Source organism: Pinus tabuliformis, chromosome 8, assembly GCF_031772625.1.
Source record: "Pinus tabuliformis cultivar Carrire ecotype Pingquan chromosome 8, CPIR1, whole genome shotgun sequence".
Classification (NCBI taxonomy): domain Eukaryota; kingdom Viridiplantae; phylum Streptophyta; class Pinopsida; order Pinales; family Pinaceae; genus Pinus; species Pinus tabuliformis.
The window spans coordinates 1463621576-1463693664 of NC_142294.1; the positions used below are offsets into that span (position 1 = coordinate 1463621576).

Genomic DNA, 72089 nt, shown 5'->3' on the forward strand with positions numbered 1-72089 from the left:
GCGCCCGTGACACGGGTGCTGCTCCCGGAATCAATTCAATGGTGAAGTCCACATCTCTTTTAGGTGGTAGTCCTGGTACTTCTTCAGGAAAAACATCTGCAAACTCTTGTACCACCGGAATGTTGCCCAACATGGCAGTTTTATCCTTCTGATTTGCGTAACCCACCTGAATAGCATAAATTTGACACTTCTTCTTGATGCATTTAGCTAACTGAGATGTTGTAATGGGTCGAATCTGTACGGGATGTTTGATTCCTTGTAACTCTTGCTGCTCTCCATTGTCATCCTTATAATAGATAGTTTTCGTCTTGCAATTCACTAATGACCAGTGCTTTTCCAGCCAATCCATCCCAATCAGGACGTCATATGAACCCAATGGTAGTATGTTTAAATCTGCCACTATTGGCTGCCCTGCTATGGTTAAAGAGCAATTGTTTATTTTGGCCAAGACTCGTCTCTTGGCTCCTGTAGCTAATTGGACCAGCCACGGATTTCTGAACTTCTCAGATTGTAACTTACATTGTTCTACTATCTTTGGGCTAACATAACTTAAAGTAGCTCCTGGATCAATAAGAACAGCTAAAGAAAGGTTTGAAATTTTACCTTCAAATTCAACCAGAGATGGCTGGTACTCCGCTTGGCAGTCCTCCAAGGCTGCATTAATTCTGGGTACACTACGTGCCACGTCCCCAACGGTCGATGCTTCATGAATTTGGGATATCTGGTCCGTCCCCTTTCGCTGCGGGCAGTTTTTGACATAGTGAGGTCCTCCACAGCCCCAGCATTGAACTGGAGGTCTGGTCATCCCTTCACTTTCTGGCCTAACAGGCTGTTCACTTACTCTAGATTCACTTACTGGCCTAGCTCGGGGCGCACTTCTTGCTACAGATCTACTGTTTAATCCTTTACTAGCTCCCTTACTTCCATTGCTGCGACCTCCCTTGCTGTTTCCAGCCATCCGACTACTCTTTTTCTCATTCCATCTTTTATTTGAAGTATCCCCCTTCTGTTTATTCTGCTGGTAGCAGATCCTTGCTTTACGAATGGCTTCATCCATGGTCCTAGGATTGTCAAACTCAATCCGCTCTCTTATATATGAAGGTAAACTGCTCACAAACCTTTGAACCTTGGCTTTCTCCTCCTTGATATAAGGTACATAACGTAGCAGAGAGGTAAAGTGATTAATGAACTCGTCCATAGTCTGCTGCCCCAGTCTTAAATCATGGAACTCTCTCGCTTTCTCATCATAGAAACGCTCAGTTAGGTACCTTTCTTTGAAGTATTTCTGAAATTTCTCCCATGTAATGGTTCGTTCGCTGACCCCCTTAACAATCTTGATTTCCTCCCACCACAAGGTTGCCTTACCTTGTAGCTGGAAAATAGCCAGTCTCGCCTTCAAGTTGTGATCATACTCATACAACTGAAAATATTTATTCATATTTATTAACCATGCTTCTGCTGCCTCTTCCTGTTCGCCATCGAAATGTGGGGGTTTAATCTTCCGGAATTCTCCCTGCAGCTCCATTTTCTGACGTTTTGAGGTTTGCTGTTGTGGTACATTGTCAGAATGATCCTCTTTGCCTTCTGAATTTTTAGGTACATTCTGAAAGTCTTGCTCCTCTGTCACCCTCTGCTGTTCCGCGCTGGGGTTAGATAAAGGTGGATTTTGCCTGTCCGACAAACTCTTCAGAATTCTTTCTTGTTCTACTGTTAAACGTGCATTGTCTTCTCGCAAACGTGCCATCTCATTTTTCAACTCCTGAACAATTTCTAGTATTGCAAGGTTGGTACTTCGTGTTTCCTCACCCAACTGTACCCACAGTTCTGGATTTTCCCGAGGGTTACTGCCGTCTCCTTGCATTTCGTTACTTTTCCCTTTTTCTTTGGCTTGACTGCTAGCTGTTATAGTTCTGTGTGTCACCCCTTCATAACAGAGCAACAGTTAAGTAATTTTATCAGTTTTTTCATATAAATATACATGGTGTATGCTTCTGCACAGTGAAACATGTCATGTTGAGGCCACAGTGTTGTAACTGGGCTCTGATACCAATTTGTCACAACCCTTTACACATAAATATACACAGTAAAAAAAAAAAAAATTATGGTCTGAATATTAAAAACTCATACCACACATATGAGCTGATACTCCATATATTACCACCATGTATATTCTCATGCACTTCATCTAATTGTCATTTGGTCAACCCTTATGCTATGCATGGATCACCATAATAAACTGTTATCAACACTCGTTTATTGACAATGGTTTTCTATTTGCGTTATGGTGTTAAGCTATGTCATAAATTTGATGTAATATGTATGTTGACTTCTGAGCCTAACCCCTAAACCCTCCCCCAGCATATGAAGTATTTAATAGGCTCGGGGTTTGGAGGTCCGGCTGCAGTTCTGGCAGGCCCAACTCACCTACCGCATCGATTGTTTCGGCTCACAGCTGGCCAGGTGGCATGGCCGGTACATACAGCCATGTGACACCTCGGCCTTGGGATCCTCGGCCTTCCCGCCTCTTCTTCCCGCTTCATCTGAACGGTCAAGATCTCTTTTGGCGATCGAAGGGTGGAGATGATCCCAAGGGTTTCAAGTCATTACTTAACCTCCTTGGATCAAAGTCGGGGTTCATTTGTTTGCATTGCTCTGTCGGTTCAGTTCTCTGCCGAGACTCTGGTTCGATCTTCCCAGGCTTACGGTTACCACCTGCAACCTCTCCAAAGGCCGTGAAGGGCCCAGCTCCGGATTTTCTCAGGTAGCTTACGCTCTGTGTTTATTGGATAACATTTTTATTATTTCACTGTAAGGTTGTGGCTTGATTAATGTGTGCCTTTCTGCTGTTGGCGAACACAGGTGGAGCTGTTTAACCCGTTAATGGTGTCGAGGTGATGGTCTCGACAGCCCAGCCTGCTCGGCGGACACAGGTCGGTTCTCAATAATGTTTTCTTGTTTTCCTTTATGAGAGCTCAGAACCTATCGTTTCTGAGTTGTGGTTACCATGTTTGTTTTCAGACCGCCGAGGGTTTGCCGGTTCTGTGCTTGGGTTCACTGAGGTATTCTCCAAGAGAACCCTCATGGTTGCCTTATGAATTATTGACTAGTTGTCTCAGAGATTTGACTGAAAGTTACTGTTCCAGGCGGAACCCATGTATCGTTTTTTTCTTGTTTCTTCATGAACTAAGGTGGCTTTTACGCTGCCTCGCGGCATACCCGGACTTGGGTCTTTTAATCTTTGTGTAACCTCCAGCATCGGCCTGGCCGTATGCTCACATTGAAGTTGGCGGAACCAGGTTCCTTTGTTTTAATAATGCCTCTATTTTTGTTGTATATATATATTTGTTTCCTTTTCAGAGGTATACTGCTGTATTGATTTGATTAAAGACATAAGCAGGAACTTATTATTCCGTTAAAGCCTTCAGACGGCATTTCTTTTCGTTTTGGATTATATCTTTGGCTTCTTAAGGATATTCGTCTAATGCATGTCCGTTTACTTATTGGAATTGAATATCGTTACCATTATTCTCGCTCTGTATACATATACGCTGTATGTCTCAGCGCTGCTAGAACTCGTGATTTTCAGTTAATATATATATGTTTTGGTTTTCATATAACTGGTTCAGATATATGCATGCGGTTCTAGACCTTTTAGCTTTTGCTATTAATGCTCTCAATATATATGATGATACTTCCGTTCTGTTTTCTTTATGTTATGAATATCGAAATACACAGAAGTATGAGGGTTTATACCGAAGTATGAGGGTTTGATCCGCCTTCATCGTTCCTCATTGAACTAGCTTCGCTGTTATTTGTTGAAATGTTGCGGTTAAAATAGCACTGTTTACATTCAGGGACAGAGTCCCATATGGCTGTAGGATGTTTTCTCTGTTTAACTATGTAGTTATTTCGTATTTCAACTACCCATGTATATATGTCATGGCATACTCTTTTCTGTTCTGTCTCAATAGTTATAGTCCGGCTACAGCCGTGACCTCTTTCCAAGCTCTGGGGTTTCCAGGCTCGTATTTAATAGTACATGATATGTAACGATAATTTATGTTTCAGATGTTTCGGTATATGTTTTCTGATATGGCTTTCCTGAGCATATAATACTGTTAGGATATTCCGACACATAGGATATAGTTAAGTTCAACTTGGTCTAGTATAGAGTTAGGTTAGAGTTAGGTAAAGTGTGTTTCTTTACCGTTGTACATTTTGTAACTTACAATCCGACGGTCACGATATGTAGTGATCCGACGGTTCACTCTCACCTCGGTATTACCGACACTTGATCCGTGGCTTGACACCCGATTGGTCCATGAGTTCTATTTAAAGCGCATGGAGGGTCATTGTTCGGGTAATCCATGCATGAGAGAAGCTTATGTAAATTTTCATTCTTTGATTAATAAATTGCCTGTAGTACCCACGTTGGGACAAGCCGTGGACTGTTTCCCTCCTTGCACTCTGAGGGTTTTAACCACGTCAAAAATACTGGTGTATTGATTTGAGATCTGGTTGTGAGCGGTGTCCTTTTGGTATTCTTTCTGTGGAACTTACCCTGTAAATTCCTACATGGTATCAGAGCTATTTGAGGGCCGCGTCCGTTGGTGATCCAAATCTGAAGCCGGTAGAACAGCATGCGGCTGTCGTTTCCTAGATCTGCTGTTTCTGACTGCTTTCGGGCCGAGAGGACTGCTCTGTTGCATTCGGAGCATCTGTTCCAGTGAGGAACCCCTTTCGTTTCACGCGAAAAGGTTTCTGGTAGCCCTAGCTACGTCATTTTTTAGATCGGGAGGTATACAGTGTTTTTTTGCAGTTTACTGTTAATTTCTCTCTGCTTATTTCGGTCTCAGTTTATTTAGCCTTTTTTTTAACCGGATCTATACCTTTCATTTCTGCGTATGCTCTTTGCCCTGCGACTCTGTGCGATCTGGGCAAATCAGAAACAGAAAGGAAGGATTTTTCTCATGCGTATGCTCTTTTCCCTGCACCTTAGTGTGATCTCGGAAAATCAGAAACATTGAGAAAAATATTTAGTTTTTCGGCTAAAGCTAACCTTGAGATTTTTTTTAAAATTTCTAGTTTTTTGGCTAAAGCTAACTTCGAGCCGCAAGGTTCGTTTTTCTTTGCATATTCGTGTTGGGTTTTGTGTTTTGTGTTTTGTGTTTTGTAGGGAAAAAGAGCTTTCTCAAGGCAAGCACGCAAACCAAGGCCCCCCCCCCCCCCCTCTCTCTCTCTCTCTCTCTCTCAAATTTTTTGTATAGATCAATTGGTTCAAAGCTATTTTAAGAGAGTAGAGGTCTTGGGTTCAAGTCTCCATTTTGTGGGGGCGGATTTTTTTCATTCCCGCACATTCGCGCACTTTGCCGGCAACGTCAACAATTTTTTTTCAAAAAGCCATAACTTCTTCATCCGGAAGCCTTTTTCAGAGCCGTTTTTTTTAAAACCGCCTATTTTTTCGAGATCTATCCATTGGAACACTTACTTTCAGCATCTTCAGCTTCAGTTTTAAAAAAAAATGGAAAGTCCATGCCAAGTCATTCTTGACAGCACTAACTACTTCCAATGGGTAGCCTACATGGAAGATTTACTTAGAAGTAAAGGTCTCTTCAGAATAGCCACAGACCAAGAGAAGAAACCAAAAGATGAAGACAAGGCGGCAAAATGGGAAAATAGACAAGATCAAGCACGTGGTTTGATAGGGATGTCTATTTCTCCTGATCTTAGATTCCACATTGCAGAACTTGAGACTCCTCATGAAGCATTAGAAAAACTTGCTAAAGTTTTTGGGATTAAAAATGAAATTAGAGCCCATCAACTTGAAAATGAGTTGCTTACTTTGGATCCTAATAATTTTTCTTGCATTGAAGATTTCTTGTCCAAATTCAAGACCCTTAGATATCTCTTGGAAGGTGTTAAAGTTAAGAAAGAAGATGGTAACCTTATTTATTCCATCCTTACTAAGTTGGGACCAGCCTACTCTGTATTTGTTTCCACTTTCCATTCTGCAAGGGAAGCTTTCATTTGTCAAGGACAAGAGGCCCCTTCCTTTGACTCCTTTTGTGATTCCTTAATAAGAGAACAAGAAAAACTCTTACACCTTGGTCTTCTTAATCTTGGAAACTCTTCCACGAAAGCGTTAGCCGCCCAGCAGCAACCAAATTCAAAGAATCCTAAGAAGTCATATCCTCAAAAGAATGGTCCTAAACCATCTCAGCCTCAAAATGAAAGATCATTTCAGCAAAATGATAAGACCAATAAAAACAAATGGAAGAAGACTGATAGACATTGTAACTTTTGTAATCGAGATGGCCACTTAGAATCTAAATGCTTTAAGAAGATGGAAGCCTTGGAAGCCGCAATGAAGAAACATAACATCCATGTGGAGCCTACTTCAACTTCAACTTCCGGAATGGCACTTTCTGCATGTCATTGTCAATCATCTCAGTCTGGTTATGCATTAAATGTATCTTCTTCTTCTTCTCATTCTCATGAGTGGCTCATTGATTCTGGAGCCTCTTGTCACATGGCCAAAAAACAAGCCATGTTTTCTTCTTTAAATGATTGTAACACCAAAAATATATATATTGGTGATGATAGATCTCTTAATGTTGTAGGGACTGGAACTGTTCATCTAGACAATGGTCAGTTTAATGATGTATTATGTGTTCCAACCTTATCCTGCAACCTTCTATCTGTCTATCAGATAACTCATTCAGGTGAAGGTAAAATTGTTGAATTTTCACCTCATGATGTTGTAATCAAGGATCTAAAAGATCCTAAACAGATTCTAGCTACTGGTCTTGCTGATGATTCCAAAAGGTTGTATAAGTTTCACAACTTTGGGTCATCAAATCTTCCCTCAGTATTTGTTGCTCATAATGATGAAGTGAGCAAACTTTGGCATGAGCGATTTGGTCACTTAAACTATCGCTCCCTTCAGCATCTATGTAAAGAAAATATGGTGACAGGTCTTCCTATGGTATCTTGCAGAGATGGTGTTTGTTCCGGATGTGTACTCGGAAAACATCATCGGGACAGTTTTGACAAACGTGCCTCTTGGCACGCCTCAGCCCCTTTACAGCTTGTGCACAGTGATTTATGTGGTCCTCTTCCTGTTGCTTCATTCTCTGGCTGCAAGTACTTCTTAACTTTCATTGATGATTTCTCCAGACGCACTTGGGTATACTTCTTAAAACTCAAGAGCGAAGTATTTAACACTTTTTTGGCCTTCAAAGCATTTGTTGAAAAACAATCTGGACATCAAATTCTTAAGCTAAGAACTGATAATGGTGGAGAATATGTTAAAAACACATTCATCAACTTTTGCACCGAAAATGGAATTCAAATGCAACATACTGTTCCATACACTCCACAACAAAATGGTGTAGCTGAAAGGAAAAATCGCACCTTAAAGGAAATGGCTAATTGTATGCTGCAATCTAAAGGACTCAGTCTTAGTTTTTGGGCCGAAGCAATTAATTGTGCAAATTATATAATCAATCGCACTCCTACTAAGGTTCTAGAGAATATCACTCCAGAAGAAGCTTGGAGTTCCATTAAACCAGATGTAAGTCACTTTCGTGTGTTTGGAAGTGAAGCATGGGCCCATATTCCAGATGAAAAGCATAAAGCTTTAGAACCTAAGAGTGAGAAATGTACTTTTGTTGGATATTCTGAAGATGTAAAAGGTTATAGACTTATTCCATTTAAGTCCAAAAATGTTATCATTAGAAGAGATGTAAAATTTGATGAAAATAAATCGGCCTGCGAGCCTAGTCCGGCGGATGTGCCACCTCTTCCTATCTCTTCTACTTTTGAAAACATTTCTTCTTCAGATGATGAAAGCGAGGATGATAATCCTCCCCCACCTTCTCAGGATCCTCAACTTCCAAGATGGGTCCGTGCTACTCGGGATGCAGCAGGTGATCTTGCCGGTGATCCTACAGATCAGCGACGTACACGTTCTCAGTTTGAAAGAGCCTCTTCTTTACTGGCTCAAGCTCCAGTAAATCATGATCCTGACACTTTTGCAGAAGCTTCAGGCCATCCACATTGGGAAGCAGCTATGAATGAAGAATATCATTCATTGATGACAAATGATACATGGGATCTTGTTCCTCTACCAAAGGGACGCAAACTTGTTAGATGTAAATGGGTTTACAGAACCAAGTATGGACCAGATGGGAAAGTTGATAAACATAAAGCTCGTCTCGTTGCTAAGGGCTTTTCACAGGTTGAAGGCATTGACTACACTGAAACCTTCTCCCCTGTTGCCAAAATGAACTCTATCCGCCTTGTTCTTTCCCTTGCTGCCTCTTTAAAATGGGAAGTCCATCAAATGGATGTTAAATCTGCCTTCTTGCATGGGGACTTGCAGGAAGAAATCTATATGGAACAACCCATTGGCTTCATACAAACAGACTCCAGCCTTGTTTGTCGACTTAAGAAATCCCTTTATGGCCTCAAGCAAGCTCCTCGGGCTTGGTATGCCAAAATGGATAGCTTTCTTTTAGAATCTGGCTTTTCTAGGTGTCATTCTGACAATACTGTCTACACCAAGAAAGTGGGCAACTCTCTTATCATCCTTGTTCTTTATGTTGATGATCTTATTCTTACTGGTAGTGATCCCAACCTTATAAACCATGTGAAGTCCAGCCTTAAAAAGAAATTTGAAATGACAGACTTAGGACACTTACACTATTTTCTCGGTCTTCAAGTCTTGCAATCCCAAGAGGGTATTTTCCTTTCCCAGTCCAAGTATGCTTGTGATATTCTTCGTCATTTTCACATGGAAGACTGTAAGCCAGCCCCTTCTCCCTTTCAGTCTGGAGTCAAACTTTCAGTCTCTTGTACTTCTCCTGAAGTTGATGCTACCTTATACCGTCAACTTGTCGGAAAACTCTTGTATTTAACCCATACTCGTCCTGATCTTTCCTTTGTTGTTGGCCTTGTTGCTCGTTTTATGCAAAACCCCCGTGAAAGTCATTGGAAAGCAGCTAAAAGAATACTTCGTTATGTTCGAGGTACAGTACAGTTTGGGATTCATTACAGTGCCAAAGCAGCTCCTCTGTTAGTTGGTTTCACTGATTCTGATTGGGCTGGTGACCCTGATGATCGGAAGTCTACTGCCGGTTATGTCTTCACTCTTGGTTCAGGACCTATTACATGGGCTTGTAAGAAACAGGCTGCCATTTCTCTTTCGTCAGCAGAAGCAGAGTATCGTGGTGCCGTGGAAGCTAGTAAGGAAGCCTTGTGGCTTCGTCAGATCCTATCAGAGTTTGGCTTTGAGCAGCAGCATCCAACCACACTTTGGTGTGATAATCAAAGTGCCATTCAGCTATGCAAAGATCCAGTCCAGCATCAGCGCAGCAAACACATTGAACTACACATGCACTTCATCAGAAAGCTCATTCATGACCATGTTCTTGAAGTGCAATATTGTCCAACAGATGATCAGGTTGCAGACATCTTCACAAAGGCTCTCACAGAGGCGAAGTTCACTAAACTTCGATATATGCTTGGAGTTCAGGAAGTTGTCACTAAGGGGGGATAGGCTCTAGTGCCTCCTTCCTTCTCCTATTGTGTCATATTTGTAAATCCTTCAATCCTATCCCAAGTTGTTCTTAAGGGGGGATGTTAGGATATTCCGACACATAGGATATAGTTAAGTTCAACTTGGTCTAGTATAGAGTTAGGTTAGAGTTAGGTAAAGTGTGTTTCTTTACCGTTGTACATTTTGTAACTTACAATCCGACGGTCACGATATGTAGTGATCCGACGGTTCACTCTCACCTCGGTATTACCGACACTTGATCCGTGGCTTGACACCCGATTGGTCCATGAGTTCTATTTAAAGCGCATGGAGGGTCATTGTTCGGGTAATCCGTGCATGAGAGAAGCTTATGTAAATTTTCATTCTTTGATTAATAAATTGCCTGTAGTACCCACGTTGGGACAGGCCGTGGACTGTTTCCCTCCTTGCACTCTGAGGGTTTTAACCACGTCAAAAATACTGGTGTATTGATTTGAGATCTGGTTGTGAGCGGTGTCCTTTTGGTATTCTTTCTGTGGAACTTACCCTGTAAATTCCTACAAATACCTCTGTTATTTCTATCTATTTCGTACCATACTCTGCACCCTTAACAGACATTTAATAATTTAACCTAGGCATTTAATAAACTAACTCTGGCATTTCAGAATCTAACTCAGGCGTTCCGTAATCTAACCCTCTGTATTCTTTTTAGTAACCGCCAGATAGTTTTTAGACCAGGTCTATCAGCGGATAGCCTATTCCTTTAATTAACACCACACTTATTCGGTTCCAAGTACATTGTAACAGTTCTAAGAAACTATAACATTTCTTGTTTAACTACTGTGGTCATTTATAAGTCTTCCTTTTAAAGCAAAAAGGACTCCGAGGTTAGAATCCGTACCTGATTCGCCAGAGTCACAATTAGATACTCAAGCAAGTCACCTGTGCTTCGAGTCTGCTCGTCCACCCAGCCATGAGATCCATCTTCCTGACGGAATTCTCTCCCCCGAGCTATCTTGCAGGCCTCAAGCCCTCAACAAGATCTGAGCACCTAGTGCCTGGTTATCTGGTCCCTACCAGACTTAACCAATTTCCTCAGTATATTTTCTTTCCTTTTCCTTTTCTCTGGAAAAGAATCACTTCTGTCTGTCCCAACAGCACAGAACTTCCTCCCTACACCCAGGACTTTTCCTGTTTGGGAGGGCAGTTCCAATCAGTTATTACAACTGATTTCCTTTCTTTGAAATCCACCTCCCAGAGGCTGCCAGCATTTCAAGAAAATATTTCATTTATTCAATAATGTAGTTTATCACAGTTTTGTTTCTTTTAAACATAAACAACAACTACTACTATATTGTCTTTTTACCATAGTAAAATCCACATTTACATTCTACTAGGGCATTACAATGATAAATATTCTTGATTAAAATCTTATTATATTGTAAATATTAATTACACATCCATCTTAAACTAATCCATCCTTGTCCTCACTCTTGGTTTGACACCTGAATTTGATAGGTTTTTCCACCTTCATTTAAAAAAAAAAAAAAAACAAAACAAAAAACTAAAAACTAATCCATCCAAAACTAGATTGTAGAAGCGGCTCGGGGCACTAATCAATAACTTCTCATTTTTTAAAATTTTAAAACAAAATTATCAACAAAAAGGAAAAAAACACCTTTTATCCTACTTATTTATTAATTAAACTAAGTTTTTTTTTTTTTTACCAATATTCAAACGTTAAAATAGCCAATGAGAAAAAATGTCCCTCTGTGGCAGGAGCTACGCCTCCACATCATCAAACATTAATTCTGACGTCTACATCGGTTACGGTAGGCTATACTTCTTGAACAGTGTGAAAGGCTAGATGGTTCTGGAGAAACAATACCTAATTACCTGGAGGATTCTGGATGGACAAGTGTTAAACAATAATAATAAAGTATCCTGCGAGCATTTGAGAATCCTCTCGAACCCGCCTGATAGAGTCGACTAGATTGTTCCTCCTCATCTTATAACAATAGAAACTAAAATCGTTTCTGATATGATCCGAGATCGATCTTGAAATCGAAACACTGAGATCAGAGTGTTGTTTTCTGTATTCATTCCAATCCCATATTGCACTAATTCATTACTAGTCGAAAATGTCGATAATTCCCAGCTTTTTCGGCAAGAGGTCAGTAGATCCCTTCTCCTTGGAAGTATGGGATCCTTTCCAAGCACTCACAGATCTGGCCACTGGGGGACCATCTGGGCAATTTGTAAGGGAAGCTTCTGTCGTAGCCAATACCCAGATCGATTGGAAGGAAACGGCAGAGGCGCACATTTTCAAAGCTGATCTTCCAGGTTTGAAGAAAGAGGAGGTGAAAATAGAATTGGAAGAGGGCCAGAGAATTCTCCAGATAAGCGGGGAGCGCAGCAAAGAAGAAGAGCACAAGAACGACAAATGGCACCGCATTGAGCGATCCCGTGGAAAATTCCTTCGGCGTTTCCGGCTGCCGGAGAATGCAAAAGTGGAAGAGATAAAGGCGAGCATGGAGAACGGGGTGCTGACAGTGACAGTGCCGAAGCAGGTAGAACCCCAACCTCCTCAACCCAAATCCATCGAGATCTCTGGCTGACTGAAGATGTGAAATTGGGCCGGCTGTTGCAGTAGAGTGTTGTTACAGAATGTGTAGATGTGTGTCGTAACCCGCCGTCCATTATCCAATCCAGAAAATAAACACCACCATTCCCATTCCCATTCCCAGTTGTTATATCGTCTACATTGTGTCTGTATGCATCATGTGTTTTTTCAATAATATAATAAAAGGAGACGCAGGTTCAGGGCTTCTGCTGTGCTGTGTAAAAGGTTTTCATTAATTATTTGATCACCATTGTTATTATGTTGTTTCTAAACCGGCATGTTGTTTACCCCGTATATATATATATATATCTATATATATATATATATATATATATATATATATATCGCAAAGTATAATTTTCATAATTTAAAATCATTCAAAATCTTTTTGGATATTTGGATTGCACAAATTATATATATATATATATATTAAAATATATTAATAGTAAAATATTTTATCTCTATCTTACTATAGTAATTGTTAATTTGTGAATAGTTTTTATCTCTATCTTATTATAGTAATTGTTAATTTGTGAATAGTTTTTGTTAAGATATGATGCGCTAATACTATGGTTTATCAATACTACACGATAAAAAAATTATAACTCATTTTATAGGATACTTGTTCATATGGCATTTTTTTTAATTAATCAAATTAATTAAAACAACACAAATCATAACTACTTTGAAGATAAAGCTCAACTATTGTTTAGTGTATTATATTAAGAATATTTTAGAATATTCCATGGAGGTTAATTCCCTACCTAATAATTATTGATAATTAAATTAAAATTTTGGAAGCCATGACTTTTATGAGCACCCATGACTTTGCCTATGATATTTATTTTTAATGAAGTTTATTTGAAGGAAAAAAATCTCCATTTAGACACCACCACTTCTCTCCCTGCTTTGTGATCCTAACAATTAGTATCAAAGATATAGTGGTAATTATAAGATCCTAGTGAATATGAGAGCCTAGAGTTGAGCCTCAAGTATGGATAGCCAATAAAACATGTGGAACAAAAAACACAATTGCATTTGGGGGAAAGTACAATGAAGGATTGGTTGTGGTGTTGCATACAGTGTGAAGCATACAATGTGAAGTGTGTTTGCATGGAGAGAAGCCAACCAAGGAAGGAGATGGAAAACATGTAAAGAGTGAACTATTGGCTTCAAGGGGACACTTCTATTGCCTAGGGTTTGTTTTGGCATTGTGGATGATGAGATCCAAGTGTAGATCAGGAAAGTGATTGAAGGAAACATAGTCAATCTGAAGTTAGAGAATGGGACACAACCTTGGAAAATTTCTCTCTCCGTCAGTGCACAAAGGGAAAGTTATCAAGTTGATGTAAGATTATGCAGACTAATGTGAACAAACTATAGGCTAGTGAATCAGTGGATTGAACACCATCTTTGTAGTTGCGACAACTACCTTTAGCATAGAAATGACCATCATGGCACCTCAAGCTATCACTGAGGTTGTTGTTCTTATGGCTTATGGATGAAAATCCATAGAAGAGCAGGCCACCATAGCTATATAGTCATATTTCTAGGGTTACCTGGCTCAAATGACATTAATGGAATTGAAAGGGCTCTTGAGATTAAAGGGTTGCTATGAGGACGTAATTTTAGAAGAAAGGTGAATACAATGTTGTGTTACATGCAAGCACTTGTTAAGGTTCAGGCTTGTGTAAAGGCGCATCCTCTCCAAATGGATGAAGAAAGATTTGTTTTGATCGTAAACTCTACAAGAGAGGGGATCATGAGGTGATCCAAAGAAAATCTACATTAACAAAATGGTGGGATGGTAGTCTGTAAAATGTTGAAGAAGACTGGAATACTTCATTATGCAATTAGCATGTGTTTGTGAATATGAATGAGCTACAATTGGGATCCATGGGGCATAGGTTGGTTTTGAAGGTCACTAACTCGTAGATGGCATGCTTATGTATTTGGCAATAGTGATGGAGAACGTTGAATTCTAGGTAAAGTGCCCCGTAGTGCCGGCACACTATAGTGGTTTCTCCTGTAGTTTGAGTATCTATTGTAGTAGGGATTTCTAATGGATATAATGTAGGTTTGCTTGAACAAGAACAGTGGGTTATGGCACCAAAAATATACTAGATTGCATGTGGCTAGGTGCACCGAGTGTTTGTTGTTACTGTGAGATCCACATGGAGGATGATAAGGTCAAGTATGTCTCAATAACAATGGTGGTTAGGTGTTGTGCATGGGTTGAGATCCATTAATGGTTGAAGTGTTGTATAGAGAACCATTGGTAGACCAACATACATGATCTAAAGTGAACATTGCTCATAGTGATTTACTGATATAAGAGGAACAAGGCCATATGGTTGAGAAGGGTCTTATTGAGACTAGTAAAGTAGCATGGAAAACATGTTTTGGAGGCCATGGAAAAGCTACCTGGGAAAGCGTGTGTATGTGCTGTGAAATGATGTGGTTGTTATGATAAAAGAGAATGATTCTAACTAAATTGATAGACGTTGTGCTTGCTAATGAGAGGTTGTATGGACCAAGCAAGTGCAAGTTGTGTTGAAAGGATGGATCAAGTTATGGACTAGGAAAGATATATATAGACAGGTGGTATAGATAATAGAAAGAATGAAGATGGAGTGGTATAGAGTGAAGGAGCCAACATGTGATGTATGAAAACCCTAAGGGTTTTGGTCCAAGTTCTGAAATCTTGTCATAGGTAGGTGTATTTCCTTGGGAAGTTATAAGCCTTGATGTTTGGGCATACATGTTGCACGAGAGCACACATTGTTATAATACCTCAATACTTTGATCAGACATACAGGCTGGTGGATGGAATCATAAAGTTGTGGAATGGGCCACTTGGAGAGGTATTCGGCTAGTAGGTATACTAGTATCTTGGCTTGAGGGAGAGAATATGACATCTCATTTGTGAGACGGTTAACAAATGAGACCAGGTTAATCTCCCTTAGAAAATTTAAGGGGGGGATTGTTATGGTGGTTCAATTAAATTTAACTTAATCACTAGTGGTTTTTTGGCTCCGGGTTTATGAGCACCCATGGTTTTCCCTATGGTATTTATCTTTATTGTAGCATGTTTAAAGGCCAAAAAGCTTCATGTTAATTTGTACAAGTGGTGATTGGGATCACAACAATTATGTATTTAGACACCACCCCTTCTCTAGATGTTTTGTGATCTTAACAAAAACATGAATGACATTGTTTGAATCTTAATACTTTTATATTTAAGTTTTATATCAACTTATATATATATATATATATATATATATATATATATATATATCACTTTCTCCATAAATACTTTGTATTTTCCAATATAAAAAATATTTGTAATTTGTTCAATTCTTAATATAAAATTAAAATGTCTCATATTAAAAACAACTTAAATATATTCATAATCCTAAATGTATCCCAAACTAGATCAAAATTTTATCCCTATAAACCTATGTTGAATGTAAAGTAGAATAGATTTTTGCATATTAATTATAATATAAACATACATGGAGAGGTATGCCATACATTTAAATATGATAAAGGAGAAAAACTATATCTATCTAAATTAATTGCAATATTTCAAGAGCATATTTTTGCTTGTATTTTATGGTTAAAATATTTGAATGATGTGTTGCTTATTATCAAATAGATACAAAAAATTTCCATACATATTTAATATGAATTTGACACTTAATATATGAAAAATGGATTCAAATTCATTTTAATTTCAGATTTCCAAAAAGTTTTATGATTAAAATATTTGAATAATGTGTTACTTATTAACGAGCAGATATTAAAATTTTTCATATTTAATGTGAATTTGACACTTCACATATTAAAAATAGATGCAAATTCATTTTAATTTTAGATTTTATAAAATATATGTTAATGAGTGTGATAGATATGTGTACTCAACAAAAAGTTGACACATAGCATATTAAAACCCAACATAAATATATCAGAATGATATAAAATATATCATGCACTGAAAAATTAAAATATAATAAATCTTTTTTATATTATAATATATAGATATCTAAAAAAAATATGTGTAAATTTGTTATAATATTTAAAAATTTAAAAATGAATATAAATATGAGCAAGTAAATTTTGCCAAAAACAATAGAAATTCATTTTGGTAAAAATCTAGTGAATTTTTTTGGAAAACTAAAATATAGTTGTTAATCTTCAAAATTTTAGGTGTTTACTCAAAAATAATCTGGACAAATGCCTAAGCCCAGCCAGAATGTGAAAAAGCGATCATTACTGACTTGGGCGTGCTGCCCCAAGAAACACCAGATCCCATGGAGGAAAAAACCATGAACATGAACCAGTCACAGGAATCTGTGAAGAAGCCCATTCTTATCGAGTGATGATGAATTTTTTTCTTATAGATTGCGGATTCTGACCAAAAAATGGAACAGAAAACCTCTCCGTCCCTTGAATTCATGTCAAATTTTATCGTAGATTCGTAGCCAGACCAAAATTCACAGCTGCAGCCCATGATTTTTCGCAATTATTTGATTCTAGCAGTAAAAGACAACCGAAAGCACATTCGATTCGATGAAAGCAAAAAGGATTTAGTTTTCATTTGATCAAACTAAAAGCTTAACTGAGTCTAACATTTATTAAAGTTCCAGTTTCCAGAATTTCTGCTCCATTGGATATTTTTTTCAGGACAGAAAAAGCATAATTGTATTTATATAAGAAATATAAAAGAATTAAAATGTACATTCATCGGAATATAGAAATATGTCTCAAAGATCTGAAATTGCACATAAGCAGAGCCATATTTTGAAAGAAACAAGATCAGGCCTTTATGACTGGAAACAAATGCAACAGTTGATTTCCTGCTTTAAAATGCTTTACGATAACATAAATGCTTTAAATCTCTCTGATTTGTATTATAATTTGTTGTATTTTGTTTGGATGGTTTTAGAAAGATTTAGGTTGGTTTCAATTGTAGAATTAAGATGACCAAATAAACTTAAAATCAATCTATATATACTAAAAATAAAGATAATTACTAATTTGGAAAAAAAAAAGCAATTATTTAGAAAAATGGTTAAATAATAGTTGATTTTTTTGACACTAAAGTTACCATCTCTATAATATCTGATTTATTTTTTATTCTAAGTTAAAATGAATTTATATGAATTTAATCAGGAAAAATGTCTAAACAATGATTTGACTTTTTGACACTAAAATTAAAATATCTCTTACTTTCAAATTGAATAGGGAAAAGTAGTCATTGTCAAATAAGAATTGTAAAATCATTTATCTACTATAGGTAAACATTCAAAAAGAACAATCACAAAAAAAAAACTAATAAATGTAAATATCTTGCTCTAATAAGATACTTCAAATATTATAAAATAAAAAACTTTTTTCAAAAGAAAAAATATTGTGGAATATTAGGCTTTCTAATTCATTATTATGCCTCAAGTGTCTACACTAAACATTGGACTAATAAAATACTTTACATAGTTTCTTCTCAAAATTTTAAATAGCAAGAAAAAATGGGCAAATAAACCAATGCTCTTTTCCCCAAGAAAAATGTTCGCCCTGATAAGCTCACTTGCTTAATTGTGTTTAGTTGTACTAGTCCATGTTGGAAGATGCAACTCAATGTAAGGTTGTAAAAAGCCGAAAAAGAAAAAAAAACTACAATTTGATTTAAAAAATTGCGATTTGTTGGACGATGCATGTCCAACGCCCTTGAAAATATTGAAAATCCGAAGCAAACTGCAACCTATTTTCCTTTATGCTAAGAGTAGATTGGGATGTCACTGGCAGATCAATGATGGGTCAGAAATATAGCATATAGAAATTATACATACTACTCAAAAAAAAATAATCACATAAAAACATTTAAATGAGAAATTAAAAAAATGGTATATGGTACGTACTTAAAAAAAACTTTTGTATGCTTTTTCTTATCCTCTTGTTTCCATTTTAAAAATGAGAGATATAGAGGTTTGGCCTTGACTAATTTGAAAGGTTTGGTATCCATTTGAACATAGTAACTATAATATGAATTCATGTTCTTTCCTTTTCTCATATGTAACCTTTTTCAAAAGGTGCATATTTATGTTTTGTGTCAATGTTGGAGATATCAATTTACACATTGACATTGTATCAATATGAATACCCATGATGCAAAAATTGCATGGTTTGAAGAGGATCTCCCTACCTAGGGGGAAGTTTTGGGTTTGATTCCTAGCATGTCCAATTTCCAACATGCTATTAGAGCTAATTGTTACTCTTAATTGATCACAACTTCAGTCAAACTGTTGTTTTAGTTGGTGGGGAAATGGGGTGGGTTGTTGGAGACTGCAATCCACTCCTTTGCAGTCCTTTAAAAATTGATGGAACCTTTTTTGGAAACTAGAGTAAGAAGGTATCATTGTCTTTGATCTATTCTTATTAATTTATATGAATTTATTAATCATAAAAGTTAGCTTTAATGGCGAAAAATGAATAGTTTCTTTAGTATTGGGCAAGGTCAAATTATTGTGAAGGTTGTTTATTCTAAAATGTATCAGATGCCTTAGGATAATGATTGAATGTGTAATTACATCCAAAGAAATCATATTAATGGTCTTGTGGCAGATTAACATATATTAGTCACAAGTGGCAAATTAACTTGAGTTTACGCTTCACTTCTTCTTCACCCTCCACACAGAGAAAGACAGAGATAGTGAAGTTGAGATGAAATGATTTGAGCCACAAGGGAGGAGAGAAAAAGACAACAAAGTTGAGACGCAATGGAAGACAACCACATGTACTGATAGTAGAAAGCAAAATACTTGGTTTCTTGAGCTTTTGACGTTCTTTGCACCTCTCGATGCAATTGCTAGTATATAATGGAATTACAACATTTCTCTATTTTCCAGTACTTGAACGTGAAAATACCCAATTAAAAAAGAATTGGTCTCGTCCCTTTGTGGCAGGAGCTACACCTCCACATCATCAAAAATTAATTCTGACATCCACATCATTTCTTCTCGACAACTCCACATTATCAAACATTAATTCTGACCTCCACATCATTTCTCCTCGACACCTCCACATCATCAAACATTAATTCCAACATCCACATTGTGTCTTCTCGAGCATGTAGCATATAACATATGACCTCCATGTGACTGTAGCATATACCATATGACCACCACATTCTAAATATAATTGATTTGGAATTTATGCCCATTTATTTCCATTCTTTAGCTTAGCATATTTGATTTAAAGTTTATTCACACTTTCTAGCTATGAGAATGTTTAAGAGGCATACATGAACATCCATATGTTCTTTGTACCATAAGCGAGTGTGTTTTCTTTTTGTTTTCTATTCTAAATTCCCTTATCCTGTAGAAAGAAAAAGGATCATCTATTATATTTGACTATGGATATTGAGGGGATGCTGGCTCTAAGGAGTAAACTTGAGCCTTGGCATATTTAATAATTTTTTAAGTGATTATTGAATTGTTTGATAGGGTTTAATTATTATTATTTGAGTATAAATATGACATTTTTCTGTCATGGTCAGATCTGGGCTCCTCGAGAATCTTTTAGATTTCTCACAAGATTCTCTTCTGAGGATGGATGAAAATTCAGATACTCAAATGAAGAAACATTCTGCACCATCAAACTTCTAGTGAAAAATCGGTTCAGATGAGTTTAAACTTGGCACTTTTCTGACATTACCAAAATTTGGCCCCAAAGAATCTTTTAGATTCCTTAAGATTTTGATGCAAGAATATTCTTTGGAATCTAGAATATTCTATGGAATATTCCTCAAAATATTCTACCTCAAATAATGTGCTCAGAGTGGACCCCTTTGGTCTCGACCTTCATGCTCACTATAGCTTCAAATTCACTCTCTCGCTCGGCCTAGTCTAATGGAAAATTTTCCATTTTTTATATCCTTTGGTAGGCGGATTTGATAAAAAGGCATATTCAGCTCTTGGTTAAGTGCTTGACTAGGTGAGCAGAGGTCCCAAGGTCAAGCTCGTGTGCCTCCCCCATGGAGCACATTCATTGGTGTTTGATTTTTTAAAGGGTTCTATTGTATTTGTTTTGTTATAAATGAGGTCATGAGTTAGCGGGCTGGTCTCGATCGATGCGAGTTCAAGTCCTATTAGCCTCCAATTTTGGTTGGCTTGTTAGGTGGCGGGTCTGCCAATGGCGCCTCACCCTCATTAATAACATATTGTTATATTCGTTTGAGACAGTTGCTGAGGTTTGACCACCCGCCAACAAATACATTTTTTTCATTTTAATTTTAATATAATAATATAAAATCATCCTGTCAGATTTTGTTGAGGGTCACCGACAAGTAGCATGCAACAATTTGACTAGTTTTAGCAGTCAATAAGTGTCAAATTTTCGCTTGGTTAGTTGTCTCCAAATTTAATGGTTCTGCAAGATTTGTCTGGGCTGCTAAATTTAGTTGAGCTTTAAATTTAGGTGGCGACAAAAATCCTACTTCCTTGACCTAAACATTGACTACCAATATTTTCCATATACAAAGTCAGATTTAAGTGTCATCTGCGTTGTTGGAGTCTGGATGCTGAGCTCTTCGATCAAGTCCTAGTTTCGATGAAATCCACAGACTTTGATTTCTGAGCCTTTCCAGAGCCACCTGGATCACTCGCCTTTATTATTCATAATGGTCATTGATGGGTTGAGTAGAGGCATTCAAGCTGCTTAGGAGGCCAAAAGAATCCACGGTTACAGAGTCTCAAAAAACATGCGTGCTACCCACCTTTTATTCGTGGACAATATTCTTTGTGCTGGAGTAGCTAAATTAACGAAATGGCATGAGTTTCACCAAATCATCTCCAATTTTGGTTTGGCATATTAGCTGATCATGAACACATTGAAATCATAACTGATCTCTGATTATATAGATGAGCGAGTCTCATAGGAGATTTCCAACATTTTTGGGGTTAATGTTAGCTTGTTGTCAAGAGGATTTCGCTACTTAAGCTTTCATTTGAAATCAAACAACTACTAAAATCAAGATTGGAATTGGTTGATTCAAAAGTTTAAGAATAAATTGGCTTTGTGGGAAAATAAATGGTTGTCCATGGGCGACAGGCTAATAATGTTTAAGGCGATACTTTAAGGAATTTCAATCTACTGGATGCATCTCTTCCTCTATAAAGTTGTCGCTCAAAAGATTAATTTTATCATAGTTTGATTCTTGTGGAGTGGGGTTAGTAAAATTAGGAAACCACATTTGATTTGTTTGGGATATATCTCCAATAGCGTGGATGAAGGACGATGGGGTATAAGAGATACCATGAATTTTAACCTGGCGCTGCTCGCAAAAAATATGTGGAGAGCTTCAATGGGTTAACTATATGGAACTTGATTATAAACGAGAAATACCTACAAAACCTCAACTTGGAAGATTGGGTAAGAAGTGGAGCCCCAAAAATAAAAAATGCCTCATTTATTTGGCGTAGTGTGATGAAAGCCAAACCATGGCTATGCAAGAAATTCAGGTGGGAAGTGGGCAAGGGAGATTGAATAACCATTGGGTTAGACACAATAAAAGGCATAAGTGGAGATCATTTACTATCAATCCCAATCCTTTAGCTTTTCCAAGCCTTTGGTATCTAGACTTTGGCTAACCTTTGGGTCAAATGTGTAACTACTTTCCCGTCCTCGTCATTAGAGAAATTTCTAGGTCTAAAATGGGCCTCCTAAGGAATATTATAAAATAATGGTGGAAATAATAAAATAAAACCATATTATATCATCAAATTTTAGAGGGAAAAAAGAAAAACTATTTTTTCAACTTATCTCCCTACGGTTTTATTCAAATTTCTAGTGGAAGCACTCGTTGGATGCATAATTTAATTCCTCATCCAAAGAGTACCCATGTTGCATACTTTTGATGGACCCTCCTACATAAAAAATGAGAAATACATGAAAAAACTTGATTGCAATCACCTTTTTGATGTATTTCTCATCTTTTGTGTAGCAGGGTCCATTAAAAGCATCCAACATGGGTACTCCTTGGATGAGGAATTAAATTTTGCATCAAATGAGTGTTTCCGCTCGAAATTTGAGTAAAATCGTAGGGAAATAAGTTGAAAATAGAAGTTCAAAAAGTAGTTTTTTTTTTTTTAATCTTTTTACATTTTAACTCCAAAAATGACAAAGCAACCCCCATCGTTGACATCATTATCTTGAATCCTATTGGTTCTTATAAAGTTGATTTTGGTTGTACATTTTTTAGGCCCATTTTAGACCTCAAAATTTCTTTAATGGCTGGCCTCCCTCATGGGTCCTTGGCCTCCCAATTGATCTTGCACGTAAGTGGGAATGATACAAATATATGCTTGGCCATGCCAGAATAGTTCTTAATGAAAAATAAGATCATCTTGCTTGAGGCAGAAGCGAAGTTGACAACAATATCCTAGATCAAAAAAATTATAATTACATTACAAAGGATTTTCGGCATGTGTATAAAGTTGTAGGGCTGATAGACATGTCCAGTTGGGACACCCCTCTTAAATTAAATTGTCTTTTTTTTGCTTACCTTTCAAAACTGGACGCTGACATGGGAGAATCTCATTCAGACGGGCTTCTAAGGTCCAAGGATTTGTTCTATGTATGAAACTCCAAAGGAAGAGGTGGCTCACCTCTTTCTTGGCTTCCCCTTTTCTACAACCATTTGGAAAGAAGTGTTGAAGTCTATCCACATTTCTACTAGGATTGATATATCCTCTACCAGTGCTTGTTTCACACATTGGATTGAAGAAAACAATTTTTACATGACGCTCTTTCTTTACATATTTTGGGGAATTTGGCGATGTAGGAGCGCTATCATATTTGAGCATGTTGCCCCTGATGTGAGATCCACCTATACAAAGATCGTGCTATTCCTCTGGGAGATTGGGCCTTGGATCGTTATTTTACAAAGGAGGATATGTGCTTACAAAGAATTATATTCATCTCTCCCGGTGGGTTTCTTTGATGGATCCTCCTCGGATGGTTCTTGTGGTTGTGGGGTAAGAATTTCTATGACGGTTGGTCTGCAATACAATTTCCACTGGTGTGCTAGGGTAGGTATAGACAACGGACCTAAATTGGTTGCTCTTTGGGGAGTTTTATAATGTCCATCCTGGTTGGAAATTGAAGAGATGGCGGTTGCAAACACTCTAAATATGTTATAGATTGGGTGCAAGGAAGTTCTTCCTTTGGACCTCCTTCATTATTCAATTGGATGACACTGATTAGACACTCGATCATACATTTCAAGAGAATTAAGCTTTCACATGTTGACCAAGAGCAAAATCAGTCTGCAGACTCCCTCTCCAAAAATGGTTGGCCTGCTATGTCTAAGAAGATCTTCTCCTCCATTCTTGTCAAAGACTCAATTAGCAATGCAAGTTCCTTTTCCTTCTAAGCAATGGGATCCTCTTTTTGGGATCCTCTTTTTGTCTCCTTTGGCCTAACGTTTTTGTGGTTCCAATAGCTTTCAAATTTTTCTCTCGCAACCTTCGATGTCTTCATTCGAGCGTCCCTTATTTTCATATCCAGATATTTTAGGCACCTCTTCATGTAATATGGCTGATCAAAATTAGCGTTTGTTTGTAATTATGAGAATCGATATCATTTTTTATGTTCCTGCCTTGTGCACAAGAAAGCTTTGTGTAATCTAGATTATGAGATATCATATAACAAGTAATGCATTTCTCTTTAATAGAAATAACGCTGTTTTTTCTTTGTAAAAATAAAATAAAATAAAACCATAATAATAGTGGCATGTATAATTTCCAAATACTACAAAACCCAAAAGTGGTTGATCCACTTAATTGATATAAAGTGGATTTAAATAATTTTAAAATACTACAAAACCCATCGTTGGTTAATCGGGTCAATTGACATAAAGTGGATTTAAACTTACATAGAGGATTGCTCATATGCACTGGTTGATCCGGTTAATTGATATAAAGTGGATTTCAATAATTTTCAAATACTACAAAGCCCAGCACTGGTTGATCGGGTTAATTGATATAAAGTGTATTTAAACTTACATAAAAGAATTGCTTATATTTCATAATGCAATTACAATATTTTCGTTTGGCATGATCTAATTAATAAATAAAATTCTTTTCTAATTTTCTATTATTTAAAATAAGCTTTCCTCAGAAATTAAAGGATTTAATCTGAACCTTTAAAAATTTTAAACAAAATTATCAACAAAAGGGAAAAAAAAAGAAGCTTTTTATGCTTCTTATTTATTAATTAAACTAATCTTTTTTATTTTTCCCAATATTCAAACGTTAAAATAGCCAATGAGAAATTGTACGTCAGATCTCGTTCCTGTCCCTCCGTGGCAGGAGCTACGCCTCCACATCATCAACATCGGTTACCGTAGGCCATACTTCTTGAACAGTGTGAAAGGCTAGATGGTTCTGGAGAAACATACCTAATTACCTGGAGGATTCTGGATGTACAAGGGTTAAATAACAATAATATTTGCAAAGTGAAAATTGAAACCTTACTTTCGGAATGGTCTGGAGCTTACTTTTATAACAATAATAGTAAAGTATTCTGCCAGCATTTGAGAATCCTCTCGAACCCGCCTGATAGAGTCGACTAGATTGTTCCTCCTCGTCTTATAAAAATGAAAACCAACCTCTCTTCTGGTATAATCCGAGAACGATCTTGAAATTGAAATCCAAACACAGATCAGAGTGTTGTGTTTCTATATTCATTCCAATCACATATATTGCAGTAATTCATTACTAGTTGAAAATGTCGATAATTCCCAGCTTTTTCGGCAGGAGGTCAGTGGATCCCTTCTCCTTGGAAGTATGGGATCCTTTCCAAGCATTCACAGATCTGGCCAGCGGGGGACCATCTGGGCAATTTGTAAGGGAAGCTTCTGCGGTAGCCAATACCCAGATCGACTGGAAGGAAACGCCAGAGGCACACATTTTCAAAGCTGATCTTCCAGGTTTGAAGAAAGAGGAGGTGAAAATAGAGTTGGAAGAGGGCCAAAGAGTTCTGCAGATAAGCGGGGAGCGCAGCAAAGAAGAAGAGCACAAAAACGACAAATGGCACCGCATTGAGCGATCCCGTGGAAAATTTCTTCGGCGTTTCCGGCTGCCGGAGAATGTGAAGATGGAAGAGATCAAGGCGAGCATGGAAAATGGAGTGCTGACAGTGACAGTGCCAAAGCAGGCAGAACCCCAACCTCCTCAACCCAAATCCATCGAGATCTCTGGCTGACTGAAGAGGTGAAATTGGGTCTGCTGTTGCAGTAGGGTGTACTTGTTACAAAATGCGTAGATGTGTGTCATAAGCCTCCGTCCATTATCGAATCCAGAAAATAAACACCTCCATTCCCATTGCCAGTTGTTACATCGCTTACATTGAGTTTGTATGTGTTGTGCGTTTCTCAATTCCCATTCCCATTCCCATTCCCATTCCCATTCCCAGTTGTTACATCGCTTACATTGAGTTTGTATGTGTTGTGCGTTTCTCAATAATATAATAAGAGTTTGTATTTGTTGTGCGATTTCTCAATAATATAATAAAAGGAGACGCAGGTTCAGGGCATATGTTGTGCTGCGTAAAAGGTTTTCATTAATAACTAATTTCCATTGTTTTTAAACGGGTCTGCAGAGTGCTATCGGCGTAAAAGTTTTTCATTAATAACTAATTTCCATTGTTTTTAAACGGGTCTGCAGAGTGCTATCGAATAATATGGACAGTGAAACACCCCCAATTTAGTTAGATTTTGATAGAGTTGTAAATTTTCGAGGTGAAACACCCCCAACTTAATTAGATGTTGATAGAGTTGTAAATTTTCACACTGGGAATAAGATCCTCATAGGCATTGATCCGATTATGGGAGGGGGAAAAAACATTGATATTCTTAAGTCTCTGATAAACTTTTTTCACAGAAAAGGCTTTTTCACATGGAACAAATTGATTGCTTCTTGGTTGGGTCCTTTTCCAATTTGGAAGGATTCCTCATGTCTGGGTATGTCCGAAGATTTGGATCGACAATGGACGCAGGTAATGAGTGGCTTGAAGAATTGTGGATTCTGCCGAACCTTGGTTGATGATATCCTCGTATGGAATGGAAAAAGCCCAAGGGAGCCGATCAATGTTAAGGATATCTACACAAACCTTATCAGGATGCAATGTGAACAATTTCAGCTATCCTAAGTCTGATTGTCCTCTAAAAACCATCTTATTCTCTTGGTTGGTATTCCATAATAAAAATTTGACATAGAATAATTTACAGAAGCTAAGTTGGCATGGCCCTGGATTATGTTATGCTTGTAAATCAGCTGAGGAAAACAATTTCCACTTGTTTTTTCAATGTTCTTTATCTCAACAAATATGGCCAGACTTGGCTACTCATTATGATTTTCCCTATATTTCACATGACTCTATTTCTGATGCTTTTCTTTGGTGGCGTTGTCAAAAAGCGTCATGGAGACCTATTATTATTTATGTCCTTTAGCATATATGGAAGTGGAGAAATCATATTATTTTCCAGGATAGAAGGGTCCTTTTCATGGTCGTCTACGATAAGATTGTGTCATCCATGGACTCTATCTCGGTAAAATCTTCTCTGGGTCATAAGTCAAAACAAGCAGATTCTCCACTGGATCAAATGCTATTCCCAAGAGCGTTCTTTGATGGGGCTTCTCAGAATGATAATTGTGGATGCGGTGTTCAGATCTGCATGGACAACAACCTGCAATATCAAATACATTGGAACGGAGGATCAGGCTCTAATATAAAAGCAGAAGCTATGGCACTTGCTGGTTTGCTTTTCTTGTGTCATTTTCTAAATATTCAATCTCTTCATATATATGGCGACTCCAAAGTCATTATTGAGCATGTCACTGAAAAACACCACATAAAAAATCAGTATCTTGACAGTGGGATGTACAGAATCATGACTTTGTGGAAGGGCATGGAGGGCTACTCAATTAGTCATATCTACAGATCGCAGAATGTTCAGGCAGATATATTGTCAAAAAGGGTCTACTTTCTCGTCCGGGCATCTGGAATATGGAGGTAATATTTGAGGCAGAAAGTTTTCTCATTCAGGAATTCACCCTCCCTGGTTCTTAACTTTTTCAGAAAGGTCCCAGGTATGTTTTTCCTGTTTTTTAAATTCTGATTATCTAAAACACTATCCCATTCAGTCCTGCAGATGGATAATCGATCATATGATTATCTGCAATTTTTCTCATGTGGCACTATCTAAATTATCATCCCCATGTCGTAGATGATTTTCATGTTGAGTAAAACTCTGTTGATATATTCTGTATATTTTATCACATTAGGAACATTCAGCATAGAACTTTCTGGTGTCTATTTTTCAGTTTGGTCATGATCATTTCTAGACATGATGTAATATTGGTAATAATATATCTTATATAATACAATTATGCTTTTTCTTTTTGAAAAACTAATGACAAAGAACAACACACATTGGTAATGTAAGGAAACATAAATTTGCAACCTTTTCTTTAGCTTATCATATTTTATTTAAAGTGTATTTGCTTTTATAATGTGTTTTTTTAGACGTATTTGATTTGGAATTCGTGACCATTGATTTAGAATTTATTTTCATTCGTTAGAGTTTATTTCCATTCTTTATCTTAGAATATTTGATTTAAAGTGCATTCACACTTTTTGGATGTGAGAATGTTTAAGAGGCATACATGAACATCCATATGTTCTTGTACAATGGGCGTGTTTTCATTTTGTTTTTTTAAATAAATTCCCTCATCCCAATCCACAGAAAGAAAGAGGATCAAATATGATTGACTAGGATATTGAAGGGACGCTTGCTCTAAGGAGCAAACTTTGACCCCTCGCATGTTCAATAGTTTATTTAAGGAAATGTTGGATGGGATTAATGTTTCTCCTTCTTTGGAGATATAAAAGTGCATGTTTAATACTTTATCAAGTGATTTAAGGAAACGTTATGTTTAATAGTTTATCAAGTGTTTTAACGGATCGTGAATAGTTTGTTAATAGTTTATCAAGTGTTTTAGATGGAGTAATGATTTATTTTTAATATACAAGTTAATTGTTAATAGTTTATTAAGTGTTTTAGATGGATTAATGATTTATTTTTAATATACAAGTTAATTGTAAGTATTAATTGTAAGTAAATATGGGTTTAAGATTGGTAAAGGTATTAAAGTTAATTTTAAATTTATTAGATTAGTATATGTTCATTTTAACCATAAATTTAATAAGAATTGAGAGGGATCACATCTTTTTATTATCCTGCCGCTCGCAGGTATGTCGTATTCAATATACATGTTGATTATGAATTATTTGGTGTTGGACCAAAAATTAAACTGTGTTTTACAAGGTTTACTTTATAAAAAAAATTATTTATTTTTTAAATTAATATTAATTTAAATTTTCTTTCATTTAATTGGCTAAAATAGTTGGCTTTTTATTTTGTAATCATGGCATTTAAGTACGGAAATATGTATATATTAAAATGGTTTTGGTTTCGTGTTTTGCACTAAGGGTTAAATCATGAACTGAAAATACATTGGATGATTTTATAAATGAAATTTTTATGTGATGTACATTAGTTTGAACGGGTCTGATACCAAGCCCATTGGAGAAGTCTGAGACCAAGCCCATTTGAGCAGTTGATCTCGCTTAAAAGCTTATTCAATTGAGGTATTGGCACTGAAATGCCTATTGAAGTGATTGCTTTATGTCTTCCAATGGCTTGATTCCCATTTCTAGTCGTTCATTGCACACAGAATAGGGAGGCAGGATATTTCTTCCACCATTCAACAATTGATTTATATCTATACATAGAAAATCAAAGTTAGGTTTCTTAAAGGTTGGATGTGTGCAAGCCATGAAAAAACTCTTCTATGGACTACCTCCAACACCACTACCCAAGCCACCTCCAGCTCCTCCTCCCAACCCTCCACCGCCACCGACTGCGCCACCTCCACCTAAGCCTCCTCCGCTTCCGATAAAGTTGTCAAGCTTATATGGATGGTCATGTACTCCATTCTCTAAGTTTTGAGTTCCGTTTACCTGACAAGTAGAATCCGTTGCTACTAACAGTCCCAACACAGTAAAAAAAATTCTATTCATCTTCATCTTAATCATCCAACCTTCTCCTTCTCAACTTTATGATGACTACAACAGAGAGTGCCACCAGAAGAGTAAGAAGCCTTTACTAATCCGTCACAGTGAACATATTTTCATAGCAATAACGATGGGATGAATCAATCATTACATCGACAATGATGACCATTTATTCTTCATATTTCATTTAATTTTCCACCGGCATATATTGTTGAGAGACAGACTCTAGGCAACACATTTAGGTTGCATTAAATCGGAGAGATGGAAAGTGGTCATAGTAAACTTGACTTGGTCAAGAGACCAGTAGTTTATGAGAACCCATGCCTTTGCCTCTTATATTTATTTTTAATGTAGCATATCTAAAGGCAATAAATATCCATGATAATTTGTCCTAGTGGCCATTGGGACCACAACAATCGTGTCTTTAGAAATCACCACTTTTCTCGATGCTTTGTGATCCTAACAATTGGTATCAAAGCTATAGTGGTAATTATAATATCCTAGTGAATACGAGAGCCTAGAGTTGAGTGTGAAGCATGGATAGTTGGTAGAATGTGTGAAGCAAAAAATACATATGCATTTGGAGGAAAGTACAATTAAGGATTGGTCACCCATGGCTTTGCCTATGATATTTATTTTTAATGTAGTGTATTTAAAGGCAACAAATATCCATGATAATTTGTCCTAGTGGCCATTGGGACCAAACAATCGTGTCTTTAGACATCACCACTTCTCTCTGTGCTTTTTGATCCTAACAATTGGTATCAAAGCTACATTACTAATTATAATATCTTAGTGAATATGAGAGCCTAGAGTTGAGTGTGAAGCATGGATAGCTAGTAGAACGTGTGAAGCAAAAAACACATATGCATTTGGAGGAAAGTACAACAAAGGATTGGTTGTGGTGTTGCATAAAATGTGAAGCATACAATGTGAAGTGTGCCTGTGTGGAGAGAAGCCAACAAAGGAAGGAGATGACAAACATGTAAAGAGCGAAGTGTTGGCTTCAAGGGGACACCTTTATTGGGTTTGTTTTGGCATAGTGGATGGAGAGATCCGAGTGTAGATTAGGAAAGTGATTGAAAGAAACATTGTTGATTTGAAGTTAGAGAATGGGACACAACATTGGAAAAATTTTCCCTTTGTATGTGCACAGAGGGAAAGTTATCAGGTTGATGTAAGATTATGCATGCCAATGTCAACAAACTATAGGCTGGTGAAACACTAGATTTAAAACCATCTTTGTAACTATGACAACTACCTTTGGAATAGAAATAACCATCGTGGCAGCTTAGGCTATGACTGAGGTTTTGTTCTTATGGGTTATGGATGAAAATCCATACAAGAGAATACTACCATATCTATATAGACATATTTCTATGGTTACCTGGCTCAAATGACATTAAGGGATTTGAAAGGGCTCTTGAGATTAAAAGTGCCGCTACAAGGAAACAATGTTAGAAGAAAGGTGAACACAATGTTGTGTTACATGCAAGCACTTGTTAGGGTTTAGGCTTGTGTAAAGGCTCATCCTCTTCAAATGGCTGAAGAAAGATTTGTTTTGATCATAAACTCTACAAGAAAGGGGGTGATGAGGTGATCCAAACAAAATCTGCATTAACAGAATGGTGGGATGGTAGTCTATAAAATGTTGAAGAAGACTAGAATAATTCATTATGCAATTAGCATGTGTTTGTGAAGGTGAATGAGTTGCAATTGGGATCCATGGGGCATAGGTTGGTTTTGAAGGTCATTAACTCATACATGACAAGCTTGTGTATTTGGCAGTAGTGATGGAGAATGGTGAATTATAGGAAAAGTGCCCCGTAGTGTCGGCACACTATAGTGTTTTCTCCTGTAGTTGGAGTATCTATTGGAGTAGGGATTGTTAATGGATATAAATTGGGTTTTCTTGAACAAGAAAAGTGGGTTATGGCACCAAAAAGATACTAGCTTGCACGTGGCTAAGTGCAATATGTGCTTGCTGTTATCGTGAGATCCACATGGAGGATGATAAGGTCAAGTATCTTTCAATAGCAAAAGGTAGTTAGGTGCTGTGCATGGGTTGAGATCCATTAATGGTTGGAATGTTGTATAGAGCACCATTGGTAAATCAACATACAAGATCTAAAGAGAACATTGCAGGTAACGATTTACTGATATAAGAGGAACGAGGCCATATGGTTGAGAAGGGTCTTATTAAGACTGGTAAAGTAGCATGGAAAACATGTTTTGGAGGCCATTGAGAAGCTACTTGGTAGAGCATGTGTATGTGTTGTGAAATGGTGTGGTTATTATGATAAAAGAGAATGATTCCCACTAAATTGATAGATGTTGTGCTTGATAATGACAGATTGTGTGGACCAAGCAAGTGCAAGTTGTGTTGAAACGACAGATCAAGTTATGGATTAGGAAAGATATATAGAGAGGTGGTATAGATAATAGAACGAATGAATATGGAGTGGTATAAAGTGAAGGTGCCAACATGTGATGGGTGAAATCCCTAAGGGTTTTGATCCAAGTTATGAAATCTTGTCACATGTAGGTATATTCCCTTAGGAAGTTATAAGACTTGATGTCTGGACAGACATGTTGCATGAGAGCACACAATGTTATAAGACCTCAATACTTTGATCAGACATACGTGCAATGCAACGGTGGATGGAGTCATCAAGTTGTGGAATGGACCACTTGGAGAGGTATTAGGCTAGTAGGTACACTAGTATCTTGGCTTGAGGGAGAGAATATGACATCTCATTTGTGAGAAGGTTAAGAAATGGAACCAAGTTAATCTCCCTTAGAAAATTTAAGGGGGGTATTGTTATGGTGGTTCAGGTAAACTTAACTTAATCAAGATACTGGTGGTTTTTTGGCTCTGGGTTTATGAACACCCATGGTTTTGCCATAGTATTTATCTTTATTGTAGCCTATTTAAAGGCCAAAAAGCTTCATGTTAATTTGTACTAGTGGTGATTGGGATCACAATAATTGTGTATTTAGACACCACCACTTCTCTAGATGTTTTGTGATCTTAACAAAAACATGAATGACATTGTTTGAATCTTAATAGTTTTATATCAACTTAAATATATACAAAAAAATAAAATAATTAGAAATAAAATATAAATCTCACTTTCTCCATAAATACTTTTTACTTTCCAATATAAAGAATATTTGTAATTTCTTCAATTCTTAATATAAAATTAGAATGTATCATATTAAAAACAACTTAAATATATTCATAATTCCAAATCTATCCCAAACTAGATCAAACTTTTATCCCTATGTTAAATGTAAATTTAGAATAGATATTTGCATATTAATTATAATATAAACATACATTGAGAAATATGGCATACATTTAAATATGTTAAAGAAAAAAAACTATATCTATCTAAATTAATTGAAATATTTCAAGAGCCTATTTGTTCTTTTGGATAACGCAATGAAATATAAAATATCTTATGATTAAAATATTTGAATGATGTGTTTCTTATTACCAAGTAGATACAAATTTTTTTTATACATATCTAATATGAATTTAACACTTAACATATTAAAAATGGACGCAAATTCATTTTAATTTCAGATTTCCAAAAAGTTTTATGTTTAAAATATTTGAATGATGTGTTGTTTATTAGCGAGCTGATATTAAAATTTTTCATATTTAATGTGAATTTGACACTTAACATATTAAAAATGGATGCAAATTCATCTTAATTCTACATTTTATATATATATATATATATATATATATATATATATATATATATATATATATATATATATATATATATATATATATATATTTTAAATATGTTTTATATCATAACATATTAAAACCCAACATATATATATATATATATATATGTTTTATATCATAACATATTAAAACCCAACATAAATATATCGTAATGATATAAAATATATCATGCACGGAAGAAAAAAATAGATCTTCTTTATATTATAATATATAGATATATAAAAAAATATATGTCAATTTATTATAAATATGAAAGGGGAAATTTTGCCCATAAAATAATTGAAATTTAAATAGTCAAGTTTCAAGATTTTAGATATTTAAAAGTTTTTATGATGTTAAATCTATTTCCATCATAAAAACAAGATTCAAAACTCATATTTTCAATTAAAAAAAAATCCCAATATTGAAAACAATACTTATATATATTTTATATGCATCTACGTAATTCCACAAATAAAACAATAATAATCATGGCATGTATAATTTTGGAATACTACAAGACCCAGCACTGGTTGATCGATCGTGTTAATATAATGAAATTATAACATTTTTCTATTTTCCAATACTTGAACGTGAAAATATGCAATTAAAAAAGAATTGGATGTCAGTCTCATCCCTCCCTGGCAGGAGCTAAGCCTCCACGTCATCAAAATTTAATTCCGACATCCCTATCGTTTCTTTTTTTCTTCTTCTTTTTTTTCCAGAAGAAAAAGTAGCATGGTATTTATATTATGTATCTAAAAACATTCTGAAATATACAGTATTATGGCGGACTATTGTCCGGGATATGGCATCGTATTCTGTAAAGGATTTTCAACTCATTTTCTTTCTTTGTACATATACAAAATATTTTATGACTGACTTATAATTCTTTTCATCATAGGCAAAATATTAGACTTTCAAAAACTGTATAGATACTTGTAGATCTGAGATGTTTTCCAGAAAAAAGAGCTTAAAGCATACCAGAAATTTGTCGATCTTATATGTCAAGCATAGAGAAAGGTTGTATGACATATATGCAGGATTCCATAGAAATGCTCAGGTGCCACTTACCAAATGGAGATTGCATTCCTTTCTTAGAAAGTGCATCCGCTTGATCATTTTGTTTACGTCTTATATATGAGATAGGAAATATATCAGGCTTCCATAGTGATGCAATCCTGTTCAGCCATCCTGTCAGGTTGTCATTTTTTATGTCATGTATGCCTTTCACATGTTCTATGATTAATTTAGAGTCACCATAAACATTGATAGGCCCGATGTCCATGAATGTACAGAAAAGAAGCAGTCCATGTAGAGCCATGGCCTTTGCTTTATTACTTGTCCCATTGCCACCATTCCAATACATGAAGTATTGGAGTTCACTTGATATACCAATGTAAACACTGCAAGTGCATATGCCATCCTTTGTTGCACCGTCGAAGTGGGCCCTTGGGAAGAAAAGTTGCTGAGATTCAAAGGCTGTCATCTGGATATTTTTCTATTGAGGAATATTTTGGAGTATGGAGAAGTAATAAGGAATAATCTTATCCATAATACGCCCAAAATTCTCCATGCTGGTTTGAAAGATTCTTTTGTTTCTCCATTTCCATATAAACCAGAATACAATTAATGGAATGGGTCGCCAGATATCTTTTTGATAAGCCCACCATTAAAATTCTTCTATTATGGATGGGTGTGAAATAGCAGGGAAGCCAAAATAAGATGCCTTTTGCATCCACAATTGCTGAGATTGTGGGCAATTTAAAAAAATGTGTAGATTGTCTTCTGTGTTGGCAAGGTAGATGATGCATATCGCTGGTCCCTGCCAGCTCCTTTTCTGCAAGTTTGTCCATGTAAGATTTTTATCATGATATACTAGCCATGAAAACATAATGATTTTTAGCGGGCATCTTACTTTCCATAGTGAGTATGGAAAGATTTTCCAGGGGGCCTCCCTTCGCTGTTCAATCAAGGAGTGATAAATGTCTTTAACTAATACAATGGAATTTCCTTTTTTAACCTGCCAATCAATGCAATCTCTGTCTTCTATTTTATAAAAACCTGCACTTTTCATGTTCCAGACAATTCTGTTCCATTGGGCAGTCAATTCTCCTTCTAGGCCCAATTCTCTGTCGGATTTCCATAGTGGAATGGCATCCTTCCATCCTTTTATAACTTGTGCCTAGAAGAAAAGACCTTTTTGATGGAGGAACGAGAGGAGCTGTGGATCGATTTTAGGTTCCATATCTATGCCGTTGATAGCATCAACACCTATGAGGATGTTGTTTCTAGATTGTAATTTCCATATTAGTTTCTTATAGAAAAAAGGAAGAATTTTTTGTAAACTTCTCCAAATCGCCGAACCTTTAGAGGGCCATTTAAGACTGTTTCTGTACCAGAAGTAAATATCTTTATTTCCAAGGTATTTCATTTTGATAGTTTGACTCCATATGCTATGCCCAAAAATTGCTCGCCACAAAGATTTGCACAGTAAACCCATGCCAAAGAGACGCAGATTCATGATGCCCCAGCCGCCTATTTTTTTTGGAAGGGATATATTTTCCAATTTAGTGAGATGATATTTTCTCTTTTCCTTGTATCCTCCCCAGATAAAGGTGGCCATTAAACGGTTCAGTTTCTTTATTATAGCCAATGGAATGTAAAACAGATGCGCACAGTATACACATATTTGAGCAAGAACTGACTGAGTTAATATCATTCTGCCTGCAAGAGATAAGCATTTAAACTCCCACCCCGCTATTCTCCTATAAAATTTGTTAATGATCCATGAACAGTCAAAAGAATTGTAGCCCGTGGGTTTAATATGGTACCCCAAATATTTTAACCCCTCTTTTAAGGACACGACCTGAATGTTAAATAGTTGTGAGATATATTCTATCTCCTATGTATTAAACTTACCATAATGAAATGTGGATTTACCTTCATTGACGTATAGTCCTGTAGCCCTTTGAAAAGAATTTATTATCTCATACATTGTATGCCATGTATCTCTACAAAGCAAAGCAAACAGAAGAACGTCATCCACAAAGAGGTTGTGTGTAAGAAAGTTACCTCTGGAGATCGAAAGAAGGTCGATATTCCCCGCTGCAACCGCATTTTTGATGTGAAGACTAAGGGTATCCATGACCAAGATGAATAAAATTGGAGACAGTGAACACCCCTGACGGAGCCCTCTTTCAGCCGGAAAAAAAGATGTAGGGTATCCTTTAATGAGGATCGCGTAATTGACTCCTTCAACACATGCCATGATCCAATTTGTGCACAGGTCATTTAGCCCGATCTTGATAAGCAAACATCTCAGATAGCTCTAGTCAAGGCAATCGTAGGCCTTTTTGAGATCAATTTTAAGTATGGCAACACCAATATTTTTTGTTTGCATTGAATGTAAAGCTTCTTGTGCTATGGCCACAGCTTCTAAAATGTTTCTGCCACTCAGAAACTCGTGCTATTCTTTGGTGATATGAACAAAAAAATTGCCTCGAATTCTCTCTACAATAATTTTAGAAATGATTTTATAAATAACAGTGCATAAGGAAATCAGCCTATAGTCTGCAAAAGAAAAGGACTCCTTTCTTTTTGGAATTAGAGCTATATACGTGGAAGAAATATTTTGATGAATTCTCCCTTGTATTCTAGTTTCTTCCACCATTCCCAAGATGTCTCTTTTCATTAAATCAAAGAAGTGGATGAAGATATCTATGGTCTAGCCATCTGGGCTGGGAAATGATTTCATTACAGAGAGTAACTCTTCCTCCGTTATAGCAGCAAATAGTCTTTCATTGTCTTCATCCTCGAACATATTTGGAAAAGGATCTATGCCCCATAAGATATCGTTTATCTCCCTGTTAGTCTCCCACTTGTATGGTTTTTTAAAATGGTTGATAGCCTCCTTGGAAATGTCTTCTTGGGAGTATAGATGTTTTCCTTCTTCATTCTTGATTTTCCAAATAGAATTTGAGGCTCATCTTTTGCTAGCAAAGCGATGAAAGAACTCAGTATTTTTATCACCCTCCTTCAGCCAAGTGGCTCGGCTTTTGAGCCGCCAAGAGATTTCTTCAATCTTTAAAATTTTCTTCTTTTTTTTTCAAGTTCCCAAATCCATGCCCGAGTATTCCATTGCATGGAGTGGGCAGTCATACTGTCAACTATTTCAGCTAGTTCATTTTCAATTTTCTTCAGTTCTATACAATTTGATTGTTTTTTCTGAATTTTCCATTCTTTCACTTTGAATTTGAGATTGCTTATTTTTCCAATCAGGTTCTCCAATGGAGAGGCCTCTATTGTAGAACTGTTATCAATCCAAAACTCGTGGACCATGTTGTTAAATGCTTCCTCTTCTAGCCAATACCTATTGAATTTGAATGGATAACTTTTCCGCGCTTCTGGATTCATCCATTGTAAAGTAACTAGCCGGTGGTCCGATATAAAAACAGGGAGAGTGCGGGAGCTTGGGATACCATGTTTCTCCATCAGTTTTTCATGCACGATGAATCTGTCTAGTCTTTTTGCTATATATGCTTCTCCCGTACGCCCATTGTCCCAAGTGGGAGGTAAAGATTTAGGGCTAATGTTGACATAATTATATTGTAGCGTTGCTTCTTTAATTTTCTCTCTAATAGAATCAGCTATTTTTCCTTTTCCCCACACTTCATCTAGTCCCAGTGTACAATTCAGATCTCCCGCAATGAGGAGCACTTCATTCTCTAAAATGCCAAAGGAAAAAAAATGGTTCCAATAGGAGGCTCTGTCCTTGTAGGGTGCATAGACGTTCAATATATGAAACTTGTCTGCACATCCTCTATATTTTACGGTGATCAAGATTCCTCCAAGGCATCTGAAAGTTTTAGTAGAGATCCAGCTCGGATACCATAGCACCGCTAGTCCTCCAGAGAGTCCTGACGCCTCCGTTGTCGCCATATACCATGATGGGAACATTCTTCTGAAGTATGAGATAGTGTCCTGACTGTTGTGCATTGTTTCCTGAATTAAATCAACCTGTATGAAGATGAGAAAAATAATTTTTTTAGAGCAATATATTTGGGGTTTTCTCCAAGACCCTTGATGTTGATAGATAGCATATTCATCATTTGATATTATTCTCAGGAAATTCTGCTCTAAGAGACTTGGTTTCAGAGAAATGAGAAATGGGAATATCAATAAGGGAGGAATCTTGAAAGTCTAGGTTTCGAGTTCCTTTACGGCCCCTAAAATGTCTACTGCCCCTATTGCATTTATGGCGAACAGTGATATTTATGGCAGAATTTGGACTGATGACTGGCAAATTAGATCTGCGAGGTTTATGGATAGTCAGGGGGAGAAGGTGGAGCAAATTCTTCTGAAGCAGCATGTCCAGATCGTTGCCAATGGAGTTGGTAGGGGATGGAAGTGGAGAGAAAGGGGGAGAAATGTGGGTCGTGGGCGCTTTACCTTTGGATGCCGAGTGTGTCAGTGAGTAGTGCAAGGGAGGAGAATGGTGTGGCCTATAAGGTGAGCGATCAAGCCTGATAGGTGACAGGGAAGATGAGGGGATGATGTGGATTTCTTCCTTTAGGGATGGGAAGCAATCTTTGGGCAAAGGGGGCAGAGGGTCAATCAGGACATCATGAGATGGTTCCTGAGGGGGAGGCAAGGGAGAAAAGTTAGGATCACATACCATATTAATATTCCCCATAGAGTTCAATCTTGGCATAGGAATGTAGGAAGAATTTTGATACCCGGGCGAGAGGAACGGGCAGTGGATCAGGTTCCCCTTAGGTTTAGGAGAAGATGGAATTATATGATAAATAAACTAAGAGAGAATATCAGAAGATGGAGATACATCGATGCTTTTGTGAATATTGTCGATCTCGAGATTGGGAGACATTGCAGCGACATCAACGATGTTTTTCACCTTATAGATTTTCTTCCATGCCTTACTATGAGGCATCCGAGGACATTTATCTTTTAAATGACCCGTTCCATGACATTGGGCACACCTAAAAGGAACGCCCGAATAGTCCAGTCTTTGACAGGCAGTTAAATTGCCCCAGAGTAGATCGATGTGGTCCGAAAAACCACCCCTGTAGTCTTTTTCAATTAGAAGCCAAGCAACCCTCTTGTCTTTTGCAACTAGAAATCCAGGATCTACGTAAACAAATTTTCCGATTGCATTGCCAATTAAGGAAAGAGATTCCTCGTCCACAGCTCTATGGGCAGCGCAGGTAATTTTACCCAGATGAAATAGTTCTGAGGGGTGTTTCGGAGGGGGTTGAAGCCTATGTACCATCTATGCAGAGCCAGATAACTTAGCCCATGAACCCATGGAAGTTTCTAGATGATGTTGAGATCTTTGACCTTTAAAAAATGGAAACTATACCAATCACGCATAAGGCAGACAATGGTGGGCGTATATCCAATGAGAGGACTCCATTGAGCACCCAGCCATTTTCAGATCTGGTTATCGTCCATATCAGGGAAGTGCCACTTTCCAACTAGGGCTCGTGTTTGCAAGCTAGTTATACGATCCGCCAGCTTAACTCCATCCAAGAAAATTGCAGGGGGGGTAATTTTAGTAGGACGTTGGTTGCGTTTGCGTTGGGGAGCAGGTGGGGATTTTGAATTTAGATCAGAAACAAGATGGGAAGACTGTAAATGATCCGCCGCCTGGCATGCCAATCAGGAGCCTTTAAAGTACTGCAGTATTTGGGTTCAGCTTCCATAGCCACTCTAACCATATCCGACGTGTCTGAATCCACGTGGAGGATGTCCATTCAGGAAAATAAATGGTCTTCTAAAGCAGGGGCGATAGGGAGAGGATGGACATGAGTCAAAGCAGGCTAATTAAAACCCTTATCCCAAAAAAGCCACCTCAGGATCTCTATGGCGCTTCGATAAAGGGGAAAATCTAAACAGAAGCCCAGAAGTACATAACAATATCTAAGGAGAATGTACTGGGAATCCTATAATTCTCCCGGTATAATTAGAAAGAGGCAAACATTTATCGACAAGGACTAAAGATAGTAAATAGAAATGTGAAGGGTGGCAGATGAGGATGTCCTTACTCTCAGATGGGTAGGTAGGGAGAGTAAAGGATGCCTACGAAGGATAGAAAATTTGAATGTCTTTACATGATCCACATCAAATCGACCGAAATAGAAAACTTGGCAACTGAAAAACTAGCTACGAACAAAATGGCGAAAGTGTTACAGTCAAGAGGGAACCTTCGGGCAGACAATAGAGCAACAGACAATCTCGAAAATACACCACCAATGGCCAATTTTTAGACGAAAGTCAGTGCATGGTCTATAAACCATAAATTATTTTCTGATGATATCTAAAGACGACCATAGTCGTTCAGAAAATACAGACCAAGACATGGATGTAGGAAGAAATACAACCCTATCTCATAAGTTATCCCGAATTGCAAAAATTGATAGACCATTACATGATAGTACAAACGATAACACCAGGGATATCTAATGCTAAGAAATAAACAGTTGAAGTCTTTTGTAAAAAATATATGTCATTCGTGTTCAGTGCTTCTCATATCCACCTTTGAAAAAACTATACTGCAACCAGAATATATATTGGGATACATCCAATTTTTACGTAATTTAAAAGGGGAAAAGATACACTAACCTTCTTGTCGAGCGAGAGCCGAGGGAGGTAAACGCCGCGATAGAGTACAGAGGATCGAATCCAGAGAGAAGTGTTGGGAACAAACTCTGCATTAAACAATCCCGGGACTAGGAAATACTAGACTACCATGAATATGTTAGGTAAACTTGACTTAGGATAGAGTCAAAGTTGACCAGGTTAAACAGTGATGATTTTGGGCACATGGTATTGTGGACCCATATTATTCTGCATGTGGTATTATATGTAATGGAGCTTATAAAAGGCTGGAAGGAATTCATTGTAATGTAAGATCTAGAGGTGAGCGGTGAAGGCTCACTTGGTCGGATTGGCCAGGGTTTTGGCCAATGCTAATAAGATCTTATTAGGTTGGGTTTTTCCCCGGATTTAGGGTTTTTCAGGATAAACATTTGTGTTTATGTGTTTATGGTTGTTGCTGGTTATTTTTATATTTATTCCTCTCAATAATTATTTATGTTATGCAGTAAATTTCTTAACAACTGGTATCAGAGCCAGATATTTGCTTCAAAAGGATTCTTTGATGCCAAGGGTTTATAGTGCCTGATGAGATCAATGCAGCATTTTTACAGATCTGGGTCTGAAAATAATGGTTGAACAATCGTACGTGGAAGAACATCGAGGAGAATGTGCAGAATATAGTGTCGTAACTGCCAGGGATAGCAATGCATTTGTGATATTTACTAGTTTGGAACATGCTGGCAAATTGTTCGGGATTCATGCGGCATAATGGAGCTTATAAAAGGCTGGAAGGACTTCATTATAATGTAAGACCTAGAGGTGAGCAGTGAAGGCTCACTTGGTCGGATTGGCCAGGGTTTTGGCCAATGCTAATAAGATCTTATTAGGTTGGGTTTTTCCTGGATTTGGGGTTTTCTCGGATAAACATTTGTGTTTATGTGTTTATGGTTGTTGCTGGATATTTTTATATTTATTCATCTAAGTAATTATTTATGTTATGCAGTAAATTTCTTAACAAAATAGCTAAGGAAAGTTCATCAACAGGTAGGGAGAACATAGACTCCCCACAGCAGAGTGTGCGGGGACGATAAAACTTCCAAAATGACAATAAGTATAGACTGTCATCTGTCAGGACTTCAAGAGAGGCATAGAGGTTGGGATTCTGCATATAACACAATATGGTGGCAAGTGTAGCCAGGAAGGAACGTGTCGAGTGTAAATAGAAAGGGACATGCAGGCATGTACAAGGGAAAAGGCTCATATATGGAAACCTCTCATACCTGTTAAATGTCAAAAGGACTGGCATACGCACCTGCAAGTGGATGATAGGTTTGCCATGGGATGTAAATGGTGATTGGTTGCTATTGCGGCGCTCCTCCACTCAGATCGCCGTGATTCACAATGGGTGAATAAATTTCATCCATATCGTTTCTTCTCGACACCTCCACATTATCAAACATTAATTCCGACATCCACATCGTTTCTGCTCGACACCTCCACATCATCACACAATAATTCCGACATCCATATTGTTTCTTCTCAAGTACTATATTACCTTGGATGATTCTAGAGAAACAACACCGAATGACGTAGGATGATTCTGGATGGATAAGGTTTAAATAACAATAAATTGCAAAGTGAAAATTGAAAACTTACTTTCGGTATGGTTTGGAGGTTATAGGTGTACAATTTTCATGTTTCAATGGGATCCTCAATCTCTAGTGATAACTAAGTAGAACAACTAGAACAACATTATGTTTCATATATGATCCCACATTTGTAATTTAAGGTGGCCATATAAATTTGTAACCTTTTCTTTAGCTTAGCATATTTGATTTAAACATTATTCACTTTTAAAATGTGTTTTCCTAAATGTATTTGATTTGGAATTTATGCCCATTGATTTAGAATTTATTTCCATTCTTTAGATTAGGATATTGATTTAACGTTTATTCACATTTTCTAGCTATGAGAATGTTTAAAAGGCATACATGAACATCCATATGTTTTTTTGTATAATGAGCGAGTGTGATTTACGTTTGCTTTCTATTCTAAAATCCCCTATCCCATAGAAAGAAAAAGGATCTTTTATTATTCTTGACAATGGAGATTGAGGGGATACTTGCTCTAAGGAGTAAACTTGAGTCTTTGGTATGTTTAATAATTTTTTAAGTGATTAAGGAATGGTTTGATAGGGTTTAATTATTATTATTTCAGTATCAACATGACTTTTTTTGGGTTTAATTATTATTATTTGAGTATCAACATGATTTTTTTTCGTCAGTCATATCTAGGCTCCAATTTTTTTTTGATTCTTTACAATATTTTTTTTCTAAAGATGTTGTTGTAATATAAATAGTTTTGATAAATTAGATAGTTATAAAAAATGTTATAAAAATAGAAAAACAAAAAATACAATAAAAGAATGAAAATATCAAAATTGTTGCAAAAAATATGAAAAGAAACCTCATCAAAAGAAAAATAAGTGCACAAGTGAGCAAGCTTGATCCGAATTGGATCCATGAAAAATAATCAAGATGCCATAACTGTATCCGAACAGGATATACTTAGAATTTGTGAAAAAAGAGTGATCAGGAAGACCTCTGACAGTGGTAGTTGCAGCCAGCGAGGAACGACCAGGACCTCGGTCAAAGCGCGCTGACCGAGGCCCATGGAGACTGCGCAGGAGGCAAAAATAGCACTTGGGAAGCCTGGATTGGGAAAAGGAGACCATTTCTGATGCGCGGGAAAACCCCTCGAGAAGGAAAAAGCCCCAAAGTGCTCAGTTGCATGGAAGCCAGGAAACCGTGGGAAAGCGTTAAGGTGAAAGGCGGGTATTGCACTCCAAAACTGGCAGTGTATCGAGGGCACCCTTGGGCGGTAAGTGGATTTGGGGAAAAACGAGTGATTCCATTCAGTGCCCGACGCGTGGCAGGCGGATGAGAGAGAAAACAACTGCTCATCACACGCTAACGGTCGAGCAAGTCAACCGTGAGAAATGAGCGAATGTCGTAGGATCTGGGCGCTCCAGATCTGATAGCGGAGATCGCACCCGATGGAGGAACTGGATTTGACAGGGGATTAACCCGCGACATAAAGAATCCTGAAGTCTGATTTGATGCTGAGATGATGGATGAGTCATTCCACAGTGTAATTGAAAAACCAAACCGACGAGAAAGAGCTGGTGCAGTTCGCGAGAGGACAAGTGGCCACTCCCTGTGAGCTGTTGACAATGATGCAGAGACAGGGAACTCCAACGGAGCAGTAGCAGGCGATCCAACGGGGGCGGAAGAGGAAGTGAACAGTCAGAGACAGATTGGATTTAAAGCCATGAACAGATAGAAAACAGAGGACACCGAGAGGAGAAGAGAACGAAGACAGAGAAAAGAAGAGATAGTGAAGAAAAAAGCAAAAAGATAGAGGGCCGAGCTGACTTGCAGCAAAGGAAGCATCGAGCAGATAGATAGCTTGAGAGGTTCAAGAAATCCCTGAGAGGATCTGTTGGGAATTGAGTACCACATTGGGCTCCTCCCATTAAAGACCAGAGAGGTCAAGACTTGGAGAGGAAAAGAGTCTGTGCACTCTAGTAGCATGGGGAATCCAAGAACCACCCTGCCAAACAATTCTGTTTCAGGAAAATAAAATTGAGCTCCTCATTGTAATTCTTTGCTTTAAAGACACAATAAAAGAAGGCCACCACTAAAAGCTAGACCGGAGATGTAGCCTTGGAGAATAGGGTGAACTCCTTATTAATTGTTGTGTTCTTATATTTGCTTACGGTGTTTCTCTTACTGTTTTCCATTTTCTAGTGTCTGTGTGTTTTGAAATCTGTCGATCCGTTGCCTAAAATGACATACACAGACACTAGCACATGAGTTTGTAATACCTTCATTCATTAATAACTTAACTGAGGTCACTCAAGAGTGATTTTTAGATCAAGTGGTATTAGAGCACTAGGCTGTAAGGTTAGACAATCTTGTGTTGGTTTAGCTATTGAATGCTCACTAGATCAAAGCTCAAATTAGGAGAAGGAGAGTTGTTCGAATCTAATCCTAAAATTGGGAGAGTCTATCCTCGAAAGGCAATGTCAGAGGAAGGTTCTATGGGGCCAGACCCTCAATTCATAGAAAGTTTCCTAGCCATAAAGTCCATGGTAGAAGAAATGGATAGGGACTTTAGAAAACATAAGGATGAAGATTCATCGGGCTCTAAGCAAGACAAAGGAGAAGATGAGTCACATTCCCATGACCACTCAAAAGGCAAAGGGAAAGAGGAAAGCTTTCTCACACCTCCTGATAGCACTAAAAAGAAAGCATCTTTTATCAAACTAGATGTCAAATTTGATTTACCTATATATGATGGAGAGTTAAATGAAGAAAATTTGGACAATTGGATTAGAAAAATTGATGTGTATTGCAAAGTGCAAAATATTGACTCAGAAAAGAGCAATATTTAACTGGCAAGCTTACGCCTTGGAGGCACTGCCTTGGTTTGGTGGGAAGGCAAAACCCAAGATGATATGAAAAGACATGGTAAGACTATCTCTGTCTGGAGTGAATTTGTTTCTGCAATCAAAAAGTAGTTCTATCCATTGGCCTATATGCAACAAGCCATGATGAGTTGGCAGACTCTTCGATAGTTGAAAGGGCAAAGTGTGCAAGGGTACACTCAAGAATTTAGAAAGAGAGAATTGATTCTAGGAATCTCATTAGACTCACCAGAGACTCTATTGAAGTACATTGTTGGTCTACACAGCTACATGAGGCACACCATCCTTATGTTTAATCCCACTAGTATAGATGAGGTATCTGTACAAGCTACTCATTTAGAAGCTAGAGGAAAGAATGGAAGTCTAGAAGTTGGGTGACCATCCCAACCCACTGCAAGCAAGAGCAAGGAGAAAAGAAAGCAGAAATGGAAAGCAAGGAAGGCTAACACTACATAGAAAAGTAAGGCTTCATGCACTCACTGTAAAAAGGATGGGCATGATGATGAGCACTGTTGGATTCTGCATCTAGAGTTGAGACCTAAGAAGTTCAAGGGCAAGAAGAAGAAGACTGTTGCATCTATTAAAAAAGATTTGGAGTCAGACTTAGGAGATGAAACAACCATTGCAGCCACAGGTATAAAAGGTAAGAATTCTGAAGCATCTACTAGTAATTCTGCACAATCTACCATTGATGAAGAAAATGAGAGAAAAAGACATGAGCTTTTTCATATTCGAGTTATTTCCAAACATCAAAAGATTTATACTTTTTTTGATAGGGGCTCACAAGTAAATTTAATTTCTGAAGCAATTGTAAAGAAATTGGGATTAGCAACTACACGTCACAAGAAACCATACCCATTAGGATGGTTGAATGATAAAACATAACTACAAGTGACTAGACAGTGCAAACTCAAGTTTTCTTTTGGGTCAGCATTTGTAGATGAGGTTGAGTTAGACATAATTCCTTTAGATATATGTGGAATTGTTTTAGGAAGTCCTTACTTGTATGATAGGAAAGCTATTTTCTATAGAGCCGAGAACAAGTATCTACTTGTCAAAGATGGAACCGAATACTTTGTAAGATCTCATAAGCTCAAGAATAATTATATTGTCATAAACTCAAGGCAGATGAAAAGAATGATAAATTCATGCAAATAATTCTTACTGATGGTTGTAAAGGAAAAGAAACCTGATAAAACCAATGTATTTGAGGGCCATAATGCTAAACAAAAAGTTGATTTAGAAAAAGGTTGTTTCAGAGTATGATATCTTGTTTCAAGAACCTAAAGGTCTACCACCCAAAAAGGAAATAGTGCATGACATTATTTTATAGCAAGATGCTCCACTGCCTAACATTGGAATGTACAGGTTGTCTGCTTTAGAGAATGCTAAAATCAAGAAGCAAGTGCAGGAGTTGCTCAAGAAGGGGTTCATCAGGCCTAGCACATCACCATGTGGGTCACCAATCGTTTTGGTGAGAACGAAGGATGGCTCATGGAGAATGTGCATTGATTGCCTAGCACTCAATAAGATAACAATAAAAAATCGTTATCCCCTTCCTCGCATAGATTATATTTTAGATCAATTGAAGGAAGCTATTTATTTCTCCAAGCTAGACTTGCACAGTGGATACCATCAGGTCAGAGTTGCAGAACAAGACACATGGAAGACTGCTTTCAAAAAAACTAGGGATTGTATGAGTGGCTGGTTATGCCTTTTGGCTTAACTAATGCTCCTGCTACTTTCATGAGATTAATGAATGATGTACTCAGACCTTTTCTTGATGATTTTGTTATTGTGTATCTGGATGACATTCTGATTTTTAGCAAAATGTGGGAAGAAAACTTAAAGCATGTTAAGCAGACATCAGATGTTTTGAAAAGAGAAAAACTTCATGTTAAACTCTCAAAATGTGAATTTGGCAAAACATCTCTAAATTATTTGGGTCATATAATATGGGGTGGTGAATTGAAGATAAATCCCTCTAAGGTGGCAGTCATTGTAAACTGGCCTAAACCCAAATCTACTACAGAAGTTAGAAGCTTCTTAGGAGCAGCACATTATTGGAAGAAGTTCATTTCTAACTTTTCCTCAATTGCAGCTCCCTTACATGCTTTAACAGGATTGAACAAGATGTTTCAGTGGGGAGGCAAATAGCAGAAAGCCTTCAACACCTTCAAAGAAAAGATTAGTACAACACCTATACTAACACTGCCTGATCTTCAAAGACCATTTGAGATCCAAACAGATGCCAACAACTATGCCATGGGAGCAGTGTTGACATAACATGGTAAACCCATATGTTATCATTCTGAGACTTTTAATCCTGCAGTAGTTAACTATCCTACATATGATAAAGAATTGTATGCATTAGTACAGAGTGTGAAAAAGTGGAAACATTACTAAATGGGCAAAGAGACAGTAATACATATTGATCATCAACCACTTCAATATCTACACTCCCAAACTAAGTTGCAGAAATCAAGACACTACAGATGGATGGGTTTTCTACAACAGTTTCATTTAGTCATCAGATATAAAAAGGGCATACGTAATAAAGTTGTAGATATGTTATCTAGACCCATTATAAATGCATCTACTATGCTTAAGCATAATTATGTGCTACATGAAAGCTACATTGAACAATATGCTCAAGATATAGACTTTAAAGATGTATATGCAACTTTAAGTCAAGGCAAACGAGTAGAAGAATTGGATTATCATGTAAAGGACCGACTCTTATACCATTGTGGGAAGTTATGCATTCCACAAACTGAAAGAGTAAAGATAATTAGAGAAGCACACACTTTTCTGATATCAGGTCACTTTGGGATAAGTAAAACAGTTGCACAACTGCAAAGATTTTGTTATTGGCCAAAAATGAATGAGACAATTTCTAGATATGTAAGAGGGTGTACTATGTGTGCTAAAAGCAAGCCCAACAATAGGAAACTAGGCTTGTACACTCCATTACTAGTTCTCACCCTTGGGAAAGTGTGTCCATGGATTTTGTTGGAGGACTACCTAAATCTAGGAAAGGTCATGATTATCTATATGTTATTGTGGATAGGTTCAGAAAAATGTGTATTTTGATACCTTGTAATAAACAGATTACAGTTGAACAAACTGCAAAACTATTCTTTGAACATGTATGGGTTCATTTTGGACTACCCACTTCCATTGTATCTGATCGAGACACCCGATTTGTGGGGAAGTTTTTGTCAAGTCTGTGGGAACTGATGGACACCAAATTGAAAAAAAACACATATTTTCATCCACAAACTGATGGCCAGACAGAAGTAGTTAATAGGACAGTGATCCAGTTACTAAAAGGATATTGCAGCAAACATCCTAAGCTTTGGGATGAACATTTGTGTTATGTGCAGCATGCTTACAACAGAGCAAAACATTCTTCTACACAGAGATCTCCTTTTGAGACCTGTTTTGGTTTCACACCAAGGTCTCCTTTGGATTTTGTCTTTGGTAAAGATACCACAGTTGAGGGACACAGTGATGTGGATAGGGCAACTAGGTTCATTGAACAAATCCAAGAAATCCACCAGGCAGTACAGGAACAACTGGAAAAGAGCCAAGCCAAATACAAGGCAAGGCATGACAAGCATCATATGGAGCATAGTTTCCAAGTTGGTGACCAAGTCTGGCTGTATATCAGCAAGGACAGGATGCAAGGTGAAGGTAAAAAGCTAAAGCCCATCAGGTATGGACCCTTTAAAATACTTGAGAAGATTGGTGAAAATGCTTTTCACCTTGATCTACCAGCTTATATGCACATCTACTCAGTCGTGAATGCAAATTGCTTGAGATTGTTTGAACCCTCACTAATTGAGGATCCCGAAGAGCAGAGTCAATTGCCTTCTATTGATGACCTGCTACCTGAATATCTTAATGAATTACAGGAAGACATAGTTCTGGACAGGAAGGTGAGGACGACGTGCAGAGGAGATGTTGAGTACTTCAGAATTGGGCTCAAGGGTTCAAAGCCGAGCAATGCAAAGTGGATAGAGATTGGACAAGTGAGACAATTATACCCTCACTTAGTCGATGCTTGAAAATCAACTTTTGGTGGTCTAAAATCTTTTTCAGTGGGAAGGTCGTGATCTGAATGGGATCCATGAAAAATAATCAAGATGCCATGACTGTATCTGAACAGGACAGACTTCGAATTTGTGAACAAAGAGTGGTTAGGAAGACCTCTGACAGTGGCATTTTGCAGCCAGCGAGGAACGACGAGGACCTCGGCCAAAGCACGCTGACCGAGGCCCATGGAGACCGTGCAGGAGGAAAAACTGGCACTTGGGAAGCCCGGATCGGGAAAAGGAGGCCGTTTCTGATGTGCGATTAGCACTAATCGCACATCGCTGGGCAAAACCCCTCGAGAAGGAAAAAGCCCCAAAGCGCTTGGTCACATGGAAGCTGCAAAACCATGGGAAAGTGTTAAGGCGAAAGGCGGGTCCCGTGCTCCAAAACCGGTAGTATATCGGGGGCACCCTTGGGCGATAAGCGGATTTGGAGAAAAACAAGCGATTCCATTCAGCGCCCAACGCGTCACAGGTGGATGAGAGAGAAAACCACCGCTCATCGCGTGCTAATGGTCAAGCGAGTCAACTGCGCGAAATGAGCAAATGTCGTAGGATCTGGGGGCTCCAGATCTGACGGCAGAGATCGCGCCCGATGGAGGAACCAGATTTGACAGTGGATTAAGAAGCAGCATAAAGAATTCTGAAGTCCAATTTGACATTGAGATGACGGATGAGTCATTCCACAATGTAACCGAAAAGCCGAATCGACGAGAAAGAGCTGGCGTAGTTCGCGAGAGGACAAGTGGCCACTCCCTGTGAGCCGTTGATGATGATGCAGAGACAGGGAACCCCAAGTGAGTAGCAGCAGGCGATCCGACGGGGGTGGAAGAGGAAGTGAACAGTCAGAGATAGATTGGATTTAAAGCCATGAACAGACAGAAAACAGAGGACACTAAGAGGAGAAGAGAACGAAGACAGAGAAAAGAAGAGACAATGAAGCAAAAAGCAGAAAGACAGAGGGCCGAACTGACTTGCAGCAAAGGCAACATCGAGCAAATAAACAGCTTGAGAGGTTTAAGCAATCCCTGAGAGGATCTGTCGGGAATTGAGTACCACATTGGGCTCCTCCCATTAAAGACTAGAGAGGTCAAGACTTGGAGAGGAAAAGAGTTTGTGCACTTTAGTGGCATGGGGAATCCAAGAACCACCCTGCCAAGCAATTCTGTTTCAGAAAACTCAAATTGAGCTCCTCATTGTAATTTTCTACTTTAAAGACACAATAAAAGAAGGCCACCACTGAAAGTTGGACTGGAGATGTAGCCCTGGAGAATAGGGTGAACTCCTTATTAATTGTTGTGTTCTTGTATTTTCTTACTGTGTTTCTCTTACTGTTTTCCATTTTCCAGTGTCTATGTATTTTGCAATCTGATCGATCTGTTGCCTAAAATGACATACACACACACCAACACATGAGTCTGTAATACCTTCATTCATTAATAACTTAACTGAGGTCACTCAAGAGTGATTTTCAGATCAAAGCTCAAATGCCACTTGAAATAAATTGTGTTTAATCATGATCAAACATGTTTAACTTTATGTTTTAGGATTAGAAAATAATTCAACAAAACTGTTTAATCTTGGTTGAAATTAGAAGATATGATAGATTAGCAGAAAAAGTGACCAAAGCATTTAACCTTGGTCAATGGCATTTTATGCACTAGAATAGGGTTACAAGTTTCTTTAGGAAATAAAAAGGGAATGCTTGATCAAATGCGCCTTTAAGATTATTAATCATGCTTTGATTGATTTATTTTTGTTAAAAATAAATTAATCATGTCATTTAAACATGATTAACGCCATGTAATAAGCATTAAACTTGAGTTTTATTTTTACGTCAGGAGATGATTTGACGTTTTGTCATTTTTCAATATCCAAAGGGCACTTTTCAACAACCATGATTTTACCCATCCAGATTAATAGCGGGGAAACCAATTCGTACCCCCTCGTCCCATTTCACATTAACACCGCGGGGGTCCCAAAAATGGCATTTCTTTTCCCAAGCCCCACGCAACCTGACACTCTCTCATGAATTTTCACCGCCCTCGTCCTAAACCGCTTACCATCGCCCCCCCCCCCCCCCCCCCCCCCCCCAAAAAAAAAAAAAAATTTGCTTATTGCTCCTCCACTCCTACCAACGGTCACTACATCACCTCCCACACATTTCCCTCCACTAGTCACATATTGCCACATGTCCATCTATCATTCGCCCACATCTATTCCTGTTATCATTTGTTTGTTACACGCTATCCGTTACCATATTCCCATTACCCATTAATACACCTAAATCCTGCTTGGTAACGGTTCCATCGCAACGACAATCTATCAAGGCCTATAAAATGACCTTGACTCATTTCACGCGATTCCCCTACCCATTTTGATTACTATTTTCAAATTACAGGTATTGTTTTAAGTTTTTGCACTCCTACTATTCAACACCTATCAATTTCGGCAATTCAGAGCCCAGATACCCTTGACAGAGATTGATTTGCTTATCCAGGTACCTATTCAAGCCAAATTTTTTCCTTTGATATCATTCTCTTTCTCAAAATCCTCCGTCATGGCACCAAAGGAAAAAACTTAATCTTCTAGCCACAAAACAAAAGGTGACGATAACCCTAAGACCTCTGTTACCCTAGACCTAGATCACATGCCATTAGCCGATCAATACTTCAAGATTGCTGACACTGAATATGAATTCGACTTGTTTGAATTACATCATTGGTTAAAGAAAAATTACCTAGTCCAACAAGACAACATTAATCTTTGGGAATCCTTATTACCTATTTTTATCTTTCCATAGAGACATTATTTCCCTGATCTGGTGAAGTGGTGTCAAGCCAGGTACAATCCACTGCACAAAACCATTGTGGCTTAGAATGAAGACATTCTGATTTCATTTACACCTGAAACCATAAACTAGATTTTGTTGATTCCTCAAAATGACTCCCTTAGCCATGTTTTTATAGATGTTATAATGGACCCGTATCATAAGTTAACCTTTCCTCAGAGAGCCCAAATTTTTGAGATTTTTCTCCCAGAAGACTCTCAGCTTCATAAGAAAAATCCCCCTTACCCAACTTCTATGTTCCCAGAGAAAGCCAAGCAAATAATTGTCTTAGTTTCTTGCCTTTTAGGGTATCCATCAGACCAGTGGGTAGATGAGACTATCTTAGGCTTTCTATCAATTTTCTCCAATGAGCACAAGCCAGCATTCATATACAATTTTAGCCAATTTTTGGCTGATAATATGCATGAACAAATGATGAAGATTACTACAGAAGGCATATTTAATTATGCATCTGTACTAGTTTACATGTTTCTTTTTCAGTAGGGAGATAAGTTTCCAATAACTCTACATAGGAAAGATGATCAGGGCATCAATCAAGCAGTGACACAGTGGACTTCGTTAGTCAGGAGAAACTCAATAGAGTTTAAGTTTGCAGAATTCATTGACAGTTTTGTTCATACAGTTGCAGGGCTTCTTAGCAGTCAGAATGAGCCAAGGATTAGTGCAGAAATTAAAAGGGTTTTACACTTGAGTGAGAAGACAAAGACTGGACACTGGTATTTATACCAGAATTATACAAAAATAAGAGTATATGGATGTGAGATAGGTCCCTATAAACTTCCTAAGTATGTTCCAATGAGGATTTTCTCTCTGGAATACATAAGGAAGATGATCAACATGGATGAAATCCATTTTGTTTCAGGGAAAAGGAAATCACAATACAAGATCAAAACTCAAGTAGGACCATTCATATACAATACTAGAACAATAAGAGATGTGGCAGACTCAATCCTCAGGAAATTCAACTTTCAGCCTAGTTTCACCTGGGCATATGATCCATTCAATATTATTTCTAGGTTAAGGGTGGAACTCAAAACCACACCTTATAATCATACCCCCAGACCAGAGATCGAAAATTTTATTAATTAGGACCAGTTGGAGGATAATACATTACAGGAAGCATAAGAGCAGATTTTGTGTATAACTACCCTCCACACTCCACTACATCAATATAAATAGGGAAAAAGGCTAAGAGAAGAAAATTCATCTCCAACATGTACAAAAATAAGTGCTCAAGAATTCATTATTCAGTAGAAGAAGCTGAAGACACAGTTCAAAGATGTCACCATTCAAAATCAGGAAGAGAAACATACTATTGTTATGAGTGTTTTATAGTTTTCCATAGGGTCAGAAGAACACCTCCTTGGCACCCCATCCTCTTCGATCTCACTGAATCCTCATCCAAATAGTAGTTAACAGAATTGGGTGAACTTGATGATTCCAATATCTTCAACAAGCTTTTGCAGATGTGGCAAAAAAATGAAACACTAAAGGCCAACACCTATGCTTATTTTTGGGTGCAAACTTCTACCTCCCAGCATAGGTTGTTAACAACATTTGACACTGAAAAAGGAAGAATGAAAATGGCATTCTTACAGGCTCAAGTACCATCTCCAAAAAATTTCGTAGATTATAAGAAGACTATTTTCTCATTTGATGCAAAGTTAATACATCCCATTGATCATATGAATATGCATAGAAAGTCTAGAGAAATGATTTTCTTCACCACGAAAAATACTTCCATAGAGATTTCAAAGTTAATGACATCTCTCACAAATGTCCAAACTCAGTTGAAATTGGAGAAAAATTCTTCATTATCAAAGGATACCAAAATCAAAACACTAGAAGATTTGGTGATCAAGCTGGGTTATGATCCTAGTGATGTCAAAGTAGTGGAGGAGATCATCAAGAAGAAGAATGCAGATATTGCAGTGCTTAGGAAATATTTGAAGTTACCTTCTGCAGAAGATCCATTGACAAAAGAGATTGAAGAAAGTGAAAAACATAAAGAAGACATGCTCAAACTTATCATTGAGTAAAATATGCAGATGAAGGAGATGGAGGAACAAATTGAGAAAATCCTTAAGGAAAAAGAAGAGGCTACACAATTAATTAAAGCTCCAGTGACAACCATACGAATCACAGTTGTAGACACAATAGGAGATTTGACATCAACACCTGATGATTTTAATAGAGTTGTGTAGGACCTATCCCTTCAGAGAAAAGAAAATGACAGGCTTCGGCAAAAGCTCAAGAATATAGAAGCGCTAAAAATAAAATATGGTTCTCTTTTAGTACTATTTTAGTAAATTAGTTCAAATGTTTCTAGAATCCATATTTTTGTATAAATAAGTAGTGATTCGATGTATTAAGGGTTGAACCTTTGCATGAGTTTCTTCTAAAGCAGAATTGTATCACACTGAAATTGCTTCACATTAATGAAAGGATTCTACATTTTCTTCGAACAACTTGTTACTTTGTGAGTTTGTCTTAATGTTTTCACTTATTTTTTGATATTCTACATGTATTTAAGTTTTATGAAGATAATTGGGAAAGAGAAAACTAAATATTAGTTTATCTTAAAGCCCCTTGAAGTTATAATCTATTTTAGGGAATGCTTTATTGGGCTATTTGACTTTATAAGCTCCTATACATTTATAAATTGTCAACCATTTTCATAAGGTTAAATACATTTTTTGGGTTGTAAACATTATTTACTTGCATGCTTTCTTATGATTAACTAAAAATTCAGTCCGAATAATTAGGAAATCACAGCCTCTTACAATTCTTCCCTTCCATACACTTTAAATCAAATTATTGTTCAGAGGTAAAGAATCAACCCTTTCATAATATGCAGTACTAATAAGGTTTAAGCACCTACCTTAACCTTCTCATCACATTGGTCATCAAAAAAACTTTTAAAACAACAAAACATTTTAGATGCTCTGGAATAATGAATTAACCTAGAATTATCTCAGAGGACAACATTAGATTGGCGTCGTTGTCGCGGAACGAAAATTGAATTATTTTTCCCTGGATCAACGATAAAATTTTTCCTTTAAGGTGAATAAAGGAATAGTAGGTTAAAATCTTTCACCTGGTGACTTCACAAACCCGAACTGGCTCCTTCAAGACACATTAGGTCTCATTTTGGCTATGAAAATGTTTCTCCATTATCTCATCTAGAGAGATTGGTAAGAGAAGCCTCTTTAAGAAGAGGACTTGAAACTTCTTCCTCTTTTTCTGTACCACTACAACCTGAAGATATTTCAGCCTGTGATCCCTTTAGGTCTGTTCTATCTCCATTAGGTTTGGCTGACTTAACACCTAGGGTTTTAGAACTATTATCCAAAGGAGTTGATCTGCAGCCAAGTCTTTTAGTCCATTCACTAGAATCATATCAAATTCTTGGAATACCTTCAGATTCACCTAAGTCAAAAAAGGAATTGGATGTACATTTACCTGAGTTAAAACCTACTGATTTTATCTCTCCCACTCATTATACTTTTCCATCTACTTCTGCCCAACCTGAGGAAAATTTTTCTATATATTCAAATACTTTGTTTGAAAAAAAAAAAGTTGAAACAAAGGTCTACAAGTTAGTCGTCAAAAAACCTTTTAAAACTTTAAGAAATCCTCCACCCTCTTTTCCTCCACCTACTTTTACACCTCCATCTTCACCTACAACTTCATTGTCCTCTACCTCATCTTCTACTACATCTTCTACTGATTCATCTTCATATTCAAGTATGGATGCTTTTCAACCTATTGTTCAAGCTAGGTATGCTGCTTTACAACTTCCTAATATACTCAATAATTTTCCTGGTGGGTATTTAAAACACCTACCTAGGTTTAATGGAGAAACTGGTTTGTCTGTTGAAGACCATTTAGCTGCCTTCTTGGAATTTGTTGATAACATGAACGTTGAACATGAAAATGTGTATATGAGATTGTTTCTTCAATTACTAGAAGGCAATGTCAGAATTTGGTTTAGACAACTAAGAACTGATTCTATCCAATCTTGGAATGAATTAACTACCATTTTTAAAAATCAATGGGGGGTTAAGAAGGATCCTGTCTATTTTCTCACATAATTTGAAGAACTGAAAAGAAACCATGGTGAGCTAGTGGTTGATTTCATAAAGTGATTTAATAAATTTTATTATAAAATGCCACCTGATTGTAAACCACCAGTAGCAGTAGCCAAAGTTAGATTTTCTAAAGGATTTGAAGATGATTTTACAGTTATGCTTAGGGAAAGGGAATCTCATACCCTAGAAGACATGCAAACAAATGCCATATAAGTTGAAGCCAATAGGTCAGCGTCAGCTAAACTCAAAGCCAAGGTAGAAAACGCTAAAAGGAAAATGAAAGCCAAGGAAGAAGGTACTTCCTCAAAAACTAAAAATGAAGATCAAAAGATAGATGAAATCAATTCATTGTTTAGAAACCTTCCAAATAGAATTTCAAAAATAGAAGCTCAGCATAGAACAATTCAACAAACTACTGTTAGACCTCAAACTCAATTTAGGAGAGCTTCCCAACCCCAATTTTTGCAAAGACAAAATGTTGATCAATAAATTCAACCACCATTAATGATTGATGGTCAGCAACCTGAAGACACTAGCCCTTTGATTACTGAGGATATAAATAATCTTGATCATTCATCTGTACAAAATGTTGTTGTCTCTCTTCCTTTAAATCAATTTTGTCAGCAAGATGAAGAAGACTCACAAGTTTCTTAATATCAAGCCTTTTCTAAGTTTTTAATTGCAGAGTTGAATAGGAGATATGACTTAAGAGCAAGGTCAGGGCCTATTAGACCTCCCAAAAATCCCATTATAAATGAACCACAAATTAAATCTACTGAATCTCAAAAAACAACAATCCAACCATTGAATCAGTCAAATGAAACAACTTCAATTGATAAAACTGTTTTAACCACTTTCAATGTTGAAAAGGAATTAGAAAGAGTCAAAATACTTATTCCTTTATATGAACTTTCAAAGAATCCAGGATACAAAAATCAAGTTTCTAAATGGATCCAGTCATCAAGTGTTGATGTTGAAGGAGATGTAATAAGTTTACAAGATGAAAACCCTTCAGTAGTATTTGGTCCCAGCTCAGATATGATTGATGAAAATGTACCACCTTTCTATGTTACTCTAAAATTTCATAATTTCTTATTCTACAACTGCATGTTAGATTCTGGAGCCTCCCATAATATGATGCCAAAGGTAATCATGGACCAACTTCAATTAGAGGTTACCCGAACTTATCATGATCTATATACTTTTAATTCCAAGAAAGTACCATGTCTTTGACTTATAAAGGATTTAGTGGTAACCTTAGCTCAAATCCCTATTAAGAGTGTGGCATTATACATTGTAGTTACTAATATCCCTCCTAAATTTGGCTTATTATTATCAAGATCATGTTGTGCCAAATTAGGAGGAAGTCTTCAAATCGACATGTCTTATGCTACTATTCCTGTATATGGGGGTGAGCATCTCAGATTATACAGAGAAGTAAGATTCATGAATACCGTTTGCAAATCAAATCAAGCAAGAAATCATTCCATTTATGCAGTAGATCAAGACTTTGGATGTTTTGAATTATCATCAAATAACTTACAAAAGACTCAGTTTAATATTGAAAACATTGTAGAAAAACCAAAGACCATTAAGAATGACATTTGGAGGTTATACTTTGATAGATCTTATTCAAAGGAAGGAGATGGAGCTGGTATTGTACTAGTTTCACCAGACAAAGAGAATATAACTCAATCCTATAAGCTTGAATTTGATGTGACAAATAATGTAGCAGAGTATGCAGCCTTCCTTCTAGGATTGGAATTAGCCAAAATTCTTAAAGTGAAAAATATAAGTGTATTCCATGACTCAGAGCTCATTATTAAACAAGTAAGGAATATTTGTCAAACAAAACATCCTAGACTTAGATATTATAGAAATGAGGTATGTGATTCAGTGGATAATTTCTCCAAGTATTTAACATCACTGCTATTCCAAGGGATGAAAATATTCATGCAGACTCTTTAGTTGTTTTAGCTAGTTCTTTTAAAATTCCTGATCAAATTCTTGTGCCATATCAAATTCAAGTTAAATATAGGCCTTCAATTCCTGACAAAGAAGAAGAAGCACAAGAATGATAAATGGCACCACATTGAGCGATCCCATGGAAAATTCCTTCGCTGTTTTCGGCTGCCAGAGAATGCAAAAGTGGAAGAGATAAAGGTGAGCATGGAGAACGGGGTCCTGACAGTGACAATGCTGAAGAAAGCAGAACCCCAACCTCCTCAACCAAAATCCATCGAGATCTCTGAGTGAAATTGATCCTGCTGTTGCAGTAGAGTGTTGTTACAGAATGTGTAGATGTGTGTCTTTAGCTGTCGTCCATTATCCAACCCAGAAAATAAACACCTCCATTCCCATTCCCAGTTGTTATATCGTTTACATTGTGTCTGTGTGTTGTGCACTTTTCAATAATATAATAAAAGGAGACCCAGGTTCAGGGCTTCTGTTGTGCTGTGTAAAAGGTTTTCATTAATTATTTGATCACCTTTGTTATTATGTTGTTTTTAAATCGGGATTTTGTTTACTCTATATATATATATATATCCAAAGTATAATTTTTATAATTTAAAATCATTCAAAATCTTTTTGGATATTGGTAATTTTGCAATTCTAACACATCTCTTTTACATTTTAGATAAAATTAATAGAAATATATATTTTAAAATATTTTACTCCCACTTTATTATGGTGATTGTTAATTTGTGAATAGTCTTTGTTATGATATGATGAACTAATACCATGGCTTATCAATACCACGTGACCAAAAAACTACAACTCATACCATATGATACTTGTTCATATGAGTTGTTAAATGGAATTTCAAGATGTATTGAACTATCCCAATAATGCCTCCTAGAATGATGCCTTCCACCAAGACTTCCTTTAATCAATCAATATACTTCTTCCTTTAATCAATCAATATACTTCCTTAACAGAGACGGGCAGATACAGGCAATCAATATCCTTCCTTAGCAGAGACAAGCAGATACACGCAGTGACCTTCCTTTTAAAATCAATATCCTTCCTTTATAGAGAGAAATATTGAAGAAGTAAACTCCAACGGGTTAAGGTGGATCTAGCTCTGGTTTTTTTTTAATTAATCAATTTAATTAAAACAACAAAAGGCATAACTACTTTGAAGATAAAGCTAAACTATGGTTTAGTGTATCATATTAAGAATATTCTAGAATATTCCACGGAGATAAATCCATACCTAATAATTATTGATAATTAAATTAAAATTTTGGAAGCCTTCTTCCAAAATAAATATGCATATCCACATAATTAAACTCCAAATAAAATAGGAATAATCAACCCTAGAAGAAAATTGTTAGAGTGGTCTTAGTAAACTTGACTTGGTCAAGTTACCAGTAGTTTATGAGCACCCATTGCTTTGCCTATGATATTTATTTTTAATGAAGTCTATTTAAAGGCAAAATGTCTCCATGTTAATTTGTCTTGGTGGCCATTGGGATCACAACAACCATGTCTTTAGACACCACCACTTCTCTCGATGCTTTATGATCTTAACAATTGGTATCAAAGCTATAGTGGTAATTATAAGATCCTAGTGAATATGAGAGCCTAGAGTTGAGCGTGAAGTATGGATAGCCAATAGAACGTGTGAAACAAAAAACACATCTGCATTTGGAGGAAAGTACAAAGAAGGATTGGTTGTGGTGTTGCATACAATGTGAAGTGTGTCTGCGTGGAGAGAAGCCAACCAAGGAAGGAGACAGAAAACATGTAAAGAGCGAAGTGTTGGCTTCAGGGGGGAACCTTTGTTTCCTAGGGTTTGTTTTGGCATAGTGGATGGAGAGATCTGAGTGTAGATTAGGAAAGCGATTGAAAGAAACATGGTTGATCTGAAGTTAGATAATGGGACACAACCTTGGAAAATTTGTCTCTCTGTAGGTGCACAAAGGGAAAGTTATCAAGTTGATGTAAGATTATGCAGACCAATGTGAACAAACTATAGGCTGGTGAATCACTGGATTGAACACCATCTTTGTAGCTGCGACAACTACCTGTAGCATAGAAATAACCATCGTGGCATCTCAAGCTATGACTGAGGTTGTTGTTCTTATGGGTTATGGATGAAAATCCATAGAAGAGTAGGCCACCATAGCTATATAGTCAGATTTCTAGGGTTACATGGCTCAAATGACATTAAGGGATTTGAAAGGGCTCTTGAGATTACAAGTGTTGCTATGAGGACATAATGTTAGAATAAAGGTGAATACGATTTTGTGTTACATGCAAGCACTTGTTAGGGTCTAGGCTTGTGTAAAGGCTCATCCTCTTCAAATGGATGAAGAAAGATTTGTTTTGATTGTAAACTCTACAAGAAAGGGGATCATGAGGTGATCCAAAGAAAATATGCATTAACAAAATGGTGGGATGGTAGTCTGTAAAATGTTGAAGAAGACTGGAATACTTCATTATGCAATTAGCATGTGTTTGTGAATGTGAATGAGCAGAAATTTGGATCCATGGGGCATAGGTTGGTTTTGAAGGTCATTAACTCATAGATGGCATGCTTGTGTATTTGGCAGTAGTGATGGAGAATGTTGAATTCTAGGCAAAGTGTCCCGCAGTGCTCATACACTATAGTGGTTTCTCCTATAGTTTGAGTATCTATTGTAGTAGGCATTTATAATGGATATTAGTTGGGTTTTCTTGAACAAGAATAGTGGGTTATGGCACCAAAAAGATACTAGATTGCATGTGGCTAGGTGCACTGAGTGCTTGTTGTTATTGTGAGATCCACATGGAGGATGATAAGGTCAAGTATCTCTTAATAACAATGGTAGTTAGGTGTCGTGCATGGGTTGAGATCTATTAATGGTTTAAGTGTTGTATAGAGAACCATTGGTAGATCAACATACATGATCTAAAGTGAACATTGCAAGTAGTGATTTTCTGATATAAGAGGAATGAGGCCATATGGTTGAGAAGGGTCTTATTGAGATAGGTAAAGTAGCATGGAAAACATGTTTTGGAGGCCATGGAAAAGCTACCTGGCAGAGCGTGTGTATGTGATGTGAAATAATGTGGTTGAAATGATAAAAGAGAATGATTCCCACTAAATTGATAGACGTTATGCTTGCTAATGAGAGATTGCGTGGACCAAGCAAGTGCAAGTTGTGTTGAAACGACGAATCAAGTTATGGACTAGGAAAGATATATATAGACAGGTGGTATAGATGATAGAAAGAATGAAGATGGAGTGGTATAGAGTGAAGGAGCCAACATGTGATGTGTGAAAACCCTAAGGGTTTTGGTCCAACTTGTGAAATCTTGTCATAGGTAGGTGTATTTTCTTGGGAAGTTATAAGCCTTGATGTTCGGGCAGACATGTTGCACGAGAGCACACATTGTTATAATACCTCAATACTTTGATAAGACATACATGCAGTGCAGTGGTGGATGGAGTCATAAAGTTGTGGAATGGGCCACTTGGACAGGTATTAGGCTAGTAGGTATACTAGTATCTTGGCTTGAGGGAGAGAATATGAAATCTCATTTGCGAGATGGTTAACAAATGGGACCAAGTTAATCTCCCTTAGAAAATTTAAGGAGGGGATTGTTATGGTGGTTCAGGTAAACTTAACTTAATCACTCGTGGTTTTTTGGCTCCGGGTTTATGGGCACCCATGGTTTTGCCTATGGTATTTATCGGTATTGTAGCATGTTTAAAGGCCAAAAAGCTTCATGTTAATTTGTACAAGTTATTGTAGCATGTTTAAAGGCCGAAAAGATTCATGTTAATTTGTACCAATGGTGATTGGGATCACAACAATTATGTATTTAGACACCACCCCTTCTCTAGATATTTTGTGATCTTAACAAAAACATGAATGGCATTGTTTGAATCTTAATAGTTTTATATCAACTTGAATATAAAAAAAATAAAAAAATAAATAAAATAAAAACAAAATAATATAAAATTATAAATCTCACTTTCTCCATAAATACTTTCTATTTTCCAATATAAAAAAATTGTAATTTGTTCAATTCTTAATATAAAATTAGAATGTCTCATATTAAAACAACTTAAATATATTCATAATCGGAAATCTATCCCAAACTAGATCAAAATTTTATCCCTATAAAACTATGTTAAATGTAAAGTTAGAATAGATTTTTGCATATTAATTATAATATAAACATACATGGAGAGGTATGCCATACATTTAAATTTGTTAAAGGAGAAAAACTTTACTTATCTAAATTAATTGAAATATTTCAAGAGCTTATTTTTGCTTTTGGATAAAGCAATGAAATATAAAATATCTTATTGTTAGAATATTTGAATGATGTGTTGCTTATTATCAAGTAGATATAAAAAATCTTTCATACATATTTAATATGAATTTGACACTTAATATATGAAAAATGGATTCAAATTCATTTTAATTTCAGATTTCCAAAAAAATTTATGATTAAAATATTTGAATAAGGTGTTACTTATTAACAAGCAGATATTAAAATTTTTCATATTTAATATGAATGTGACACTTCACATATTAAAGATAGATGCAAATTCATCTTAATTTTAAATTCTATAAAATATATGTTAATGAGTGTGATAGATATGTATACTCCACAAAAGGTTGACACATGGCATATTAAAACCCAACATAATTATATCAGAATGATATAAAGTATATCATGCATTGAAAAATATAATAAATCTTTTTTATATCATAATATATAGATACCTTAAAAAATATGTGTAAATTTATTATAATATTTAAAAATTTAAAAATGAATATAAATATAAATATAAATATGAGCAAGTAAATTTTGCCCAAAAAAACAATAGAAATTCAATTGGGTAAAAATCTAGTGAATTGTTTTTGGAAAACTAAACTATAGTTATTAATCTTCAAAATTTTAGGTCTCTACTCAAAGATAATCTCCGCGGATGCCGAAGCCCAGCCAGAATTTGAAAAAGCACATCGTGGTCATTACTGACTTGGGCGTGCTGCCCCAAGAAACACCAGATACCATGTAGGAAAAAACCATGAACATGAACAAGTCACAGGAATCTGTGAAGAAGCCCATTCTTATCGAGTGATGAGGAATTTTTTCTTATCGAGTGCGGATTCTGACAAAAAAATCGAACAGAAAACCTCTCCGTCCCTTGAATTCATGTCAAATTTTATGGTAGATTCGTAGCAATTATTTGATTCTAGCAGTAAAAGACAGCCGAAATCACATTCGATTCGATGAAAGCAAAAAGGATGAGTTCCTACCTTTATTTAGTTTTCATTTGATCAAACTAAAAGCTTAACTGAGTCTAACATTTATTACCGTTCCAGCTTCCAGAATTTTTGCTCTAATGGATATTTATCACTGGAAGCAAAGCAACCATTCATTTCATGCTTTAAAATGCTTTAAGAGAATTTAAATGCTTTAAAATCTCTCTGATTTGTATTATAATTTGTTGTATTTTGTTTGGATGGCTTTTAGAAATATTTATGTTGGTTTCAATTGTAGAATTAAGATGACCCAATAAACTTAAAATCAATCTATATGAAAAAAAAGGGAAAATTATTTAGAAAAATGGTTAAATAATTTTTTTGACACTAAAGTTATCATCTCTATAATTTGTGATTTATTTTTTATACTCAGTTAAAATGAATTTATATGAACTTAATTAGGAAAAATGTCTAAACAATGGTTTGACTTTTTGACACTAAATTAAAATATCTCTTTCAAATTGAAAGAGGGAAAAGTAGTCATTGCCAAATAAGAATTGTAAAATCATTTACCTACTATAAAGAAACATTAAGAAAAAACACTCACAAACAAAAACTAATAAATGTAAATATCTTGCTTTAATAAGATACTTCAAATATTATAAAATAAAAAAGATTTCCAAAAAAAAAAATTGTAGAATATTAGGCTTTCTAATTCATGATAATGGCTAAGTGTCTACCCTAAACATTGGACTAATAAAATACTTTACATAGTTTCTTTTCAAAATTTTAAATAGCAAGAAAACACTGGCAAACAAACAAATGCTCTAATCCCCAAGAAAAATGTTCGCCCCTCATAGGCTCACTTGCTTAATTGTGTTTGGTTGTAATAGTCCATGTTGGAATATGCAACTCAATGTAAGGTTGTAAAAAACTGAAAAAGAAAAAAACCTACAATTTGATTTCAAAAATAGCGATCTGTTGAACGATGCATGTCCAACGCCCTTGAAAATATTGAAAATCCAAAGCAAACTGCTAACAACCTATTTTCCTTTATGCTAAGAGTAGATTGGGGATGTAGCTGGCAGATTGATGATGGGTCAGAAATATGGCATATAGAAATTATACATACTACTCAAAAAATTAAATAATCACATAAAAACATTTAAATGAGAAATTAAAAAAATGGTATACATTTATAGATATGGTAGGTACTTAAAAAAAAACTTTATATGCTTTTTCTTATCCTCTTGTTTCCTTTTTAAAAAGGAGAGATATAGAGGTTTGGCCTCGACTAATTTGAAAGGTTTGGGATCCATTTGAACATAGTAACTATGATATGAATTCATGTTCTTTCCTTTTATCATATGTAACCTTTTTCAAAAGGTGCATATTTATGTTTTGTGTCAATGTTGGAGATATCAATTTACACCTTGACATTGTATCAATATGAATACCCATCATGCAAAAATTACATGGTTTGAAGAGGATCTCCCTAGCTAGGGGGGAGTTTTGGGTTTGATTCCTAGCATGTCCAATTTCCAACATGGTATTAGAGCTAATTATTACTCTTAATTGATCATGACTTCAGTCAAACTGTTGTTTTAGCTGGTGGGAAATGGGCTGGGTTGTTGGAGACTACAATCCACTCCTTTGAACTCCTTTAAAAATTGATGGAACCTTTTTTGGAAACTAGAGTAAGAAGGTATCATTGTCTTTGATCTATTCTTATTAATTTATATGAATTTATTAATCATAAAAGTTAGATTTAATGGCAAAAAATGAATAGTTTCTTTAGTATTGGGCAAGGTTAAATTATTGTGAAGGTTGTTTATTCTAAAATGTATGAGATGCCTTAGGATAATGATTGAATGTGTAATTACATCAAAAGAAATTATATTAATGGTCTTGTGGCAAATTAACATATATTAGTCACAAGTGGCAAATTAACTTGAGTTTACGCTTCACTTCTTCTTCACCCTCCACACAGAGAAAGACAGATATAGTGAAGTTGAGACAAAATGATTTGAGCCACAAGGGAGGAGAGAAAAAGACAACAAAGTTGAGATGCAATGGAAGACAACCACATGTACTGATAGTAAAAAGTAAAATACTTGGTTTCTTGAGCTTTCGACGTTCTTTGCACCTCTCGATGCAATTGCTAGTATATAATGGAATTACAACGTTTTTCTATTTTCCAGTACTTGAACATGAAAATATCCAATTAAAAAAGAATTGGTCTTGTCCCTTTGTGGCAGGAGCTACACCTCCACATCATCAAAAATTAATTCCGACATCCACATCATTTCTTCTCGACAACTCCACATTATCAAACATTAATTCTGACATCCACATCATTTCTCCTCGACACCTCCACATCATCAAACATTAATTCCAACATCCACATTTTGTCTTCTCAAGTATGTAGCATATACCATATGACCTCCATGTCATCGTAGCATATGCCATATGACCACCACATTCTAAATATATTTGATTTGGAATTTATGCCCGTTTATTTCCATTCTTTAGCTTAGCATATTTGATTTAAGGTTTATTCACACTTTCTAGCTATGAGAATGTTTAAGAGGCATACATGAACATCCATATGTTGTTTGTACAATGAGCGAGTGTGTTTTCTTCTTGTTTTCTATTCTAAATTCCCTTATCCTGTAGAAAGAAAAAGGATCATCTATTATATTTGACTATGGATATTGAGGGGATGCTGGCTCAAAGGAGTAAACTTGAGCCTTGGCATATTTAATAATTTTTTAAGTGATTAATCAATTGTTTGATAGGGTTTAATTATTATTATTTGAGTATAAATATGATATTTTTCTGTCATGGTCAGATTTGGGCTCCTCGAGAATCTTTTAGATTTCTCACAAGATTCTCTTTTGAGGATGGATGAAAATTCAGATACTGAAATGAAGAACCATTCTGCACCATCAAACTTCTAGCGAAAAATCGGTTTAGATGAGTTTAAACTTGGCACTTTTCTGACACTGCCAAAATTTGGCCCCCAAAGAATCTTTTAGATTCCTTAAGATTTTGCTACAAGAATATTCTTTGGAATCTAGAATATTCTATGGAATATTCCTCAAAATATTCTATGGAATATTCCTCAAAATTTTCTACCTCAAATAATGTGCTCAGAGTGGACCCCTTTGGTCTCGGTCTTCGTGCTCACTATAGCTTCAAATTCACTCTCTCGTTGGCCTGGTCTAATGGAAACTTTTCCATTTTTTATAGCCTTTGGTAGGCCGATTTGATAAAAAGGCATATTCGGCTCTTGGTTAAGTGCTTGACCAGGTGAGCAGAGGTCCCAAGGTCAAGCTCGTGTGCCTCCCCCATGGAGCACATTCATTGGTGTTAGATTTTTTAAAGGGTTCTATTGTATTTGTTTTGTTATAAATGAGGTCATGAGTTGGCAGGCTGGTCTCGATCGATGTGAGTTCAAGTCCTATTAGCCTCCAATTTTGGTTGGCTTGTTAGGTGGTGGGTCCGCCAATGGCGCCTCACCCTCATTAATAACATATTGTTATATTCGTATGAGATAGTTGTCGAGGTTTGACCACACACCAACGATTACATTTTTTCATTTTAATTTTAATATAATAATATAAAATTGTCCGGTTAGATTTTGTTGAGGGTCACCGACAAGTAACATGCAACAATTTGACCAGTTTTAGCGGTCAATAAGTGTCAAATTTTCACTTGGTTAGTTGTCTCCAAATTTAATGGTTCTGCAAGATTTGCCTGGGTTGCCAAATTTAGTTGAGCTTTAAATTTAGGTGGTGACAAAAATCCTACTTCCTTGACCTAAATAGTGACTACCAATATCTTGCACATACGAAGTCAGATTTAAGTGTCATCTGCGTTGTTGGAGTCTGGATGCTGAGCTCTTCGATCAAGTCCTAGTTTCGATGAAATCCACAGACTTTGATTTCTGAGCCTTTCCAGAGCAACCTGGATCACTCGCCTCTATTCACTCGCCTCTATTATTCATAATGGTCATTGATGGGTTGAGTAGAGGCATTCAAGCTGCTTAGGAGGCCAAAAGAATCCACGGTTACAGAGTCTCAAAAAACATGCATGTTACCGACCTTTTATTCGTGGACAATATTCTTTGTGCTGGAGTAGCTAAAGTAGCGAAATGGCATGAGTTTCACCAAATCATCTCCAATTTTGGTTTGGAATATTAGCTGATCATGAACATGTTGAAATCATAACTGATCTCTGATTATATAGATGAGCGAGTCTCATAGGAGATTTCCAACATTTTTGGGGTTAATGTTAGCTTGTTGTCAAGAGGATTTCGCTACTTAAGCTTTCATTTGAAATCAAACAACTACTAAAATCAAGATTGGAATTGGTTGATTCAAAAGTTTAAGAGTAAATTGGCTTTGTGGGAAAATAAATGGTTGTCCATGGGTGACAGGCTAATAATGTTTAAGGCGATACTTTAAGGAATTTCAATCTACTGGATGCATCTCTTCCTCTATAAAGTTGTCACTCAAAAGATTAATGTTATCATAGTTTGATTCTTGTGGAGTGGGGTTAGTAAAATTAGGAAACCACATTTGATTTGTTTGGGATATATCTCCAATAGCGTGGATGAAGGACGATGGGGTATAAGAGATACCATGAATTTCAACCTGGCGCTGCTCGTAAAAAATATGTGGAGAGCCTTCAACGGGTTAACTATATGGAACTTGATTATCAAAGAGAAATACCTACAAAACCTCAACTTGGAAGATTGGGTAAGAAGTGGAGCCCCAAAGATAAATAATGCCTGATTTATTTGGCGTAGTGTGATGAAAGCCAAACCATGGCTATGCAGGAAATTCAGGTGGGAAGTGGGCAAGGGAGATTGAATAACCATTGGGTTAGACACAATAAAAGGCATAAGTGGAGATCATTTACTATCAATCCCAATCCTTTAGCTTTTCCAGGCCTTTGGTATCTAGACTTTGGCTAACCTTTGGGTCAAATGTGTAACTACTTTCCCGTCCTCGTCATTAGAGAAATTTCTAGGTCTAAAATGGGCCTCCTAATGAATATTATAAAATAATGGTGGAAATAATAAAATAATACCATATTACATCATCAAATTTTAGAGGGAAAAAGGAAAAACTATTTTTTCAACTTATCTCCCTACGATTTTATTCAAATTTCGAGTGGAAGCACTCGTTGGATGCATAATTTAATTCCTCATCCAAAGAGTACCCATGTTGCATACTTTTGATGGACCCTCCTACATAAAAAAATGAGAAATACATGAAAAAAACTTGATTGCAATCACCTTTTTGATGTATTTCTCATCTTTTGTGTAGTAGGGTCCATTAAAAGCATCCAACATGGGTACTCCTTGGATAAGGAATTAAATTTTGCTTCAAATGAGTGTTTCCGCTAGAAATTTGAGTAAAATCGTAGGGACATAAGTTGAAAATAGAAGCTCAAAAAGTAGTTTTTTTTTTAATCTTTTTACATTTGAACTCCAAAAATGACAAAGCAACCCCTTCGTTGACATCATTATCTTGAATTCTATTGGTTCTTATAAAGTTGATTTTATTTGTACATTTTTTAGGCTCATTTTAGACCTCAAAATTTCTCTAATGGCTAGCCTCACTCATGGGTCCTTGGCCTCCCAATTGATCTTGCACGTAAGTGGGAATGATACAGATATATGCTTGGCCATGCCAGAATAGTTCTTAATGAAAAATAAGATCATCTTGCTTGAGGCAAAAGGGAAGTTGACAACAATATCCTAGATCAAAAAATTTATAATTACATTATAAAGGATTTTCGGCATGTGTATAAAGTTGCAGGGTTGATAGACATGTGCAATTGGGACACCCCTCTTAAATTAAATTGTCTTTCTTTTGCTTACCTTTCAAAACTGGATGCTAACATGGGAGAATCTCATTCAGACGGGCTTCTAAGGTCCAAGGATTTGTTCTATGTATGGAACTCCAAAGGAGGAGGTGGTTCACCTCTTTCTTGGCTTCCCCTTTTCTACAACCATTTGGAAAGAAGTGTTGAAGTCTATCCACATTTCTGCCAGGATTGATATATCCTCTACCAGTGCTTGTTTCACACATTGGATTGAATAAAACAATGTTTACATGACGCTCTTTCTTTACATGTTTTGGGGAATTTCGCGGTGTAGGAGCGCCATCATATTTGAGCATGTTGCCCCTGATGTGAGATCCACCTATACAAAGATCGTGGTATTCCTCAAGGAGATTGGGCCTTGGATCATTATTTTACAAAGGAGGATATGTGCTTACAAAGAATTATATTCATCTCTCCCGATGGGTTTCTCTGATGGATCCTCCTCGGATGGTTTTTGTGGTTGTGGGGTAATAATTTCTATGACGGTTGGTCTGCAATACAATTTCCACTGGTGTGCAGGGGCAGGTACAGACAACGAACCTAAACTGGTTGCTCTTTGGGGAGTTTTATAATGTGCATCCTGGTTGGAAATTGAAGAGATGGCGGTTGCAAATACTCTAAATATGTTATAGATTGGGTGCAAGGAAGTTCTTCCTTTGGACCTCCTTCATTATTCAATTGGATGACACCGATTAGACACCTGATCAGACATTTCAAGAGAATTAAGCTTTCACATGTCGACCAAGAGCAAAATCAGTCTGCAGACTCCCTCTCCAAAAATGGTTGGCCTGCTATGTCGAAGAAGATCTTCTCCTCCATTCTTGTCAACGACTCAATTAGCAGTGCAAGTGCCTTTTCCTTCTAAGCAATGGGATCCTCTTTTTTTCTCCTTTGGCCTAACGTTTTTGTGTAGGTTCCAATAACTTCCAAATTTTTCTCTCGCAACCTTCGATGTCTTCATTCGAGGGTCCCTTATTTTCATATCCAGATATTTTAGGCACCTCTTCTTTATGTAATATGGCTGATCAAAATTAGCGTTTGTTTGTAATTCTGAGAATCGATATCTTTTTTGTGTTCCTGCCTTATGCACAAGAAAGCTTTGTGTAATCTAGATTATGAGATATCATATAACAAGTAATGCATTTCTCGTTAATAGACATAACGCTGTTTTTTCTGTGTAAAAATAAAATAAAACCATAACAATCGTGGCATGTATAATTTCCAAATACTACAAAACCCAACACTGGTTGATCGACTTAATTGATATGAAGTGGATTTAAATAATTTTAAAATACTACAAAACCCATCGTTGGTTAATCCGATCAATTGACATAAAGTGGATTTAAACTTACATAGAGGATTGCTCATATGCACTGGTTGATCCGGTTAATTGATATAAAGTGGATTTAGATAATTTTCAAATACTACAAAGCCCAGCACTGGTTGATCGGGTTAATTGATATAAAGTGTATTTAAACTTACATAAAAGAATTGCTTATATTTCATAATGCAATTACAATATTTTCGTTTGGCATAATCTAATTAATAAATAAAATTCTCTTCTAATTTTCTATTATTTAAAATAAGTTTTCCTCAGAAATTAAACGATTTAACCTGAACTTTTAAAAATTTTAAACAAAATTATCAACAAAAGGGCAAAAAAAGAAGAAGATGCTTTTTATGCTTCTTATTTATTAATTAAACAATTTTTTTTTTTTTTTCACAATATTCAAACGTTAAAATAGCCAATGAGAAATTGTACGTCAGATCCCGTTCCTGTCCCTCCGTGGCAGGGAGCTACGCCTCCACATCATCAACATCGGTTACCGTAGGCTATACTTCTTGAAGAGTGTGAAAGGATAGATGGTTCTGAAGAAACAATACCTAATTACCTGGAGGATTCTGGATGTACAAGGGTTAAATAACAATAATATTGCAAAGTGAAAATTGAAACCTTACTTTCGGAATGGTCTGGAGCTTACAGGTGTACAATAATAGTAAAGAATCCTGCGAGCATTTGAGAATCCTCTCGAACCCGCCTGATAGAGTCGACTAGATTGTTCCTCCTCATCTTATAAAAATAGAAACCAACATCTCTTCTGGTATAATCCGAGATCGATCTTGAAATTGAAATCCAAACACTGAGATCAGAGTGTTGTGTTTCTATATTCATTCCAATCGCATATATTGCAGTAATTCATTACTAGTTGAAAATGTCGATAATTCCCAGCATTTTCGGCAGGAGGTCAGTGGATCCCTTCTCCTTGGAAGTATGGGATCCTTTCCAAGCATTCACAGATCTGGCCAGCGGGGGACCATCTGGGCAATTTGTAAGGGAAGCTTCTGCGGTAGCCAATACCCAGATCGACTGGAAGGAAACGCCAGAGGCACACATTTTCAAAGCTGATCTTCCAGGTTTGAAGAAAGAGGAGGTGAAAATAGAGTTGGAAGAGGGCCAAAGAGTTCTGCAGATAAGCGGGGAGCGCAGCAAAGAAGAAGAGCACAAGAACGACAAATGGCACCGCATTGAGCGATTGCGTGGAAAATTCCTTCGGCGTTTCCGGCTGCCGGAGAATGTGAAGATGGAAGAGATCAAGGCGAGCATGGAAAATGGAGTGCTGACAGTGACAGTGCCGAAGCAGGCAGAACCCCAACCTCCTCAACCCAAATCCATCGAGATCTCTGGCTGACTGAAGAGGCGAAATTGGGTCTGCTGTTGCAGTAGGGTGTACTTGTTACCGAATGTGTAGATGTGTGTCGTAAGCCTCCGTCCATTATCCAATCCAGAAAATAAAC

General features: G+C 36.7%; 3 protein-coding genes across 3 annotated transcripts; all 3 read left to right on the top strand.

The window, feature by feature from the left end:
- Window positions 1-11672: 11672 nt before the first annotated feature.
- Window positions 11673-12278, top strand: LOC149241324 (18.0 kDa class I heat shock protein-like). The gene has a single exon (XM_089367493.1). It carries the CDS (start codon window positions 11680-11682, stop codon window positions 12154-12156), a length of 477 nt encoding a protein of 158 aa, XP_089223619.1. The 5' UTR covers window positions 11673-11679; the 3' UTR covers window positions 12157-12278.
- A 12615-nt stretch (window positions 12279-24893) lies between these two features.
- Window positions 24894-25438, top strand: LOC149241325 (18.0 kDa class I heat shock protein-like). Its single transcript, XM_089367494.1, has one exon. It carries the CDS (start codon window positions 24948-24950, stop codon window positions 25422-25424), a length of 477 nt encoding a protein of 158 aa, XP_089223620.1. The 5' UTR covers window positions 24894-24947; the 3' UTR covers window positions 25425-25438.
- Window positions 25439-71403: 45965 nt separating this feature from the next.
- LOC149241326 (18.1 kDa class I heat shock protein-like) lies at window positions 71404-71998 on the top strand. The gene has a single exon (XM_089367496.1). It carries the CDS (start codon window positions 71507-71509, stop codon window positions 71981-71983), a length of 477 nt encoding a protein of 158 aa, XP_089223622.1. The 5' UTR covers window positions 71404-71506; the 3' UTR covers window positions 71984-71998.
- Window positions 71999-72089: the final 91 nt, after the last annotated feature.

Bases quoted from the DNA above. Each gene is read 5' to 3' on its own strand.
- LOC149241324 (XM_089367493.1), top strand. From the start codon at position 11,680: ATGTCGATAATTCCCAGCTTTTTCGGCAAGAGGTCAGTAGATCCCTTC.
- LOC149241325 (XM_089367494.1), top strand. From the start codon at position 24,948: ATGTCGATAATTCCCAGCTTTTTCGGCAGGAGGTCAGTGGATCCCTTC.
- LOC149241326 (XM_089367496.1), top strand. From the start codon at position 71,507: ATGTCGATAATTCCCAGCATTTTCGGCAGGAGGTCAGTGGATCCCTTC.